Here is a 72,089-nt window from a genome sequence, read left to right as displayed (position 1 = left end):
AAATGACAAGTGACAGTAAGGTCTGGGTCATGCTTGCGGACTGAGCAAAGGTGTTCCACAAAGCGGTCAACCAGGCTGCCTTTAGTCTCCCCAGTATACAGGAGACTGCGTTGGGAGCAATGAATGCAGTAGACCAAGTTGAAGGAGGTGCAAATGAAGCAATGCTTCACCTGAAAGGAGCGTTTCAGCCCTTGGATAGTGAGGGGGTAAAGAAGCAAATGTTGCACCTTCTGCGATTGACGGGAAGGTGCAGTGGGAAGGAAATGAGGAGTTGGGGGTGATGGAGGAGTGGACCAGGGTGTCACTGGACGAACAGCACCTTATCTTCCGATTAGGCACTTTACAGCCTTCCGGACTTAACAATGAATTCAGCAACTTCAGGACATGAACTCTCTCTTCCATCTTACCCCCTTTTAAATCCAATTAATGTTTTAGCTTTCATTTATTTATTCATTTTTTTGGTTTTTCCCCAACATACCCCCCAGTCGCCAACTGGGCCATCTGCCACTTGTTTTTGTGTTTTGCTTTCACAGAGCACTGACCGTTGTTCTGCTATTAACACATTCTGCTATCTTACCTTAATGCCACTATCAGCACCTTCTTTAGTCTTTAACATTACCTTCAACACACCCTTTGTCCTGTGTCAATGACGTCTTTGTCCAATTTCTCCTTAGCTACCAACAAGCCTGACCTTCCATTTTGCTCCACCCCTTCTTAAACAGTATGAAATCCATCATTGTTCTTCAGAGCTTAAGAGAAGTAGAAATGTCATATGGACTTAAAACGTTAACTCTGTTTCTCCACAGATACTGCCAGATCTGCTGAATTTTTACAGCATTTTCTGTTTTTATTTCAGATTTCCAGCATGCACAGTATTCTTTGTTGCCACATGTTTTTCCTTGGTTAATTACTTGTGATTAACTATGGGTTAATTTAGTGTTCCTGACCTCCTCTGTCAACTCCATCCTTCCTTCTTTGTGGTGTAGGAGGTTTTTTCTTGCCAAAATGCCATCTCCACTGGATGTAAAAGAACTTATGGCAATATTTGAAAGAAGACCAGAGTAGTTCTCCCAGGCAGCCTAGCCAATCTTATCCCTCAATCAAAATTCTAAAACCAATTTTCTGATCATTTATTTCACAGCCATTTGTGGGACCTTGCTGTTCACAAATTGGCTGCTGAAATTTCTACATTACACAGTGTCTCTGACAACATTGGAATAAAGGGGGCTAAGACTCACTTGGAGCAGGAATTTTTATCCTGGTTTTAATTCACAGTCATTTGGGACATTCACTTCTCCAGGTTCAGAGGGATCTGTGGAACTGGTCTCTAAATTTAGGCGCAAGCCTGCAGATGTTAGTAGCGGGGACTTTACCACATCAACAGGGCTGGGTGTGCCATTGTGACTGCTGATGCCTAGGTCATTGGTGGGTGGTCTATCTGGTTTCATTCCTTTTAGACTTTGTAGTGGCTTGCTAGGCCATTTCAGAGGGCATTTAAGAGTCGATCACATTGCTGTGGGTCTGGAGTCGCAGACCAGACCTGATAAGGATTGCAAATTTCCTTCGCTGAAGGACATCAGTGGGTTTTTACGACAATCAACAATGGTTTCATGGTCACTATTACTGAGTCTAGCTTTTAACTTCACAATGTGTTAATTTAAATTCAACTAGCTGCTCTGCATGTTTGGATATGAATCCATGTCCCCAGAACATTAGTCTGGGCCTCTGGATTGCAAGTCCAGTGGGGAGGCAATGGCACAGTTGTGTTGTCACTGAGCTAGTAATCCAGAGGCCCAGGCTAATGCGCTGGGCACATGGGTTAAAATCCCACATCCTTTCAGCTGTTTGGAAATTATGATTGTGAGATGATGACAGATGATTGTGCTCACCATTTGACTAGGGTACTGTACATACCCACCTCACCTTGCAAGAATCGGGTGGGGAGACCATTAAAACAGAGTATTCACTGTATTTATAGGGATGTGGTGATCAAGTGGTAATATTTTTCTTTATTCATACATGGAATGTGGGCATTGCTGGCTAGGCCAGCTTTTATTGCCCATCCCTAATTGCCCTTGAAAGGTGGTGGTGAGCTGCCTTCTTGAGCCACGGCAGTTCATGGGCTGTAGGTACACCGACAGTGCTGTGGGGGCAGGAGTTTCAGGATTTTGACCCAGTGACAGTGAAGGACAGAACAAAGTTCGTCGTCATCATTTCCAGTGCTTGGGTTGATGCTGGCAAACTCCGTTTTAGCAGTTTAATACAGCTGCATGGCTTGCTAGGCCATTTCAGAATCAACCACATTGTTGGGGGTCTGGAGTCACATGCAGGTCAGACCAGGTAAGGGTAGCAAATTTCCTTCCCTAAAGGGAATGAGTGAATCAGATGGCTTTTCACAACAAATCAACGGTAGTTTCATTACTGATATCAGCTTTCTATTCCAAATGTTTACTAATTGATTGAATTTATTTCCATCAGCTGTAATTGTGGGATTTTAACCCATGTGCCCAGCGCATTAGCCTGGGCCTCTGGATTACTAGCTCAGTGACAACACAACTGTGCCATTGCCTCCCCACTGGACTTGCAATCCAGAGGCCCAGACTAATGTTCTGGGGACATGGATTCATATCCAAACATGCAGAGCAGCTAGTTGAATTTAAATTAACACATTGTGAAGTTAAAAGCTAGACTCAGTAATAGTGACCATGAAACCATTGTTGATTGTCATAAAAACCCACTGATGTCCTTCAGCGAAGGAAATTTGCAATCCTTATCAGGTCTGGTCTGCGACTCCAGACCCACAGCAATGTGATTGACTCTTAAATGCTCTCTGAAATGGCCTAGCAAGCCACTACAAAGTCTAAAAGGAATGAAACCAGATAGACCACCCACCAATGACCTAGGCACCGGCAGTCACAATGGCACACCCAGCCCTGTTGATGTGGTAAAGTCCCCGCTACTAACATCTGCAGGCTTGCGCCTAAATTTGGAGACCAGTTCCACAGATCCATCAAGCAGCAGCCTGAAAGTCATACTCTCCGAATCATACCTTACAGACAAGTGGGGGTGGTGCTGGATCTTGACAAGGAGATCAGAGGAGGTGGAATGCCTGTCAATAGAAAGCCTTCTTCAGTAATGGGGATTATATTTGCTATTCCTTTTGCGCGCAGCATAATTTGGAAATGGAACGCAAAGGAGAAGAAGTGCATAGAGGATAGAACAGGGGGCAGGGAGGTGATATCCAGGCCACTTTCACTCCAGAGCAACTGTCCATGACCAGATACCCAGACTCCGGTTCCTCTGAGATGTAATCTCTACATCACAGTTGCTTTGTAATTCCCCATATGGCAATCCATCTATTATGTACCACAGCCACTATCCTCAACCAAATCCTGAAATTTTAAGCTACTAAAAAAAACAACTTTATCCAACAACGCATCCAAGAATACGCACAAGTGAACTATTCATCCTAGTGCATTTGCTTAGTGCCTGCCCTGTCACTGCCTTTGCCTAACCTTGTATCCCTACAGTGCTGCCCCCAGTGGTTGCAGCATGACTGGTGGAAGGCTGCTGACTTTCAACTGGGGAGATTGCAGGTGGCCTTGCAGCATGAACTCGAGCAGTTCTGTGTCTTGGGTACCTGGTTTTGGATTGCACCACTTCAGCATGTATTGTCACAGTCTAGGTTAGCTGGCTTTACAGAAAGCAGAACAAGTGAGAGAAGCAAGGGGAAAAGTTGAGATTTCCTAAAGGTAAAAATGAAGATAAAGAAAAGAGACAGAATAGAGGTGGTGGGAGGATAAATGCTATCATCCTGAGGTTTTGTATTCCACAGAGCCATTGGTGCTGTGCCAGGGCAGCATCTGAACAATCCTAGTAATCTGTTGGAAGGCAAACTGCTGGACTGCTATGAGAACCTGTTTGACCCTTTGAATAATGAGTTCTGAAGCCTGCAGCAGTCTGACCCTACATGGCACCAAGCAGGGCTCTCAAGGTCTTTAGCTTCTGCTGCAGCACTAAGATACTGGATGGCTGCAATAGAAGCTGAGATATTGCTTCATTGGTGGATCTGCAAGTGCAGTCAGAGTTGGCCACCACTTCCACAGTGGAAAGACCCAAGTTGAAACTGGACTCCTGCAAGCTCTTGAACAAATCCCACCAGAGAAGGCTCTTTGCTGGGCCTGCCAAAGCAGGAAACATCTCCACATGCTGCCTATTAGCATGTATATCAGATTGAGTGACTGTGCTTCTTAATCAGAGGTTTGGAGTAGCTCTCACCCTTCATGTGAGACTGCAATGACTGGCCGGGCGGTAGTACTTGGATATCAGAAAGAAGAAATGCAGAAGGGCAGGTTGGGGTGAGGGAAAGCAGGAGATCCAGTGTGGAACACTCTGCTGACTGACTGCATGCTAAAATAATTTAGTTGAGAAGGTAACATGAAGTTTGCATGCTGCCTACCTCAACATGACTGGGCATGGAGTGATCATGTATCATGAACCCCATGACCAAAAACAGGCCTACCAAATTTTTCCCCTATGCAGTTCAAAAAGCAGGAAGCTATGCTAAACCAATATAAAATACTCGTTTGTCCTCAACTGGAATACAGTGTCAAATTCTGGGCACCAAACGAGTGATGTAAAGACTTTAGAGAGGGCACAGGTGAGATTTACTAGAATGATTCTAGAAATGATTGATCGCAGTAACATGGATGGACTGGAGAAGCTGAGGTTGTTCTGTTTAGAGCAGAGAAGGCCAAGAGGAGATTTGATAAAGTGTTCAAAATCATAAACAGTTTAGAGCCATTAAAGAAAAACTTCCTCCAATAACTGAAGGTCAAAAACCAGTGGGCTTAGATTTAAGATGATTGACAAAAGAACCAGAGTGCAGAAAAACTATTTTTTGCAACAAGTGGGATGAATGGCCTGATAGTGTGGCAGATACAGATTCAATAATAGCTGCATAAGAAAATTAAATAAACACTTGAAAGAGAAAAAAATGCAGAGATATGGGGAAAGAGCATTGGAGTGGAACTAATTGGATTGCTCTTGGAATGAGCCGGCACGGAATTGGTGAACCAAATGGCCTCCTTCTGTGCTGTATTATTTTACGATTCTAATTGTCCTTGAATTTGGACAGTGTTGATCAAGTTTCTTGGAGACACAATACTATGCACAAACACGGCCATGGCATAATATTAATTGCTCATAATACACCTAACATTTTGAAGGTTTAATGATAACTGGGTGTGTGAAGTAGTAATGTACCACTGATGCAGTGATAGATTTTTGATCTCAGAAATGAAGTGTATTGCTTAGAAAATATCATTGCAGGATTTCCATTATAACAAATATTTGACTGAAGCGTTCTAAAATTCCCACATTTTTCATATCATCAACAAGGATATTACTTTTGGACTTTTAAACTACTGAGTTAAGTGTAAAACCCTACAGACAGGAGGCTGGGCACATGAAGGCCTGGAACTGGACATGCCTGGGCTTGTTGAGTACAGTGTGGATTGTTTTGCCTGAAACCAGACAACGAGAGGAGACAGAATATGCATTCTTCCTGTTAATACAAACTTCACCTCACACAAAACTGAAGCCCATCAAAATCTTGCATAAATAACTGCTACTAACTACTAAGGCAGGAAGGGACAATCAATTCAATTATGCAAACCCATCAATACTCCACACATGCAATGGCTTTCAGTTCAAAAACTAGTTACTAGGCAGGAAGACAATGATAAACATCATGCAAACCCATTAAAAACAACGAGACATACAATCACCTAAGGAAGTCAAACAAAGAACTAATCTTGATTTGGATTCCAATAAGAAATTGGAAAGACAGTATAACTGGGCAGTCAGTTACGAGGGGAGTTAGAGAGAAAAAACAGCTAGCAGAAGGGTTGCAGTTTTGAAAGCTGACACAGGGCAGTGAGCAGCAGGGAGTGGTTGAAGCTGTGTTTAAGCAGAGAGGGAAACCAGTGAGCAGTTGGGAGTGGTTGAAACAGAGTTTAAGCCAGAAGATCTGGAGGTTTTCAGGCCCGCAGGCAACATCACGGCGAGGGGCACAGGGTGACAGGCTCAACTGAAGACAACAAGGCTGCAACCGCAGCCCTCCATGAAGATCGACTACCCACAACCGCGTTCTCCACTCAACTGAAGAACCTTCGCAGATTCCACAGACCAGGACCATGTGGGGATGGCAGGCCCCAGAGGACACAAAGAGTGTACCCCAAAACTGCAACCAGCTTACCTGGCTGGATTTCGAACTATCAAGGAACCCTGGTTGGTGAGCATGATCCCTGACCTCTCCTAGTTCAATTTAGTTAGGTTTTGGGGGTGGGACAAGAGTAAGGGGATTAGTAGCGTGTTTTTCCCTTGTTATGCCACGTGTTCCCCATTCTTAACTAAGTGTACTTTGTAGGTCTGTATAATCTCAGTGTAATCCTAATGTTATAAGTTCATTTGTGACTTCAATAACCCCAGTTTTTTTCTTGTACCAAAACCAGTTGTCTGCTGCACTTTGTCACAACCCCTAAATAAGTCCAAGGTCTAGAACCCAGGGAGTGGGAGTGATTTGAACCGCACAGAAGTCAGAGGTGAAACTGGCACACACCACCATCCCCTGCAGACCTGATCTAAGAGCAATTAATTGATGGCATTAGTGAGCACAGTGTGAAAATTTCTTTGTAACGATTGACTTCTGTCACCTTGAAGAATACAAATACACTTCAATTGCTCATGAAGAATCATTCTAAATTGCCACATAAGCAAATTTAAAGCTACAACCAGAACCTTGCTTTAATAATAGTGTTCTATTCAAGAAACATGTTCACAGCCCAAATGCTGAATTGCAGTATGACTTACATTGAAAAATTCATATCAAGTTAAAAGCGTGGAAACATGCTACAGTTGTAGTAACAAAAAGTAGTCAAACAGGCAAATGCGGACAAGGTATTAAAAGAAGGACCTTTGAATTAAAATTATACTACCATGACAAACCAGTGCACAATTCCTACATTACAAACACTGAGGAACAAAGATTTCACCATTTCAGTACTTCATTGAAGACCTGAACAACATAAAAAATAATGAATTACCTGGAAAAACTCAGCAGGTCTGGCAGCATCGGCGGAGAAGAAAAGAGTTGACGTTTCGAGTCCTCATGACCCTTCGGGAGGAACAGAACTTCTTTAAGGAGGTAGGCATTTCTTGAAGAGCAGTGGCAGTCAATTAAACACAGATAAAAACAAAAAAACTGCGGATGCTGGAAATCCAAAACAAAAACAGAATTACCTCGGTAATGAGGGTCATGAGGACTCGAAACGTCAACTCTTTTCTTCTCCGCCGATGCTGCCAGACCTGCTGAGTTTTTCCAGGTAATTCTGTTTTTGTTTTGGATTTCCAGCATCCGCAGTTTTTTTGTTTTTATATAAGAAATAATGCTTTGTTTACTAGAGGTCAAAAGCAGGATGCTGGAAATCTGAAATTAAGATAGAAATTGCTGGAAATACTAAGCAGGTTTGGCAACATTTGTGGAGAAAGATCAATAGTTAACGTTTCAGCTTGATGACCTTCCTTCAGAAAGTATAACCATAAAAATTTGGTTATACTATCCAAATACTTCTGTTGCATATGACACATTTAGATGAGCACTTGAAACACCATAGCATACAGGGCTATGGGCCAAGTGCTGGAAAATGGGATTAGAATAGATAGGTGCTTAATGGGCAGCATGGACACAATGGGCCAAAGGGCCTGTTTCTGTGCTGTATAACTCTATGACTCTAACACTGGCATCTACCTGACAATGTGGTAAATTGCCCTAGTACATTCTGTCTCCATAAAGCCAGAAACATCCAATCCAGTTGATTATTGCTCCATTAATCTACTCCCGATTATCAGCAAAGTGATGGAAGCTGTTATCAATAGTGCTATCAAGTGGCACTTACACAGCAACAACCTGTTCATCGACGCTCAGTCTGAATTCCATCAGGGCCACTTGACTTCTGACCTCATTAGAGCTTGGTCCAAATATTGACAAACAGGCTGAATTTAAGTGATGAGATGAGAGTGACCGCACTTGACATCAGCCATGATCTTATTGAATGCCGGAGTAGGCTCCAAGAGCCGGGTGGCCTACTCCTGCTCCTAATTCATATGTTCATATGTATGTTCGTATGTAAAAATTACTTTCATTGGATGCTACTAAATATGATGTAGCTTTTAGCATTCTACATTTTGTGATTAACATCACTGTTCAAACTAATAAACACTTGTGCGGAGAGTTGGTGAAGATTGTCAGGGCAGCTTGTTACAAACACTCAAGTCTGACTGCTGCCACAGGATAGCAAATGTGTGCCTCCTGAGTAAACTAGCATTTTAGTCAACCATTTTGCTCCAAATTCATGTACTCCCAAAGATGGGTGAAACTTTCTGACATTTCCAGGAGGTTAACAAGCTTACCAAGCTGCTTTTTGAAAAGTGCCTTCACCCATTTAACTTTGAATTATAACTCTGTTTATTGTATTATCATCAACAAATTTAAAGCAAGTAGTACTTTTATTCTCCTTAACCTTGCAGCAATTCTTACTGCTTTAGTGAACCAAGATAATATTTTTGCTAATTTGACCCCCACACTTTTGAAGTACAAGTACTATATGGCGCTGCACAGTTTAAGAAGTCTGCAACCAACATATTCATCACAGGACCAAACCTCCTTGTGACCAGTATAAATTATTTGATTCATCATTATCTTTATCATTTTCCTCAGAATTCTCTTTGTAATGTGCCATTTAAAGAACCTTGTCTCTTTGCTTTGTTCAGTTTACCACAAATGATTTTTCAAGTCACACCTGAAACACCTATTAACTGTTCATGATGAATTCCTAGGATTAATTTGTCTACTATTACCTTATGTTTTGCTGAAATAACCAGAACTACTAAAGGTGCTTGCATTCTTATTTGTCCTGTCTTTAATCTTTCCATTATATTGATGTCTGCATGCATAACTGGGCTATTTTTGACAATCATTGAATCATCTATTCTTTGTGTCATCAAAAAAAGTGTCACAGCAGCCATGAAGGCTGAAGGAAATGACTTTCCCCAGAATTTTTCTGACTGCAGTCGCCTGATTCAAGAGGCTCTCCTTCTGAAAACAGAGCACCAGTTAGAATTAGTAGCCGAACCACATGAGATACCTTATCACAATCAAGCAACTTACATATTATTATAAAATCAAGGAATCCTTAAGTAGAAACACAGAAATATAGAAGTAGTAGGTCATTCGGCCCTTCAAGCCTGCTCCGCCATTTAATATGATCATGGCTGATCCTCTATCTCAATGCCATACTTATGCTCTCCCCATAACCCTTGATGCCTTTAGAATCTAAACATCTATCTACTTCCTTCTTAAACATATTCAGTGACTTCGCCTCCACAGACCTCTGTGGTAGAGAATTCCACAGGTTCACCACCTTCTGAGTGAAGAAGTTTCCCCTCATCTCAGTCCTAAATGGCCTATCCCATATCCTGAGATTCTTCTAGACCACCCTCCCAGCCAGAGGAAAGATCATCCCTGCATCCAGTCTGTTCAGCCCTGTCAGAATCTTATATGTTTCAATGAGATCCTTCTCATTCTTCTAAACTCCAATGAATACAGACCTAGTCGGCCCAATGTTTCCTTATGCAACAATCCTGCCATCCCAGGAATCAGCCTGGTGAACCTTCGCTGCACTCCCTTTAAGGCAAGTATATCCTTTAAGGAGATCAAAACTGCACACAATACTCCAGGTGTGGTCTCACCAAAGCCCTGTGCAGCTACAGTAAGTCATCCTTGCTCCTGTATTCAAGATCTCTCACAATGAAGGCCAGCATACCATTTGCCTTCTTGACTGCTTGCTGCACCTTCATGCTTGCTTTCAGTGATCGGTGTACAAGGACACTCGGGTCCCTTTGTACATCAACATTTCCCAATCTATCACAATTCGAATAATACACTGCCATTCTGTTTTTCCTACTAAAGTGGATAACTTCACACTTATCCACATTATACTGCACCTGTCATGTATTTGCCCACTCACTCAACTTAACATCTTAACATCCTCCTCACCACTCACATTCACTCCAAGTTTTGTGTTGTCAGTAAACTTGGAGATATTACATTTGGTTCCCTCATCCAAATTGTTGATATATATTGTAAATAGCTGGGGCCCAAGCACTGATCCCTGCAGTACCCCACTAGTTACCGTTTATCATTCTGAAAAAGACCCACTTATTACTACTGTTTCCTGTTATTGACCAATTCTTAATCCATGCCAATATATTACCACCAATCTCCTGTGCTTTAATTTTCCACACTAACCTCTTATGTGGGACTTTATCAAAAGCTTTCTGAAAATCCAAATACACCACATCTACTGATTCTCCCTTATCTATTCTGCTCGTTACGTCCTGAAAAAAATGCCAGTACGTTTTTCAAACATGATTTTCCTTTCATAAATCCATGTTGACTTTGTCTAATCCCATTGATATTTTCTAAGTGTCCTGTTATCGCATCCTTTATAACAGACTCTAGCATTTTCCCTACCAATGATGTTAAGCTAACCAGCCTGTGATTTCCTGTTTTTTTTTTTTTTCCCTCCCTCCTTTTTTAAATAGTGGGGTTACATTTGCCACCCTCCAATTTGCCAGGACTGTTCTAGAATCTACAGAATTTTGGAAGATGACAACCAACGCATCCATTATTTCCATGGCTACCTCCTTTAGTACCCTGGAATTTAGATTATCAGGCCCTGGGGATTTAATGTCTTTCAGTCCCATTAATTTCTCCAGATCTATTGTTTTAGTAATACTAATTTCCTTCAATTCCTTCTTCGCACTAGCACTTTGGTGCCTTAGCATTTCTTGCAAGTTTGCTCTCTTACTCTACTTTCCCCTCTTAATCAATCTCTTGGTCCTCCTTTGCTGAATTCTAAACTGCTCCCAATCCTCAGGCTTGCTACTTTTTCTAGCAACTTTAAAGGGTTCTTCTTCGCATCTAATACTGTCCTTAATTTGTTTTGTTAGCCATGGTTGGGTCACTTTTCCTGTTGTGTTTTGGTGCCAGAAAAGAATATATAACTGTTCCTTAAATATTAGCTATTGCCTAGCCACTGTCGTGGTTTTAATGCAGTTCCCCAATCTACCTCAGTCAACTCACGCCTCATATCTTTGTAGTTTCCTTTGTTTAGATTTAGGACCCTAGTTTCAGATTGGGCTATTTCACTTTCCAACTCAAGGAAAAATTCCATCATATTATGGTCCCTATTCCCTAAAGGACCCGCACAACAAGATTATTAATTAACCCCTCCTCGTTGCCCAAAACCAAATCTAGGATAGCCTGTTCCCTAGTCGGTTCCTCGATGTACTGGCCTAAAAAACCATCTAGCACACACTCCAGGAATTCATCCGCCACAATATTGTTGCTAATTTGGTTTGCCCAGTCTATATGTAGATTAAAGTCACCCATGATTACTGAAACAGCCTTGTTACATGCATCTCTAATTTCCTGTTTAAAGTTGTCCCCTACCATACTACTACTGTTTGGAGGTCTATATACAACTCCCACTAATGCTTTCCACCCTTTCTTGCTTCTTAGCTTTGTCCAGGCTGATTTTACACCTAGATTTTGAGCTAATACTCTCTCTCACTATATCCTCTCTCACTATTGCACTGATTTCATCCTTAACTAACAACGCCACTTTCCAGGTAATTCTGTTTTTGTTTTGGATTTCCAGCCTCTGCAGTTTTTTGATTTTATATTTAACGCCACTCCACATCCTTTTCCTTTTTTGCTTGTCCTTCCTAAATACCGAATACCCTTGGATATTCAGTTCCCAGCCTTGGTCACCCTGCAGCCATGTCTCTGAAATAGCAATCATATCGTACCCATTAACATCAATTTGTACTGTTAATTCATCTACCTTATTGTGAATGCTCCATGCATTCAGATACAGTGCCCTTAGACTTGTCTTTTTACACATAGTTTTTTGTACTATGGCTCTATATGTTGCTGTCCCCCATTTCCTCTGCCTTCCACTTTTTTGCTTTTTACTTTTCTGTCTTTCATTTCTATCTTTGTTTCCCTCTATTGTGTCACGTCGCTCAGTTTCCAAATCCCCTGCCACTTTAGTTTAAACCATCCCCCACAGCACTAGCAAATACTCCTGTGAGGATATTGGTCCTCGTCCTGCTGGGGTGCAACCCGTCTAGCTTGAACAGCTCCCATCTTCCCCAGAATTGGTCCCAATGCCTTAGGAATCTAAATCCCTGCCTCTTACACCATCTCTCCAGCCATGCATTTATCTAGTCTATTCTACTTTTCCTGATCTCTCTAGCACGTGGCACTGGGAATAATCCTGAGATTACTACCTTTGAGGTCCTGCTTTTCAATTTATTTCCTAGCTTCCTATATTCTGCTTGCAGGACCTCAACCCTCCTTCTACCTAATGTCGTTGGTACCGATATGGACCACAACTTCTGGCTGTTCGCCCTCTCTTTTCAGAATGTACTGCAGCCACTTAGTGACATCCTTGACCCTGGCACCAGGGAGGCAACATACCATCCTGGTGTCAAGTTTGGCCACAGAAACATCTATATGTTTCCCTTACGATAGAATTCCCTATCAATATTGCTCTCCTACTCCTTTCTCTCTCCCCAACCTGTGCAGCTGAGTCACTTATGGTGCCATGGACTTGGCTCTTGCTGCATTCCCCTGAGAAACCATCTCCCCCAGCAGTAACCAAAACAGCAAATCTGTTAGAGAGGGAGTTGAACCCAGGGGACTCTTGCACAGCCTGCCTAGTGCTTTTACTCTGTCTGGCAGTCACCCATTCTTTCTGACTGCACTCTTTGCCTGCAGCGTGACCACCTCACTGTAGGTGCTATCCATAAAGATCTCAGCCCTGTGGATGCTCCACAGTGACTCCAGCTGCAGCTCCAGCTCTGAAATGTGGGTTTTGAGTAGCTACAGCTGCAGACACATCCTGCACAAATGGTTGCACTGGATACTGGAAGTGTTCCTGACTTGTCTCATTGCACAGATGGAGCATCCCACATGACTGAGCTGCCCTGCCATGACTTACCCTTAAATTACTCCCTTTATTTTTACTTCCTTTACTTACTTTGTTCTTCTGTTTAGAGAATATTAAGGACAGTAGAAGTGCTCACCAAGTCTTACTTGGCAAGACCACTGCTCTTCTTTCTGAGGAAAGGTAGAAAATGAAAGGATCACCTCCTTCCCTTTTCAGTGAACTCTCCCTCTCTCTCTTATGAATTAACCCTTAAATTAAATTAACTCCTAAAACTCCTCCACTCACCAAACCCCAACTGAAGCACTTAAATGCAGCCCAAAGCAGCACTCCAGCATAGACAAAAACAGCACTGGAGCGCGGCTTGGATTGTGTCAACCTTTTATGCAATTTGTTAAAGTCTATGTGAATCAACTTAACAATCTATAGCATGGGATTGCACATGCAACATCATTCATGTCAAATCCCCAATGGACAAAGAGCATACCCCTGAATAGATAGGCTCCCACAGGGGACGCCATCTTCCCTGGATGGCAGAATTAACACCATGGTTTGTCTGGGTGGCCAACAAGGGTGAGGAAGTAGCTGCAAGATTAGCTTGTACAGGAAGCCCCTCTGTGCAGAGTGGAATGGCATGGAGAGGGTTGAGAGATGCCTCAGGTGGCAGAGTGGAGGCTCCAGAGGGAGATTTCGGTGCCTGGCACTGATGGGATATCTGTCTGAAGAGGGATTAGCTCAGATGGGAGTGCTCCAGATGTCTGAGCCACCTAAAGACCTTGAATGACTTAGAGCTGAGCACCACTAAGATTCTCGTTTGTTTTGGCCACACATTGGAAACTACCCAAGGACGCACATCATGCCAGCTCTTCTGTTGACATCCAGCCCACCCCTCCACCATCAAGTATATCCCTAATTCTGATCACCTTGACAGCCTGCGCCCTCTACTCCACAGCTACACAAACCCGTACTGATGAAGATGCGGATTTCTGAGCAGCAGCCCCCTGATGATAGCCACCATGCTTCATGGGAGAGAGCTCCAGTTGCATCAGTTCCTGGTAAAAGATAGGGAACTCCCACAAGGACTTCCAGTGCCTTAGGTGAGTGATGACCTTGGCCTCCAGCTCTTGCCAATTCAATGAACAGGCATCCTCAGCAGGGCTGAGATAGACTCCCAGATAGGGAAGGTAGGTGGTGATCCAGGCAAAAGGCCTAATCTCCTCCAGCATGGAACCCAGCCTTGACTGACCGACAAGGATTCCTGATGATTTCTCCCACTTGATCCAGTTGGAGAATACAGTGGAGTAAACCTGATGACACTTACACAAACTTTGTAGGTCAATAATGATGAGGATCACATCATCAGTGTAAGCTGAGAGGACAATGTCCATTCTCAGCCCAGGCAGAGCCTGTCCCACAGCATCCTTCCACAAAGCCAGGTCTTCAATGGCCTGACTGAGATTGGACTCCAGGTCAAGCACCTCCTGCTCTGACCATTCAATCCTGACCTTCCAGCTCCTTGCCAAACCACTTGCATACCCCTGACAAAATGAATGAGAGTCTCGCCTACATTCCACCATATGGCCTTAAGAAGTGAAATTCCCGCTGTTTCCTGTAGTTCTTACCAGATGGCCACCAGGTCCCTCAATTTCCCCAAAATCAACTGAGGTGGCAGGATAATGGGGCGGGTCCCTCACTTCAACAGTACAATTAAAATCTGCCCCCCCCACCGAGGATGTTGCACTCACAAGTGTTAATGGAGTCAAGATGAATCAACACTTCTTCAAAGAAATGCACTTAATCCATGCTGGCTTGGGGACCGTACACATTAACTAGGTAAATAGCATGTCCCCCAGCCCAATGGCCTGATGAAACAAGCGGCCTGGCATAAGCTCCCTGATCACTAAGATCTCCGGATAAAATTGTGGGACCAGCAATTAGCCGTCCAGGATGAAATGTGGACAAGGTGGATCATGTAGACCTCTCCTTGCACTCCAAGAGCCAAAATAGCCTTGTCTCTGGGAACATTATGGGTTTCCTGCAGGAACCAGACCACTTACTTCCTCTCCTTAAAGAGCGGGAAGGTGAGAAAGTTACAGTATGCCTCTCTGGTGCTGTTGATGTCAAGGCTGCCTATAGTTATCTTCCTGGCAACGTTCCAGTGCAACCACCACCTACACCCCATTGTGTGGAGGCGGTGGAGTCACTCATCATCTTGCACTCCCTCAGCAGCCCAGCGAAGAGCAACCTTGAGCCGGCATGTCTCAAGTTAGCTTACATCCTTGTTCATGTTCACAGTCTTTAGACAAGAACATACAGATCAGATCTGGCGAGCAGCAGTAACTCATAAGAGCATAAGAAATAGGAGCAGGTGTAGGTCTTTCAGCCTCCTGAGCCTGCTTTACCATTCAATAAGATCATAGCTGACCTGACGTGGTCACAACTCTACTCTTCTGCCTGTTCCCATAATCCTTAACTGCTTTGTCAATCAATAATTTTGATTTATGTCACCATTTTCGATTTTATGTTGTCTGCACTCTGGACCCACCTCACACACTGCAGTCTGGGCACTGCCTTGTTCTGATCCTGGAGCCACTGCCACAGTGACTACAGGCCCAAGCTGAGCAGAGAGAGCAAGGCCTATAATACGTGAGCTCGGCCACCTGGGTTTTTTGGCAGCCTGGGAGATAGAGCAATTTTTTTGTACATCACCCACCTCTTTATAGGTGTGGCATTGCACACCATTTAACAGATAGAGTAGGAACCGCCTAGTGCAGGAATGAGAACACATCCTCCTACATCATTTCTACAAAGACTTGACACCAGAAGGGTGAGTAGGAGGTTGGTCTCTCCATGCGTGATTGACATTATATATCCCTGGCCTCACCATCCCCAGTTAGTGAAGATGCAGGAGGAAGACCTCAGCTGGGATGAAGGGTGGGATGTTTGTGGTGATGATCCACTGCACAGTGACTTCAAGAGAGTCTACTGGAATGAAGGTTGCACCCACCATGAGCCCCCTCTCAAGGTTCAGGTGCACCACCCACTTAGTTTTCAAGAAGAACACAACTTTCCCGTACATTTTTAAGGCAGTTACCATGCACGAAGGGCCCATAATCCCAGCCATGACTTTAACGTACACCTCAATCTTCATTTTGGAATGGGTTCTTCACCCCATTTTTTCTTCATGATTAGAGTGAATGATGATGGTGCTTCCTGCTATGCTATTCTATGATCTATGACAAGACTGTTATCAGACAAAATTCAACGCTGAACTATTGGACCATGTGACTAAAGACATGGTCAAAAAGCCAAGGCCCAGATCTTCTGGATTGTGAATAGTTGGAGACCAAATGTACCACCCCCCTATCCCCACCAAGATGCAATACAGGACCCCTTGGAGGTCCCAATGCAATGGCCCTGTGGGAATTGTTCAAGAAGTTTGAACTTCCGATGGGCAACTCTCCTTCTCCTTGGGACCCTCCACAAATTTCTCCAACTCTGAGATTTGGAGACTTCAGACAGCTCCGACTTACCTACCTGGATAGTTACCTAGGAAATGTTAGATAGAAGAAAACCTCGCCTAATTCGTAGGTAACTAGACAAGACCCCCCCTTGACATTCCAACTCCGTCCCCTGACCCCGACCCACCGCTCACAGACTACCTGATTCTCCCTCTGACCTGACCCAACCTCACCACCCTACCCAGCTGCCACCCTACTCTCTCATGCACCCTTCTCTTATTCACCCTACCCCCTTACCTACTTCTTTCTGTAGCTTTTCAAAGAAGCTTTGAGACATTTAAACTCTACTTATCAGAAAAAGGCAGCTGGTACCGTAAAATGTGGGTGTGGCTTGTCTTGCCCCAACGATCCAGTGCTACAAAGGAGCAGTTCTATTTCAGGTACGCTCCACATTTCTGGAGAAGCCAAGATTGTAAGTCCCGGCCAGAAATACTAAGCTCTGGTGTGGGACAGAGAAGTAGGAGGGGAGTGGCAATCCAATGTTGATTGCCACACCTCGGAAGATTTGGGCCTAAGTTTTAAGGAACAACTTGAAGAGAGGAGGGTTGATTGGCAGAGAGAGGAAATTCCAGAGCTTAGTGCCTTTACGACTGAAAGGCATGGCCACCATTGTGAAGCAATGAAATCAGAAAGTTGTAAGAGGCCAGCATTTGGAAGAGAACAGAGATCTTGGAAGGTTGTTGAGCTGGACATTACAGACAATTAGATAGGAGTGAGGCATGGCGGCATTTGAAAACAAGGACAAGAGTTTTAAAATAGAGGCTTTGCCAGACCAGGAACCAATATAGGTCTGTGAACATTGAGTGATGGGTGATCTTGGAACGTGGTATGAAGTTGGATAGGAGTACGAGTCTTAAAAGAACTTAAGGTTACAAAGAGTAATGGGTCGGGAGCATTGGAATAGTTGAGTGTGAAGGCAACGAAAGCATGGATGTAGTTTGCAACAGCAACTTATTTTTAATATGTTTATGAAATTTTTTACTATCAGCTTTTATATTACAGTAATTCCTTGATTAACGTTGTTTCACTTTCATGTTGGTAAGTAAATGGGGACTGTAATCTTGTTGAGCACTATGAGATTCATTTTAACAGCGCTTCCTGCACAACCCGACTCCCGCCGCTCCCCAAAGCCGAGTTGTAGCCTCTCCCGTCCGCGACCCACCCTCTCGCCACTTCCCTCTCCTGCACCGGTGCTCCTGTTGAAGATCCAGATCCGATTCGAAGCTGAAGTCCCGATGGTGCAGAAGTCCCGACCTGGGGCATGCTACAATCCATGTTTTTCCTTTAAATGGATCTGCGTGCCGCTTTTCTTCCGAGGCCCCTCTCACAGCAGGGAGCGGGTGAGTTGGGAGGGGGGTGGAGGAAGCCACAACTCGAGGGGTTGGGGAGGAAGAGATGGGGGGAGGGGGAGGACAGGGAGGGGCAGGGGGAGGAAGAGATGGGGGGAGGACAGGGAGGGGCAGGAGGAGGGGGATGTAGGAGAAGGGGTGGGGAGGAGGGGGAGCCACAACTCGGAGGGTTGTGGAGGCGGAGCCACAACATGGATGGTTGGAGAAGGGGAGGAAGCCACAACTTCCGGTGGGTGGGTGAAGATCTGCTGTGTCCAGGAGGATCAAGGAGCAGGAAGCTCGAGAAGCAGGAGGTACTGTAAATAGAAAGTTGCATTTTTCTTTTATATTTTAGAACTTAATTTATTTTAAAAGTTACTTCATTTACTAACGTAGGAATTTAGCAATGTAAAATATTTCAACTTAAAGGATTTAATGTGTTTAATATGATTTTTTTTTAAAGGAAGGGCCAACAAAACCCAAACACATTGATTCCTGTGGGGATCAATGTGTCACTTAAAGTCATTTTATTTAAAGTTGTGATTTTCAGGAACAACAACACTGCCCGTCACCACCATCCTGTCCCAGGTAGATGTAAAACCGTAAGGTTAGTGTTCTGCTTCATTGAGGAATTCTTTGAAGAGAAGAAAATGCTTTTCAGGGGTGATACTGAACTATCCATCATTGTACAATACAGAAAGTGACTATTCAGCATCTGTGCAAGCTAGGCAACCAACAAATTTTGCATTTGTTTCAGCTTTATATTGTTACAATATATTAGTAACAATCTGGATATGGATAAAGCTGACAAATTATGGGATATATTTTCTGGTCCTGTGCGGGATTGCTAAGATTGGAAAGGTGCAGCAAAAATATTAAAATTTTATTATATTATAGTCACTATATAAATGCAAGCTTTTTGTAATAAGTACATTCTAGGAGAATATATTAAGGCATGAATCATATGGATAGAGTTAAGGAATTACTGGGAAAATGGTACAATTTTTGATTATAGCCATTGAACAATAAAGATGAGTCAAAAATGTACAGTCAGTTCAACAGGATAGGTAAGAGAAACAAGGCAAAGATATTGGCTGTTTTTAATTATTGCAAGATGTATGTCAAAGTGGAGCATGATTTTCAGAAGACAGTCATGACTGCTAGATAGAGAACTATGTTTTTAGCCCAACAAGGAAAATGCAATGGTTAAAGGAAATGAAGCACAACATAAAGGCCAATGGCAGTGGAACTGGAAAACAACATTAATATAATTGGAAACAAAAACAGAATTACCTGGAAAAACACAGGTCTGGTAGCATCGGCGGAGAAGAAAAGAGTTGATGTTTCGAGTCCTCATGACCCTTCCACAGAACTGAGCGAATATAAGGAGAGGGGTGAAATATAAGCTGGTTTAAGATGGGGGTGGGGAGAGAAGTTGGTGGGGAGTGGTGTGGTTGTAGGGACAAGCAAGCAGTGATAGGAGCAGAAAATCAAAAGATGTCACAGGCAAAAGAACACAGGTGTTGAAGGTAGTGATATTATCTAAACAAATGTGCTAATTAAGAATGGATGGTAGGGCACTCAAGGTACAGCTCTAGTGGGGGTGGGTTGGAAAGGCTAGCAGGGCATACAAGATTTAAAAATAATGGAAATAGGTGGGAAAAGAAAAATCTATATAAATTATTAGAAAAAACAAAAGGAAGGGGGAAGAAACAGAAAGGGGGTGGGGATGGAAGAGGGAGTTCAAAATCTAAAGTTGTTGAATTCAATATTCAGTCCGGAAGGCTGTAAAGTGCCTAGTCAGAAGATGAGGTGCTGTTCCTCCAGTTTGTGTTGGGCTTCACTGGACCAATGCAGCAAGCCAAGGACAGACATGTGGACAAGAGAGCAAGGTGGAGTGTTAAAATGGCAAGCGACAGGAAGGTTTGGGTCATTCTTGCGGACAGACCGCAGGTGTTCTGCAAAGCGGTTGCCCAGTTTACGTTTGGCCTCTCCAATGTAGAGGAGACCACATTGGGAGCAACAAATGCAGTAGACTAAGTTGGGGGAAATGCAAGTGAAATGCTGCTTCACTTGAAAGGAGTGTTTGAGCCCTTGGATGGTGAGGAGGTGAAGGGGCAGGTGTTGCATCTTTTGTGTGGGCATGGGGAGGTGCCATAGGTGGGGGTTGAGGAGTAGGGGGTGATGGAGGAGTGGACTAGGGTGTCCCGGAGGGAATGATCTTTACGGAATGCCGCCGGGGGGGGTGGTGAAGGGAAGATGTGTTTGGTGGTGGCATCATGCAGGGGTTGGCGGAAATGGCGGAGGATGATCCTTTGAATGCGGAGGCTGGTGGGGTGATAAGTGAGGACAAGGGGGACCCTATCATGTTTCTGGGAGGGAGGAGAAGGCGTGAGGGTGGATGCGCAGGAGATGGACCGGACACGGTTGAGGGCCCTGTCAATGACCGTGGGTGGAAAACCTCGGTTAAGGAAGAAGGAGGACATGTCAGAGGAACTGTTTTTGAAGGTAGCATCATCAGAACAGATGCGACGGAGGTGAAGGAACTGAGAGAATGTGATGGAGTCCTTACAGGAAGCGGGGTGTGAGGAGCTATAGTCGAGGTAGCTGTGGGAGTCGGTAGGCTTGTAATGGATATTGGTGGACAGTCTATCACCAGAGATTGAGACAGAAAGGTCAAGGAAGGGAAGGGAAGGGAAGTGTTAGAGATGGACCATATGAAAATGATGGAGGGGTGGAGATTGGAAGCAAAATTAATACATTTTTCCAGGTCCAGACGAGAGCATGAAGCAGCACCGAAGTAATCATAGATGTACCGGAGAAAGAGTTGTGGGCGGGGGCCGGAGTAGTACTGGAACAAGGAATGTTCCACATATCCCATAAAGAGACAGGCGTAGCTGGGGCCCATGCGGGTACCCATAGCCACACCTTTTATTTGGAGGAAGTGAGAGGAGTTGAAGGAGAAATTGTTCAGTGTGAGAAGACAGAGGAGAGTAGTGGTGGATAGGGATTGTTTGGGCCTCTGTTCGAGGAAAGAGCTAAGGGCTCTCAGACCATCCTGGTGGGAGATGGAGGTGTAGAGAGATTGGACGTCCATAGTGAAGAGGAAGCGTTTGGGGCCAGGGAACTGGAAATTGTTGATGTGACGTAAGGTGTCAGAGGAATCAGGGATGTAGGTGAGAAGGGACTGGACAAGGGGATAGAGAAGGGAGTCAAGATAGCGAGAAATGAGTTCCATGGGGCAGGAGCAAGCTGACACGATCGGTCTACTGGGACAGTTCTCTTTGTGGATTTTGGGTAGGAGGTAGAAGCGGGCATTCCGAGGTTGGGCGACTGTCAGGTTGGATGCTGTGGGAGGAAGATCTCCAGAGGAGATGAGGTCAGTGACAGTCCTGGAAACATTGGCTTGATGTTCAGTGGTGGGGTCATGGTCCAGGGAGAGGTAGGAGGAAGTGTCTGCGAGTTGATGTTCAGCCTCCGCGACAGCTGTGACATCTTTTGATTATCTGCTTCTATCACTGCTTGCTTGTCCCTACAACCACACCACTCCCTCACAACTTCTCTCGCCCCCCCCCCCCCCACCCTCTCCACCTTCCCCCCCACCCCACCTTAAACCAGCTTATATTTCACCCCTCTCCTTATATTCGCTCAGTTCTGTGGAAGGGTCATGAGGACTCGAAACATCAACTCTTTTCTTCTCTGCAGATGCTTCCAGACCTGCTGAGTTTTTCCAGGTAATTCTGTTTTTGTTTTGGATTTCCAGCATCCGCTGTTCTTTTTTATCTCTGTATTAATATAATTGGATTCAATGTGAAACTAGAAAAGAGTGATGAAGAATTAATGATAAGGATATTCTGATTCCACCCTGCCCCCTCACCAACCCACCCAAGAATGGACTTATCATTTTTTGGGTCTGGAGACAGGACAGGTTAAGTCAGCTAGGCTTCAGCAGCCTAGGCCGAACAGACCCTAGGGTGCTCAGCTTCTACCTGCATCCCGCCTGCAGAATGTTAATGATGCCCAACCCTTGAAATGAGCCAGTCTTCCCACTTGCCTTATTTAGTGTTCAATCAGTAACTATGCCAGTTGGCCACCTGGAAACCATGCCAGGGGAAAGTCCACCTCTGAATTTCATATTCTCACCTTGCCTGCCAGATTACATCCATTAACATTTCAGAAGCATGAAGTAATTTGAGATGCACTGAACATATGGCTGTTTTGGATCAATTTGTGTAATTGGGCCAGATTTTGCTGAGAGCATCTAATGGTATTTGCCATTATTTAGATTTGCTTTTTTTGCCATGTTCAGCTTTTTTAAATATTGTGCATATAAATTGGGTATCTGAGACCTGAACAACAGGGCAAACAACTGTGTATCTCCTTAGACAATCAGGTTGAAGGATTGTAGAATTAGCAGCGGGACGACTGAGGAGGCAGGTCAATTAAATGGGAAGAATTCAATGTCAAATAAGGTAGAGAAAGAGAAATCTAAGTAAGCCTTCTGTCTTGTAAGAGGATGGTTTGCATCTTGGTGGTCAACTGTGTTAAGCATTGCCTGGTGTGGTTCAGGAGCCCCACTCTGGCATGGCAGCCTCTGCTGCAGTTGTTGCAGAGGAACACAGTGGACTGAGAAGGTGCAGAATTCACTGGCCTCTATTTTCCCTGGGCCCTCTTCTAGGCCACCTGAGCTTTTCATTGCTGCTGCCTCTTCCAAAGCCCTTCCAAACAGTTAGTCCCATGAGGCCACAGCCGTCAGCAACTGTCTGAGTCACCAGTGACAGTGTTTCTTCATAACTCGCTTGCAGGTTTCCTTGTACTGCAGATATGGAGGCCTAGAAGGTTGTGACGATATGGCAAGTTCATCGTACAGGTCTTTGGGTATATGGCCATCATCCACTCAATAAACATGGCTGAGCCAGCGCAGATGATGTTGGCTTAGCGATGAGAGTATGCTGGTGGAATTAACATGATCCAGGACCTCTGGGTTGGTGACCTTGTGAAAACAAAATAAAGAAAGAGGAAAGAATATTGAATTAGGAGAGAGAGAAGAAAGGAGACAGAAAGCAGAAGTAAAAATGGTACCATTAGTCTCACCATTATCTTTACAGGGCATTCCAGGCCATTAATTTCCTACAAAAGCTGAAACTGCTGTTTCAAAATAACCTTTTTCTGTTCATCCAAAGTACTTTCAAAATTGATAATCTATAGAACCATTCTTATTTTGAGATATAAATATGCTGCTCCTTCATTAGATGGCCGTATCAGGTCAGCCCAATTCTGTCCTGAAATAATATTTCCATTGCATTTCCACTATTACTTGGAAAGTAATCAGAAGTGGTTTCTTTCAATCAAAGCGAACTGAGCATAATTTCTCCCCTAATATACTGACTGTTAAATTAAAAGAAAATGCTGGAAATGCTCAACAGGTCTAGCAGCATCTGCGGAGGCAGAAACAAAATTAACATTTAGGTCTGTGACTTTTCATCAGAACTGTTAATGTGATGTGTGATGTACAATGATTGCAGCTGTAATTGACATATTTTTACAACAACAACTTGCATTTATATTACACCTTTAACACAGTACAGGATCCCACATTTTTGTATTGCAATTATTTAATTACAATCTGTCTTAATGAAAACAGTAAGTAATCCTAAATGTTGCAAACCTAGAGGGCCAGCTTGAAACCTGCCCATCCATCTCATGGAAACCAGACAGGCGGGCAGTTAAATTGGTCGCATTACCTCAGTATTCACCCTCATCAAACCCACTGGTTGCAATTATAACTAGCTTTTTTGAATATGGGAGAGGGACACCTAGTTGAAGGCAGCGTTGTGCCTTCTTTAGGTATGCAGATCACACTCCAATGATATTGAGTCTTTGCTATTAGTTGCCAGTCTCATTCTACTGAAGAGCATTTAGGCATGAGGTAAAGCTCAGTTCTTCACCGTGTGAAGGGCCAGTTGAATAAAACTTGTCTTTATATTTATTTTATTGAACTGAACCAACTTGAAAATCAGATAAATAACTATCTCTCATAGGAACTAATTAGATGAATGTCCTTTGGTCTGAATCTAAGTTGTGTCCTTATATCTCATTAGCTGAATGTTTTGGCAAAATTAAACCATGTAATGTGTATTGGCAGTAGTTGCTTCTCCAATCATGGGCTAACTACAGCTCGTTATAAACTGTTTGTATATATTTATACTTTAAAATTATCCTACCTGCTTTGATATAATAATTTGGTTGCTACAAATTATATATTTCTGTATACCTTTTTGTATATTTTGTAGATCACCTAGGATGTATATTTGCTTACATTTTTTCACTTTGTGATTTTGCTTTTTACAAAAAAAACCCATAATGCTCCTAATTTCTTGTGGGTTGTTAGGAATAGACAATCATATATAAAAGCCAGTGTACAACTGTGGGATCTGGATTATATAATATATCGCATGCCCAAGAAATTTGTAAGGGATAAGTCCCCTCATCCCTCCCAGTGGTTGTTATAGTGTGATATCTGGGACAATGGATCACTTTAAAGCTTGACAATAGTGCATATGGTAAGAATTATCAGAATAGAGTAGACACATGTAGAAAATACCAAGTCTCAAATTGAATCCGGCACTATGGAAGGTTTGTTTTACTTTTCAGTAGAATTGAATACTGATTAGTGCCAGGAGACCCGCCATTAGAAAGAGGTGTTTAATCAAAGTTGAGAAGTCATGGACTAGGGATAGACACAAATGTCCATATAGGGCATTATAATGTAATGCTAAAGCCAGATGAGTTTAAGATGCCTCTTCCTCTGGGTTCAGTCAGGAAGAAAGTATATGAAGTGTTTGACTTTGTGGGGCTCAAGGGAATTCGATAAGCAGCTAAAGAGTAAAAATTTACTGTGTTATGAGGAGAGGGTAGGGTTGTGGGACTAGCAGAGTTGCTCTTTCGGACAGCTGGCACAGGCACAATAGGCTGAATGGGTACAGCACAGAAAGAGACCACTCAAAGATTCTACTTGATGAGTCTAACTAGCTCATCCTAATAGAAAGAAAGATTAACAAGCTTCCGTTGATCTCATTCTGAGAGAGAGACTGCTTAATTCTGTTCAGATGTCAAAAAGTCTGTTTCTGATTACACATTGAATTGACTTGTAGGAGAATAGGACCTTTGAGACTGTGTAAATCTAGCTAGTTCGATAATCTATAAGTAAGCCCAAAAATAAATTATGTGCAAAGTACAGTAAATGTAGGTTTTATAGACAGTTCAAAGAGATAAAATTGCTTGTGGCATTGCCAAAGGAAGTTTCTAGTTAAAACACCCGCTGGGCTGTCACTGAAGTGAAAGTTGTTTAAATGCAGAGACATGGACAGCAGCTGGGGCCTGAAAAACTGGCTGGTTTGGCAGAAGGTAGCAGGAACTGTAAGTGAGGAAACATAGGCAAAGTACGGCAACTGTTCCAGCATCTTCAACACACAGTTTCACAAGGAGTTTCTTTCCACATGCCTCCTTAATATTATTGTTTATCTACAGGATATGTGTTGCATATCATTTCAAAGTTAGCAAATTATCAATATCAGTCTTTGACACTGAGAGCAGGATTTTCCCATCCCGCCCCCGGTGGGTGGGAGCGGAGAGTTTACCGGGAGGCCAAAAATCAAAAAACCACGGGCGTAAAAATAACTTGCGATTCTCCCGATGGCGGGTTGGGCAATGGCTTGAACACCATTTGCATTCATTGCAATCTCATGAATGCTCATTAAATTAGCTTTTCGTTGGAATCACATGCTGCCTTCTAACCTTGTGTCACACCAGTGGGAAAGCACGTTAGTCTGAATCTCTTTTGAAAAAGGGTGGCATGCACACATCACTTTTCTCAGGACTTTGAGGTGAGTGCAGCATAATAGCCTACCTTCAATAGTACTGCGCTGGTCTCATTGTGATGCCAGTGGAACGCCACACTGCTGAGGCTGAAGGGTTGATCTGCTGATGGTTGCCTCTGTAGCCGCAAAGATACCACTGCAGCAATACTTGGGCAGGGCTCAACTTTCAAACATTGACAAGTATTTTGATCGGCGATTGTGGGGTGTAAGGGTGGTCTGATTCCTTTGGGTGCCACCATTGTTCAGAAGGGCAGGCAGTATGCAGCAGTACTTATACAGGGTTGAGCATTCAGAAACCAGCATTTCGACCAGGGAAGGGGTTGTGTGGGCGGGGAATGGGAACATACAGGGAGCAATGGGGAAGAAAGTCTTTGCAAGGGTTGGGGGTGTGGGGAAGGTGGAACACATGAGGAGCAATGGGCAGGGAATGCTTTGCCAGGGGTCAGGGTGTGGGGAAGGGGGAACACACAGGCAATGGGGAAAGAAGGCTTTGCAAAGGGTTGGGTGGAAGGGGACTCAGTGGAAGGCAAAGGGACAGGAAGGCTTTGCAAGGAGGTGAAGGAGGAGGGAGAACGAAGGGAGGTAGAGGATAGTCTGAGGGGTGGGAATTTGGAGCCCAACAAGGGTAACAAATGCTGACAAAGGGCTGAAAGGGATACCACATGTATCAATGGGAAGGGTTGCATGCAGACTCTTGAATAGGAAAGAGGGGAGGTTTATAGTGTACCACAAGAGGGGTGGGTCACATGTGGACTCATGGAGGGGTGGGCGGTTGGGAAGGGAGACAGTGTAGTCTTCAGTCTATACTGCCTAGGATTTAGCACTGGCCTTCTAGTTCCCAAGGTGTTGCTGGCTAGTGATTATTTACTGTAGACCAGGGGTTATTTTATCTTTACTTCTAATTCTACAACTTGTTGGATCTGCATCTTTTGGAGTCTCTCATTGCCTATTTCCTCTTCTCCGCCTTCCCTGTCAGTTGATCATGCTGTGATGTTGACTGCAATTGCAGCAAGTTTTCCAAAAATAGGAGTCTGAAAACAATGAGTGGCGAGGCAGTCAGGAGATTGAAAGCAATGCAAATGGAGATTTAGAGTCAATGAACTGAGTCAATGGACAGTCGGGAGATTGAAAATGGCGCGAGAGGAGAGACTGTCAGGTGATTGAAAACAGCGCAACTGGAGAGACAGTCGGGAGATTGAAAACAGCGCGAGAGGAGAGGCAATCTGGAGAATAAAAACAGCGCGAGAGGAGACGCAGTTGGGAGACTGAAAATGTCATGAGTGGAGAGGCAGTCTTATTTTCTGGGGGAGAGAGGAGTCTGACCTGCATGAGAGCACCCTACATGAGCTGCTCGGTGGAGTGAATAAAAGTGAGAGTGGCATTATAGGAAAATCTTGAGTTGATTGGTTGAGCAGCTCCTGTTAGGGACAGTAATTTTCAAAAATATAAATTTCTAAACAAGCACGGGCAAAGTGAGAATTTATAGGCACAGGAGAGGGAGCTGATTTGTGAGTGAAGGCAGAGAATTTCTACTTTCTACAACCTCAGTTTATAGCCAATAGTACAACCTTACAATAGTAAGGTTAAAATAAGTAAAAGTAACTAAAGTTAAAGTAAATAAAGTGATTTAAAAGTTTACGGTTAAGGTATGGCAGGACAGCTCAGCTAAGTGGAATGCCCATCCTGAGGCATGTGGGAGTAGTCGTGGACACTTCACGTGCCCCAGACTAGCCCATGCGCAGGATGCGTCACCAGCTGCACAAGCTTGAGCTCCGCATTTCAGAGCTTGAGCAGAGGCTGGAGTCACAGAGATGCATCTGTGAGACAGAGAACTAGGTGGATAGCATGTTCAGAGAGGTGTTCACACCACAAGTTGGGGGCAAGCAGGCAAGTAGGGAATGGGTGACCACCAGGCAGTCTAAGAGAAACAGGCAGGTAGTGTAGGGGTCCCCAGTGGTCCCGCTCACTAACCAGTTTTCCATTCTGGATACCAGTGATGTTGTTGGATCCTTGGAGGAATGCAGCAAAAGCCAAGGCCATGTATCATGGGTGGCCCAGTTGTACAGGAGGGGAGGAAGAAGAGTGGAAGGGCAGTACTGATAGGGGATTCTTTAGTTAGGGGAACAGACAGGCGTTTCTGCCGCCATCAATGTGACTCTAGGATGTTTTGTTGCCTCCTTGGTGCTAGTGTAAAGGATATCACAGAACGGCTGCAGGACATTCTTGTGGGGGGAGGGCAAACAGCCAGAGGTCATGACCCACATTGATCATAATGAGATAGATAAGAAGGGGGATGCCGTCCTGCAATGGGAAATTAGGGAGCTAGGTAGAAAATTAGTAAGGGAGCAAGTAATGAGGTCTAAATCAGGGTTACATTGCATGTATGTGAACATATGGAGTATAATTAATAAAATTGAGAAGTTACAGGCACAGATTGCCTTGTGGGATTATGATGTGGTGGTAACCGAATCCTGGCTTGAGGAAGGGCAGGTCTGGGTGTTAAATATTTCAGGTTAAAAGATGTTCAGAAAAGATAGGAAAGGGAAAAAAGGAGGAGGGGTGGCGTTTTTGGTTCAGGAGAGTTTTGCAGTACTGGAGAAAGAGGATGTGTCAGAGGATTCAAAGATAGAATCGATTTGGCTAGAGCTAAGGAATAACAAAGGTGCAATTACATTGCTCGATGTAATATCTGGACCCCCAGCTAGTGGGAAGGATATAGAGGAACAAATCTGCAAGGAAATTACAGAGAGGTGCAAATTTCATAGAGTAGTTATAATGGGGGACTTTAATTACCTGTATATAGAGTGGGATAATGGTAGTGTAAGGGACAAGCATTCCTAGATTGTGTTCAGGAGAATTTCCTACAGCAATATGTGTCCAGTCCAACAAGAAAGGAGGCACTGCTAGACCTAGTTTTTGGGAATGATGTGGGCCAAGTAGATCAAGTGACAGTGGGGGAACATTTAGGGGACAGTGATCATTGTATCATAAGGTTTAGGATGATGGTGGAAAATGACATTGGTCAATCCAGTGTAAGAATAATCAACTGGCGGAGAATATAATTCAACGGGGCAAGATCGGAGCTAGGTCAGATAGACTGAAACCAAAGGTTAGCGAGAAAAACAGTAGCTGCACAATGGGCTACCTTCAAAGAGGAGATGGTTTGGGCACAGTCAAGGTATGTTCCCTCAAAAGAGAAGGGTAGGACAAACAAACCCAGAGCTCCCTGGATGACAAAGGAGAAATAAATTAAGTTCAAGAAGAAAAAGTGTGCTTATGGCAGATGTCAAGTAGCAAATACAATCGAGAACCAAGCTGAATACAGAAGGGATGTGAAAAAGCAAACACAATAAACAAAGACGGATTATAAAAAAAGACTGGCAGCTAACATACAAGAAAATCCTAGTATTCTGTAAGCCCATAAATAGTTAAAGGGTGGTAAGAGGAGGAGTAAGGGTGATTAAGGACCAAAAATGGGATTTACACATAGAGGCAAGATGCATGGCTAAGGTGTTAAATGAATACTTTGCATCTGTCTTTACTTGCAAGGTAGATGCTGCCCAGGCCATGGTGATAGAGGAAAAAACTCAATCACTAGAAGGCACTAAAATTTATAAGGAGAAGGTATTGGATAAGTTGTCGGTATTTAAAGTTAATAAGGCACTGGGACTAGATGAGATGGATCCAAGAATATTGAAGGAAGTGAGAGTGAAAGTTTCAGAGGTACTGGCAATAATTTTTCAATGTTCCCTGGATTCGGGGGGTGTGGGGGTGGGGGGGTGGTGCCAGAAGACTGGAGAATTGCAAACATTACGTCCTTGTTCAAAAAAGGTTGTAAAGATTGGCCCTGCAATTACCCACAAGCCAGTTTAACTTCGGTGGTGGGGAGTCTTCTAGGCCAGGATCTTTGGGTTGATGAGTGGGGGGGGGGCGGGCGGGACCCGCTCACTGACACGTAAAATAACGTGGGATGATGTGCGGCGGAACTCCCGACATCACCCTGCATCATTTCAATTTTCAGGTTGGTGGGGGCACAGCCGAATCAGATGTGTGCCTGTCGACCTGTCAATGGACTATTGAGGCCAGTTAAAAAGTAATTGGGATAATTAATGGACCTGCCCATCCAACCTTAAGGTTGGTGGGCAGGCCTGGGGCCCTGGCAGGCTTCAGAAAAAGCATGAAACCTCATCCACTGGAGGGAAATTTTATTTTTGCACCTTCACCATTTTTAAATTTGGTGCTGATCTACCTGAGGCAGCACTTAGCCTCAGGGAGATGTGTGTGCTCTATCGCGCGCATTCGTGAAAGAGCGCACTCTTAGTTGAGGGATTTCCCCTGCGCCCGCACAGGGACCGCATAGCACTCCCTGGCTGATGTCACACTGGGTAGGCCTTAACTAGTCTGCCCATGTAAAATGGCGGCACGCCCCTGAGCGCCAATTGGATGTGTGCCCGCCCACGCCCGCTCCTGCTCTTCCCCTCCTGATGGAGGGAAAATTCTTCCCCTAGAATTAATAGTCACATGGAAAAATGTGGATTGATTTGGAAGTCAACATGGATTTGTTAAAGGAAAATCTTGTCTAACTAACTTGCTGGAATTTTTTGAAGAGGTAACAGAGGTGGTTGATGAGGGTAAGGCCGTTGATGTGGTGTATATGGACTTCCAAAAGGTGTTCGATACAGTGCCAGAAACAGACTTGTGAGGAAAGGTATAAGTCATGGAATAAAAGGGACAGTAGCAACGTGGATGCAAAATTGGCTGAGGGATAGGAAACAGAGAGTAATGGTTAATGGTTAATTTTCGGGCTGGAAGAATGTTTGTAGTGGAATCCCCCAGGGTCAGTATTGGGACACTTGCTTTTCCTGATATATATAAATAATCTAGATCTTGGTGTGCAGGGGACAATTTTAAAGTTTGCGGATGACATAAAACTTGGGAGAATTGTAAACTGTGAGGAGGACGGTAACTTCAAAAGGGCATTGACACACTGATGGAGCGGGCACATAGGTGGCAGATGAAGTTCAATGCGGAGAAGTATGAGGTGATACACATTGGTACAAAGAACATGGAAAGAAAGTATGAAATAAAGGACACTATTCAACTGTCAGAGTTTGGAGATAATAATGCGGTGCAGGAGCAGAGAGCCCTGGGTGTATATGTACATACGTCAGTAAAGTGGCAGGACAGGTAGGGAGAGCTGTTTCTAAAGCATACAGTATTCTTGGCCTCATTAATAGGGGCATAGAGTGCAAGGTTCAGGGAGGTTATGATGAACTTATATAGGACACTGGTTAGACCTGGAGTATTGTGAACAGTTCTGGACGCCATACCAAAGGAAGAACGCGAATGCATTGGAGAGAGTGCAGAAGACATTTATGAGAATGGTTCCAGGGACAAGACACTTCAGTTATGAAGAAAGATTGGAGAGGTTGGGACTGTTTTCTCTGGAGAGGAGAAGGCTAAGAGGTGACTTGATAGAAGTTTTCAAAATCATGAGGGATCTGGACAGAGTAGATAAGGAGAAACTATTCCCACTTATAAATGGATTAAGAACCAGAGGGCACAGTTTTTAAGTGTTTTGCAAATGAGAGATGAAAAAAACTTTTTCACACAGTGAGTAGTTTGGGTTTGGAATGCACTGACTGAACGTGTGGTAGAGGCAGAGTTGAAGCATTCAAGAGGGCATTGGTTGATTGTTTCTACTTAAATAATGTGCAAGGTTACAGGGAAAAGGCAAGGAAATTAGCAGGTTAAAATGCTCAGAGAGCTGATGCAGACACAATGGGCCAAATAGCCTTCTTCTACACCAGAGCAAAAACAAAAGAGTCAGGAAGAGAGACCCAGACAACTGAGGTGAATTGCCAGACCAAGGGTATTCTGAAGAAGACTCTCCTATTTACAAATGAGTGACAGACAATGCCGGGCACATCTGCACTTGTGGTAGATCACGTGCCATATTCTTCATTCTGACTTGATGCCCCATGGTATTGGGGGCAATCCCCTGCCAGTAGCTTTAAAGGTGACCGCCACACTCAATTATTTTGCCTGCTGGTCATTCCAGGGATCCACAGGCGACCTGTGTGGCATATCACAGTCCGCAACACACAGTTGCATATAGGAGGTCACAGATGACTTTACAGCAAGGTACATCACTATGTGAGGTTTGTCCTGAATGAAGATTAATTTTAATTGAAATTAAAATCCTGAAGATAGCCAGGCTGCGAGATTTACCAGCTTTGCAGCTATCTCAGGCTTCTCAAGAGTGCAAAGTCAATTGACTGTATCCATGTGGCTTTAAGGGCTCCTTGGCAGCAGTCCCTAATGTTTATCAATGGCGAAGGCTACCATTCCATGAATGTACAACTACTGTGTGATCATCAGAAGTACATAATGCATGTTTGTGCCACGTTCCCTGGGAGTTGCCATGGCTCAGAGGGCCCTAACCTCCGAGCTCCCCAGTGTTGGATTTGGGGGATACCCCAAAGACACGCTGGGGAATCTCTTGGAAGTTCTCAGTTAAGGGTTTGCAAGGCAATTGCCCAAAAGCACACACTTCCTCTGGACAATTGACCTGCATGGGAACCCCATCCGGAAATGTGGTTTAAATCGTAAACTTTGGTTGGTTCCGTCAGAGTTACACCAATAGTTACTCAAACAGTTAGAAGAATTAAAACTGCTTCAACCTTCTCGGTAACTATTGTAAAGACACAGACCAATCCCACGGAGCTAGCCCCACACTCCCGACCACCCCTTCATCGGATCCCCTCTCCACCCCTCACCATGGGGCTCTCCCCATGTCCCCAATCCCACACCCCCTGACCTCCCCAACATCCGAAACCACCCACTCCCTGATCACTAATTCCAATCCCCTTCACTACCTCACCCCCTGACCACCAACACCCCCAACCCTGACCTCTGACCCCCATGTCCCCGACAACCCCACCCCCCACACCTCCCATGCCCCTGCCCCCAGTCTCTGATCCAGCCCCCCCAACACCCCCGGTGGATGCCTGACATCCCCACCCACTCCCTCTGGACTTCTGACCACTTTCCGATGATCGTTGGAAGTTATAGCCCATACATTCTGAGTCACTTCCATTTACATGAGATTTTCTCAGGACCTGAACATGTGCAGGATTGGCTACTTGGGGATAAGGGGTACCCACTGAAACGCTGGCTGATGACACCTGTGCGTCACCCTCTGGGTTGTTCCGAGGAGAGGCGCAGCTCCACACGCTCCCTTATGAAACAGACCATTGGGATTCTGAAGATATGCTTCAGGTGTTTGGACCACTCAGGTGGCGCACTACAATATACTCCCGATAGGGTTTTACACATCATCGTTGATTGTTGCATTCTTCACAACCTGGCTCTTTGGAGGATAAAATGCAGGAGTTATAGGAACCTCAAGAGGGTGATGTGGGTTAGTTTGAAGGTGATGATGCCATAGAGGAAGCAAGACATGGTCGATGTGCCCGTGACACTTTTATCGCTGCCAGATATCAGAAGTAAAGTGAAGGCAAGGGGAGATGGCCACAGTCCTCCTGGCCCTCAATGTCATTCCCTTTCATCTTGAGGGATTTCTAACCATTTGAATCAAGAACAAGTCCAGCATTGACACTTGCACCTTCTGGCCTCATGATTCACCAGGCCATGATCTCCACAAAAGTGCATGCTGCCCTCTGTATGCGCTCGCTCTTGGAAATGAGAGTCTACTCAAGAACGAGAATGATGCGAGATGTGACTTGAAGCAGCTGTCGCCACGTGGTTAAGAAAGTACAGTGGACAGTGAGATAAGAACATGGTTAGGGATCATCTTCTCTCCTCCATGACATGCTCTTTGCCATTACTACTTCGGAGGCACAACTGCCAGCAATCAATCAAGGCTGATGTTCTGCCCTCACACAATGATCTTACAGGAGGAAGATGGGTTAGAAGCACATAAATTATACACTTCTCACAAAGATTTTAACACATCTCCCTCATCACACAGGGGTATGGAAACTATCTTCAGTGAGGTTGATATCACATGAGTGTGAATCTCTCAGAGAGAGAATATAACTGAGTGGGAGGATGGCTAAACCTCAAAATAAGAGAATTAAAATGTATATAATCACAGCACCTTCAGCTGACCATGCCATTCACATAAACATCAAATGTAGTGAAATATTTTTATAAGTAACGTGAACTGGGAAACTAGGCCAGAGGACAGATCAATAGAGAAACAGTGGCAGACACTTAAGAGGATATTTCAGAGTATTCAGAATAAGTACATTCTTATTATAAAGAAAAATTCTAAGGGGAGGACCCACCATCTGTGGTTAACTAGAGATGTTAAGGAAAAGATCAAACTTAAGGAAAAAGCACACAGCTCTGCAAAAATGAATGGTAGGACAGATGATTGGACAGAATGTAAAGAACAGCAGAGAATGATTAAAAGGATAATCAGGAGAAAGAAATTACAGTCTTTGAGGAAGCTAGCTAGAAATGTAAAAATGGATAGCAAGAGCTTCTACAGGTACTTAAAAAGGAAAAGAATAAGTAAAGTGAGTGTTGGTCCTCTAGAGTGACATTGGGGAGTTAATAGTAGATAATACGGAAATGGTGGAATAAATGAACAAATATTTTGCTTCTGTATTCACTGTAGAGGATACAAAAATCATTCCAGTAAAGCTGCAAATCAGGAGGTGAGTGGGAGAAAGGAACTTGGTGAAATTGAAATCACTAGGGAAACGGTACTAAGCAAATTGATGGAGCTGGCAAGTCTCCGGGTCCCGATGAACTATATCCGAGGGTCTTAAAAGAGGTGGCTAATGAGGTGGTCGATGCACTGGTGTTAATTTTCCAAAATTCGCTAGGTTCTGGAAAGGTTCCATCAAACTGGAAAGTGGAAAATATAACCCCGAAATTCAAGAAGGAAGGGGGGCAGAAAACAGGAAACTATAGGCCAGTTAGTTTGATGTCTGTCGTGCGGAAGTTATTAGAATCGATCATTAAGAAGGTTGTAGCTGGGCACTTAGAAGAGCTCTTGGCAATTGGGAAGAGTCAGCATGGTTTTGAGAAAGGAAAATCATGTTTAACCAATTTATTAGAGTTTTTTGAAGGAGTAACATGCGCAATGGATAAAGGGGAGCCTGTAGATGTACTATACTTGGATTTCCAGAAGGCATTTGATTAGGTGCCACCTCAAAGATTATTATGGAAAATAAAAACACATGGTGTAGGGGGTAACATATTAGCATGGATAGAAGATTGGCTGGCTGGCAAAAAGCAGAGAGTATGCAAAAGTGGTTCTTTTTCTGATTGGCAGGATGTGATGAGTGGAGTCCCACAGCGGTCTGTACTGGGGCCTCAACGTTTTATAATTTACATAAATAACTTAGATGAAGGGAGTGAAGAGATAATAGCTAAATTTCCAAATGACACAAAGATAGGTAGGAAAGTATGTTGTGAAGAGGACATGAGGAGGTTGCAGAAGGATATAGATAGGTTGAGTGAGTGGGCAAAGATCTGGCAAATGGAGTTTAATGTGGGAAAATGTGAAGTTGTTCACTTTGGCAGGAAGAACAAAAAAGCAGAGTACTATTTAAATGGAGAATGGCTGCAATATTTTGAGGTGCAGAGGGATCTAGATGTTCTAGTACATAAGTATAAAAATTAGTTTGCAGGTACAGCAAGTAATTAAGAAGGCTAATAGAATGCTACCTTTTATTAGGAAAGGGATTGAACATAAAGGTAAGGATGTTATGCTTTGGTTATACGGTGCATTGATGAGACCTCACCACGAATACTGTGTGCAGTTTTGGTGTCCTTATTTAAGGAAGGATGTAAATTCACTGGAGGCGATTCAAAGGAGGTTTACTAGATTGATAACTGGAATGACTTGGGTTGTCTTATGAGGAAAGGAAAGAAAGACTGGGCTTGTTTCCACTGGAGTTTAGAAGAGTGAGGGGTGATTTGATTGAAGTATATAAGATCCTGAACAGCCTTGACAAGATGGATGTGGAAAGGATGTTTCCTCTTGTGGGTGAGTCCAGAACTAGGGGGCTAGGATGTTTTAAAATTAGGGGTCAATCTTTTAGGACAGAGATGAAGAGAAATTTTTTTTTCCCTCAAGGGTTGTGTGACTTTGGAATTTTCTGCCTCAGAAGGTGGTGGAGATGGGGGTCATTGAATACTTTTAAGGCAGAGGTAGATAGATTCTTGTTTGCCAAGGGAATCAAAGGTTATGGGGGTTAGATGGGAACGTGGAAATTGAAACACAAGAAGATCAGCCATGATCTTATTGAATGGTGGAGCAGGCTCGAGGGGCCAAATAGTCTAATCCTGTTCCTGTTTCTTATGTTCTTATGTTCTTACAGTGGTAGCATACCCATGACCCAAAAGTGATTTCAAAATTTCTTAATTTTCTTAACCCCACCACTGCGCCTGGGTGCAGGCCTGACATCCACAGCAGAGATGGAGGCAGCCTGCTGATTATTACATTCTGTTGTCTGTGATGACCTTGGTGGGCATCCACTGGAAGCCTGGAGGGCCCCAGCCTGATAAAGGTCTCGTGCCCAGAGGCAAATTCACCCACCTTGGCCTGAGCAACTGGAGTGGATGGGGTCTCAGGCACAGAGTACTCTGAGTGGCTGGACACCCTCAGAGTGTCCTGAGGGGAGGCCACTGGGGTGTCTGGGTGATGCTTATCCTCTCTGCCTGATGTTCCCCTGCATGTTGTTGCATCTCCAGCATTGAGGTGCTGGCCGCTTCCAGAAGCTCATCATCTGACTGGGACTGAGTGGGTGGCTGGCCTCCAGCAGCTCTCTGAGTGCTGGAGACCTGGTCTGTTCCTGCCTCTGGCTGTTTCGGAGATGTGTCAATGAGGTGTTCTCCAGTAGGTGATCCCCAGTCTAATCTAGAGCTATGTCCCACTGAGGTGTGTGTCTCTCCGTTGGTGGAGGGTGTAGGTGAGCGCAGTGATGGTTATTCCTTAGCTTTCTCTTCAGACGTGGTCTGAGGATTTATGGTGGGCACCCTTGTAGGCCTCAACCTTCTGGTGCCTGTAAGATAGAGAATAGAGTTTAGTTGATGAGTATGAGGAATATAAGTATGCATGTTACTCATTGTGGTTGTCAGGATGTTATGAACTGATGGAGGTATAATCCAAACCAGGATGCTGAGACAATCTGACCTCCCATTCCTCACAAGAGTGATCCCTGTCTTCTCCAGTGATCTCTGTGGCAGCCTCCTCGAACTCAGAGGGCAATGAAGTCAGCCGTGCCCCACCCTGGTCTGCGCTTTTTTCCACCTGTTGTGGGCAATCATGTTGTGGATGAAGACAAAAGAGAGGCATATGATGAGAAGGGATGGAGTATAGGTTGGGAAGGATGCATGCCCCCTGTGTGTGGTGTGCCCTCCCCAGCAGGTCTGAGGAAGGAGAGTGAGCAGCATGGTAGATGAGTTGGTGGTAATGTGAAAGTTTCCATCAGGTATATGTCCCCTGCTAATGACTGTGAGATCCCTGAGGAGAGTAGCCCTTTGAGTACATGATGCCATGATGAGAGTTTGAAATTGGATGGAGTTAAATGTTAACTCTGTTTTTCTCTCCCCACAGATGCTGCCAGACCTGCTGAGTTTTTCCATCGTTTTCTGTTTTTATTTAATGAGGATGACTTACGCTGGTGGAGCGGATAAGATCATTCATCCTCTTCCTGCACTGGATTTCATTTTGGGCACAGTTGCCAGCCGCACTGACCTCCTTTGTAATGGCCTTCGAGACCGGGGGGGGGTGAGGTTGCTGTGCTTTCTGGAACCATCCATGGGATATAGGACATTCCTATGTGCCTGCACTCTCTGATCAAGGCCTCGAGAACCTGGTAGATGAAGCAAGGTGCTGCCTTCTTCTTGAGGCTTGCAACCGCCTTCTTTTGACTCTGTGACATCTCAAATGGTGTCTTGGAGACAGATGGGCTGGGGAGAGTGAGATGTGTACACTCTGGTGGTGTTTAAACATGGCACCCGGACCTTCAACCCCACCAGGTAATGGCGGGGCGGACATGTAAGATCCTGACCCTCAGGTGATTCAGAGAAATATCTGCCTGTGCATAATTAATGATCTTCCAAGTGAAGAATCAGGAGTGATTTTTCCACCATTCCGACTAGCGGGATATGCTCTATGGAACCCGTCTGCCACTGCACTTAGTTGCAAAAATGGAAAATGCTGCCTCCTGAGTTACAACTGCATTTGCTGGAATGGATGTCTCCTGTTCATTCTGTATTTGCTTGCTTTGTTTTGTGTTTGAATGTGGATTTGGAGATTCTGAAAGAGAATGAATATATAATATGCAACAAATTAGACTGTACTCCTAAATACTGTAATGTCTTCACATACTTATTGCTATTTCCTTATCATGCGACATGTCCTCGTTTTAAACTTTAGAGGTCAATGACTGTCTTAAAGCAGTCATTTTAGAAAGAAAAACACTTGCATTTATATATACTCAGGATGGCACTAAGTATGCTGTAGGCAAGAAATTGCTTTTAAAAGTGTGGTCACTGTTATTTTGCAGGAAAAAGGCCCAATTTGTCTAATTTGTATGCAGCAAATTCCTGCATATAGCAGTGAGATAAATAAACTAATCTGTGTTTGCCAATGTTGGTTTAGAGTTGAATATTGGCTAGGTCATGAGGAAAATTCTCCCACTAGATAAAGTGCCATTATATTTTTTTGGCCAAAAAGCTATGGCCTTAATTTAACAATTCATTCAAAAGATTGTGCATCAGATAGTACAGCTGGGAAGATATGACTCTAATTTTAGTGTACAGTGGGGTTTGCACCAGTTTTCTAATAGACAAGTATTGATATCCAAACATAGAAAATTGACAGGATGGGAATGGCCAACTGGTCTATCAAGCCTTTGTATCCCTTTTACAGTCGAGCAACATTTTATGTTGGAATGCCTGATGATCTGATTGAACCATGTATTTGAATATCTTCGCATTTTAAAGGAAATAAAGTGCATCATACCTGCTCAATAATCACCCATTTGTGATGTCTCTGATGATGCTGAGGTTGACATGTTTATGCTAATTTTGCCTCATTCCTTTAACTGTTGAATATTTCCTCAGGAGAAAGTGCAGATCCTAATTTCTGAAATGCACCAAAACACCTTCATTAGCCTGGATAAAATGCAAATGGCCTTTTGAAAATTATTGTGAAAATAAACGTTTCTGACGCTCCAAAATGACACCATCTTGTCTTGCTGAATGGAAAACTAGAAAGTATTCTATTGTTCATTGCTTTTATGTTTCTCCTCACTATAGAAATGTTACTAAAAATAGTTTATTTATGTTATTTCTTTCTTTAAGATATTAAAAGCAGCAGTTGATGGCTTATGTGGCAGTTTGCAATACCTGTGTGCGTCACAGCTTAATCTCTTTTAGATTATACAGAGCAACGACTCAGAGGTGCTTTTTACCCTTCATTATTAGTTCTAATGCTGAAATCTCTGAACCAACCTGTAATCACAACAAATTGGAGGGACTGCAATTCAAATACATTGTGATTATCCAGTCCATACAATAACCTTACTTTCCTAGTTTAGTAAAAATCTCTTTTCTTCTGAACTAGGCTTTAGAATGGGGAAAAATGCTTTGTATTTAGCATTGTGCCAGTGGTGAGACAGATCATGTTTAGCTTAAGATATCAATTAAGGTTGACTTTTTAGAAGATATATATTAAAGAGATGATTTTCAATGGAAAAATGTTATTTTCAACATCATGAAGTCTCTTGATAACCTACTTGTTTGCACTTTGAGATAGGTAGGTAGCATAAGTATAACAGTTGCATTTGTAGAAATTATGTAAGCAGTATGATTCCACTAGGAGTCCCAGCCCATCTATTTTAGAGCTGGTGTTTAGTTTTTACAAAGATCAGACATCACACAGTCAAAATTTGATAGCCGCTGAAAACAGGCACGGGGATTGCAATGTGGGATTTACCTCCACCCATCCCTACCGATGCAGGCAGTATGCAAACTTCATGGTGCCTGCTAATTTAAATTATAGTAGCATGCAGCCCAGTGCTAAATGCACTTTTAAGTGGCTGCATGCTTCAGCATGGGTGCCAATTTTGTACACCTTAGTACCATTTAAATCCAGCCTACATAACTTAAAGCCAACCTGTACAAATTAAAGAAAAGTGCATTCTGGTTGCAGCAGGCCCTAGAAGTGTCTGGAGAATAGTGTCTGACTTGCAAGAAGAATGAATACAGGCAGAGAGCTAGTGTGCTCTAAGTCTCTCTGATACAATACTGGAGGCCTTGGTGCAGAAAATGGACAGGAGAAAAGAGGTGCTCTAACCACAGGGGGACAGGAGGACCTACAGATAAAATTTGCGAAGGCAGTGGGACCAGATAGCCATCCCTGCCAATGCAAAAAGTGTATCCTGAGGATTTGGATGCAGTGCAGGAAGACAAGTGATCTCACGTGAGTGGCCGTAGTTAGAGAACTCATTCAGAAAAGTCATACCTTACAACTGAACCACTAGCCTCGCACTCTACTCACTTACCTACCAACAAACACATTCATATTTTCACCTCACTCTACACACTTGACACTGCTGCAAGCCCTTACACACACATCTCAGCTTGCACACATTGCCAACTGTTCAATCATGTCAGAAACATCACCCAAACATATTGTACCATACCCACTGAAACAGTTCTGTGCCTCTTGCAAGACAAGGAACAAAACTAACTGGCAGGAACCGGGGATGGGGGTGGGGGTGATGGGGGGAGGGCAGTCATGGCTGCATGCCCTCTTCTCAATGGAGGAGCAGTGTTCACCTTTATTGGGGTGGCCATGGCTGAAGCTGTGACCGGCAGTGGCACCAAAACCTTTGAAGATGATAGCATGATCATTTCCACCTCATCCTCAATCCCTTCTGATTTATAACAGGAGTGGGTTTAATGTTTTGCCCACATCCCTACCCTTGCACTTTTCTCCTTTCAATTACCTATGAATTCTGATTTGGCCCAGGCATTGGAGCAGGGGCAAGAAGTGGAAGAGGAAGAAGAGACTGATGATGAAGAACTATCATCACTGACTCTCACACTTCAAGCTAGCTGCTCAGAAACAGGCACTGTATGTATAAGGGCAGAGTTGGTACATGGTGAGACATCAAGCTCAAGTAGCCTGTAGTTGGGGCAAGCGGAAAAGGTAGTGCAGGTGCCAGCTTGCTGGAGACTGAGGTCACACATAAGATCTGTTGCAGAGGTCTCCAATGAGGACTTTAGTTCAGTCTGAAATAAAAGCCTGATGAGCATGCACAAAAATCCTTGATGCATTGGCAGGCCTGTCAGAATGCATGCTGGCACTGCTGTGAAGTTCAACTTGACACAGGGCTGCACAGAGCTTGAAACCCATACTTTCCAGCTGGAATTAGAGGCCAACTCCATGAGATTGCCTATAGATTCAAACATGATTTCTCAGCTTCCATTGCAATATGAGCAGAAGCCACAGCATATCTGAGTGTTGCATTAGAAGCTCAGATTGAAGTGATGCAAAATCAGCTTGCTACTGTACACAGACTGGTGTCATCATTGCTGCAGATACCAGTGCTTAAAGGGACTTGCAGGGTCTCACAGCAGTGCAACAATCTGTGCTCTAGCAAATTAAATGATTGCTGAGGGTCCACAATGGGGGACTGAATGAATCGGTGGAGCTCAAGCATGCTGTTCTCTCTCAGGGTGACAACTTTCATCCTCCAATTTTGCCAGTGTCCTTGCTGTTGCCTGTCTGCCAGCCAGCCCAGACTGTGAGACACTGCAGTCCAAAAACAGTAGTCCAGGGCTAGAGCTGCATGAGGTCATCTTGCAAGGCCATCTGTAGCCTGTCCCAGAGCAAGTAAGTAACTTTCCAACAACCATGCTGCAGCCATTGGTGTTGCACTGTGTAGGAGCACTCAGACAGGCAAAGGCACATTGAAGACAGGCAGTCAGAGAATGCACAAGGTGATTAGTAAAATTTTGTATGGAATATTTGATGGTTTGGTAAAGTTGGTTTGGAATACTTGTTTTGTGTTTTTTCAGTATTATAGCCAAGAGAATGCTGCAGTGACAAAAGGAACATACTTCTGAATGGAGAATTGGGTTTGAGTTCACTGGTTCCTCATTCAGATCAGCAAATCAGCCTGACCAGAAGAGTGTTGTTTGCCTTGTTTCCTTCCTCCTCTTTCGTCCCCTCCTCTTCCTCAGCTGCTCACTGTATATCTGATGGCAAGGCATGTCTCCTCATGATTACTAGGTTGTGCAGAATGCAACAAACCTTGGCAAATCAATAGCCACACGCTGGAGAGCATTACAGGCTCTTCCAGAGCAGTCCAAGCACCCCAATGACCTGCTCATTGGGAGCATGACTCCTGTTATGTGCATGCTAGCCATTAGTGCGTGGGTTGTGCACCAGAGTCATAAGCCAGGGAGTCAGTGGATAACCCTTGTCACCCAGTAGTCATCATCTCTCTTTGTGGCTCAAAAACTGCTGGTACAGTGGATATAAAGATAATAAAGGCATCATGACCGCTGCCTGGACAGCAGATGTTGACCTGCATGATGCACTTAGTGTGGTTACACTCCAGTTTCACATTATGGGAAAGTAACCCTTTGCAGTTGTGGTACAGACCTGAATTTAAATGCAGTGCCTGAAACACAATGTGTGTGCTATCAATGGGGAAGACAACTATCCTGATGAGTGTACACTCCACCTGCTTCCCTCTGGAAAAATAGAAGACAAGGCTTTCGTTCTCTCTGCATCTGGTGCAACAGTCATTTCCCTGACACAACAGAGGAAGTGAACTGTGAGATGCTGCCGATGTCACCTGCTCCAGCCTAGATAGAGCCCAACATAAATTAGTTTATGGCTGTGGTCACTTTCACAGCCACTGGCCGTGCCATCCTTGCTGTGCTCTGAGGCAAGTCTGTCTGCAGTAGGTGGTGAATTTCAGTGAACATCTCCTTAGTGAAATAGAGACATCTAACCTGTTGTTCCTGCTGAGGTTGAGATAGGGGCATTCCTCCCTGGCGGCTATGACCTCCTGAAGAGAGCCCCCCTCCTCCTCCTCCCCAGTCAAGCAGCTTGTTCTCCTCTGTGTGACCTCTGCTCGCTCTACTTGTCATGCTGCAGGCCAAGGGTAATAGGAACAACAGCACCCATAACTGGGAGAAAGTGATCTGAGCAGAACCCTTCAAGTGAAATCCAAGGCTTTTACAACACGTCACACACTCTTTGTGGAATTCACAACTTAACCTAACAATATAAACCTCCAAACACTTCAGCTCAACAGCTGTCCATAGAAATTAATCAGCAATGAGCCGGAGAGTGTTTGATTGTCCAGTTAAATAGGAATGGTGGTGGGGCAAGGGGGTCCTTCTGACTGAACGCATGTTCAGCTGTGTGAAGTTAAGCGAAGCTATTGACTGGAGCATTTAGATTGAGTGTCAAATCAGCATTACACACTGACTGACATCATAATCTACCTCCCCTGCATACTTCCATTGCACGGTCCCAGTGTCCCTGCTGTGGACTTATCAAAAACCGCATCCAGCGTAGCTATGAACAGGATTGTCTATTCAGCACGGATGCTATTTGGTCATGAAATGGCATCTGTGCACCAAAAATACAGGTGCTTCAGAAGAAAGTTTTACCACCAAAAAATCTGAAGAAAATGTATGACAACATGAAGCGGTCAAATGAAAGGAGACGGAGTACTCAGCTGGTATATTCTGTCCTTTTCTAGGCAGCAAACTTTAAGAAGGATGTCAAGAACTTGGAGCGGGTGCAGCAGAGATTCACTAGGTTAGTACCAGCGATGAGGGACTTCAGTTATGTAATGAGGTTAGAGAAGTTGGGATTGTTCTCCTTAGGGCAGAAAAAGTCAAGTGGAGATGATGCATTTGAATGAATAAGTAAGGAAAAACTTGGTAACCAAATGTCACAGATTTAAGATAATTGGCAAAAGAATTGGAGAGGTGTGAGGAGAATTTTTTTGAAGCAGTGAGTTGTTCTGATTTGGAATGTATTATCTGAAAGGGTGGTGGAAGTAGATTCAATCATAACTTTCAAAAAGGAATTGGATATGTGCTTGGAAGGGAAAATTTAGAGAATTATGGGGAAAGAGCAGTGTGGTGAGACTATTTGGATGGCTTTCAACAAATTGGCATAAGAATTATGGGCTGACTGGCTGCATGATTCTGTAAACTTTTGAAGTTATGATAATATATTAGGTATAAGATTAATCTTCATTTGTGTGCTCCTTATTTGGTTATTTTTATTAAGCTGGGATGAAATAGGAACTGGGTGGCTTACTGCTGAAGCTGGATTTGAATAAAACTCAGAGTGTTATTTCTCTCACTGTCCCTGTAGCATTTCATAGGAAATGAGCTAAGGAAATCTCAACTAGCTCCTCAATAGTCCATAGCATAAAGTTGATGTGAGGCTCTTGAACACTTTCACAGGCATCTGCATACAATTTGCCATAGAGTGTTCAGTTTTCTAATTGCTAATCATTGGGCTGTATGTCTTTATTGATTGCTTAATGAAATAATCTTTCTAGAGTTACCTCTAAGGGAAGACAAGTGACCTATCCATCACACTAATAGCTTGACAGAGTTGTAAATACTCAAGAGATCTTCATTTAAAAGATTAAATTCTCTACTCCATTTGATAATAGATTTGAAATCGCCCTTAGATAAATTCACCACTGAATCTGCACATTTATCATAGATTAGCTATTAATTGTAATAAATAGTCTGGACCAAAGAATTTACTGCCACAGAGTCATATAAAATTGTTAATTTTGTTTGAGTTGTTATTAGTTATTAATAAATGTTTCACAAAATTTGTTAGTTGGGTTGTGGTTAAGCAGCACTGCTATTGCCTTAACTAAATGCAATTAGAATGAATGAAGAAGTCAGGCAGAGGGCATCTTTGTTTGTTTTTGTTCATTCACAGAATGTAGGCATTGATGGCAAGGCCAGCATTTATTGCTCAACCCTAGTTACCTTTGCAAACTGATGGTGAGGTGCCTTCTTGAACCACTGCAGTGTGTGTGGTGAAGGAATACTGTCAGGGAGTTTCAAGATTTTGACCAAGTGATGATAAAGGAACAAGCAATTTATTTTGAAGTCAGGGGGATGTGTAACTTCGAGGGAATTTGGAAGTAGCCATGCTCCCATCTGCCTGCTGCCCTTGTTCTTCTAGGTAGCAAAGGTTATGGATTTGTGAGGTGTTGTTAAAGAAACCCTGGGCAGTGCATCTGGTAGATGGTACATATTGGTGCCACTGTTCACCAATGGTGGAGGAATGAATGTTTGAGGAACTAGATGTAGTATCAATAAAATGGGCTGCTATGTGCTGGATGGTGTTGAGTTTCTTGAGTGTTGTTGGAGCTGCACTCATCTAGGTAAATGTAGAGTATTCCATCATACTCCTGACTTGTTCATAGTGGACAGGTTTTGGGGAGTCAGAAGATGAGGCACTTGCCACAGAATCATGGAATACAGGATGGTTATAACACATAAGGAGACCATGCAGTTCATTGTGTCCATGCCAGACTATGCAAGAGCAACTCAGCTACTTCCATTTCCCTACCCTTTCCCCATAGCCCTGCAATTGTTTTCTCTTCAGATGCTTATCCAATTCCCTTTTGAAAGCCATGATTGAATCTGCCTTCATCACACTTTTTTGCAGTGCATTCCAGAACCTAATGACTTGCTGTGTAAAAATGGTTTTCTTTATGTTATTGCTTCTTTTTCCAAACATCTTACATTGTCCTCTGGTCCTCGACCCTTTCGCCAAAGAGAACAGTTTCTGTCCAACTGCACTTTCTGGATCCCTCATGATTTTGAACACGTCTATTAAATCTACTGTAAATCTCCTTGTCTCTAAGGAGAACAACTCCAGGTTCTTCAATGTCCGAGTAACTGAAATCTCTTATCCTGGAACCATTCTCTAATTCTATTTTGGACTATCTCTATAGCCTTCACATCCTTCCTAAAGTTTGGTGCCAAGAATTGGACACAATACTCCAGTTGAGGCTAAACTAGTGTTTGATAAAAGTTCATCATAACTTCCCCGCTCTTGTGCTCTGTGCTTCTATTTATAAAACCAATGTTCCCTATGCCTTTCTAACTGCTTTCTGAACCTTCCCTGCCACCTTCAATGTAGATCCAGCCTCTGACCTGTACTTGTAGCCATAGTATTTAAGTAGCTCATCAGTCAAGTTTCTGGTCAATGGTGATTACCAGAATTGATGATGATGAATTCAATGTTGGTAATTCCATTGAATATCAAGGGGAGGTGGTTAGATTCTCTGGTTGGAGATGGTCATTTTGTGGCACTTGTATGACATGGAAGTTATTTTGACACTAATCAGCTCAGGTCTGGACATTGTCTGATCTTGTTGCGCATGCGAATGAATGACTATTATTTGTGGAGCTGTGAATGCTCGGCGTTCAGGTCCAGTCATTAGCGAACACCCTCACATCTGACCTTAAGATAGAGGAAAGGTCATCGATGAAGCAGCTGAAGATGGTTGGATCACTGACTTTGCACTGTGTCTGTCCTCCTGTAGCAATCACCTGGGGCTGAAGTGATTACCCTCCAACAACCACAACAGTCTTCCTTAATGCTATGTATGACTCCAGCCAATGGAAAATTTTTCCCCTGATTCCCATCGACTTCAATTTTACCAGGGCTCCATGTGTCTCACTTGGTCAAATACTGCCTTGAAATCAAGGGTAGCTAACCACTGCAAATCAACTTTTTTATGTTTGTGTCAAGATTTTAATGAAAACTGGAGCCTTGTGGCCCTGGCAAAGCCCAAACAGAACATTGAAAAATGAAGTTAGGTCTTTGGTCAGTTATGATCTCACTGAATGGCGGAATAGCCTCAAGAGCTAAATGGCCAACCCCTGTTCCTGTGAGCAGATTAGTGGTGAATAAATGTCACTTGTTAGCATTTTTGTAATATATTCCATTACTTGGCTGATGATTGAGTGTAGGCTGATTGCATGGTCATTTAAAATTTGTCCTGTTTTGGTGGGCAGGGCATAATATGGGCAATGTTTCAATTTGTCAGGTAGATACCACAGTTGTAGTTGTATTGGGATAGATTGGCTAGGGACACAAGTCTCTCAAGCACAAGTCTTCAGCATTACAACAAGCATTTTGTCAGGATGAAGGCCTTCCCTTTATCTGGTGTGCTCGGCCATTTCTTGATATCAAATGGAGTGAATCAAATTGACTGAAGACTGGCTCCTGTGATAGTATGGACCACAGGAGGAGGTCATCCACTAGGCACATCTGGCTGACGATGGTTGCCAATATTTCAACATGTGTTTTACGTTAATGTGCTGGGATCTGCCATCATTGAGATTGGGGATGTTCATGGACCCTCTTGTTTAATTTTCCACCACCATTCATGACTGGATCTAATGCATTAATTATGGGATTGCTGAGCTTTGTTTATCGCATGCTGATTCCGGTGTTTAACACACATATAGTTCTTTATTGCAGCTTCACAAGGTTAGCTCTTCCTGTTGCTGCACCTGGCTTACTTTTCTATATTTCTCATTCAGCCAAGATTAATTGCTGGCATCAGGTAGATGGTTGTAACTATACTGAAAGTGCTTGTTTAGGGGCATAGATGGCTGTGGGTCACAACTCTTCAGTACTACAGGAAGGATATCAGGCCCCTAGCCTTATAAGTGCCTTCAGCCATTTCTTAATATCACTTGAAGAGTATTGAATTGGCTAAAACTGTGATGCTGGGGACCTCAGGTAGAGGCTGAGATGAAGCATTCACTTGGCACCTTCGGCTGAAGATGTTTCCAAATGCTTTGGCTTTGTCTTTCACACGAATATGCTTATCACCATCATCATTGCGGATACAGATGTTTGTGGAGTCTTGTTGTTTCATTGTCCACCACCATTCATGGCTGGATGTGGCAGAAATGCAGAGTTTTGATCTGATTTTTTGGTTGTGGAATTGCTTAGTGATGGAACCTACCACATGTACCATGGTGCATTCTGTTGTCACTATGCTTGAAGGATACTGCTTGAACATCATCAAGGAGTCTTATATAAATTACAAGGAAGTCTTTTTTAACAACACTGAATTTTGTACACATTTACAGTAGATATGGCGAGGACTCCATACTAGATTCTTACACATTGCCTACTCATCTGTAGACTGGCCCGAGCTCATATCCCTTCTTACATCACCATGTGGGCAGTACTATACTCAGTCTCATGTTAACCCTTTGGGTACCAGATCCTTCTACAACACCTCCCTCTACGTTTTTATCCCTTGGATAGAGACTGACATTAGTTTACTTCCATAAAAGCAAAATACTGCAGATGCTGGAAATCTAGAACAAAAACAAAAATACCTGGAAAAACTCAGCAGGTCCGACAGCATCTGCGGAGAGTGATACAGTTGGCGTTTCGAGTCTGTATGACCCTTCATCAGTTTACTTCCAGTTTGATTCAAGTCTTATATTACTATAAATCTTGTGTATTAACTTTAATGTTACAACTATAAACTATTCTAACCCTACGCTATTTCATTATAAACATTGGCAATGATCACATTAATGGCATGCATTAACAACGTTCTTACTACCCTATCTCTCCCCCTCAAGCCCTTGACATGAGATTCAGGCAGTCTGGAGGTGCCTGCCATGTCTCACCTGCCATCTGGTTGGGAGAGTGGTAGGCTCTACTCTGCTCTTGGATGTGGTTTGGAAGTTGTACTGGCATTTTGGCATGGCTCCATTCGCGTCTTCCATTGGTGGATGCCGATGTTTGGTCAGTCTGGATGACTTGGTGGTGATTAGTTGTAGTTAGTCATGGTCATTTCTTTCTGGGTGGATGAAATTGGTATTCTTCAGGTTGTCAGTGTTTTTATTCTTCTTTCACCTTTTCAGGTATCTGGAAGCCTTTGCTATGGGGGGGGAGCCTGTGGATAGATGAGGACTGGGTAGATAGCTCACCTTTAATTTAGTTGCGTAGCTTATGTGAGGCTGCTACCTGGCTGCAGCAGATGCTATGGTTTCGGCACACTGGCTGGAGGTTATCAGGTTTGTGGGGTGTTTGGCATGTCTACTGTCACTGGTTGAGGTAGACGCTTCTCGAAGGTTGTTCTGGCTCTGGCGTCACTTACACCAGGGGTGCTGTGGTAGCCTCGTGCACAGTAGGTTGATCAAGTCCCTGGGAAGTTTCGGGACCTGGAATGGAGAAGAACAGCTGTTCCGCTAAAAGAGAAGAGAGGTTACAAATGAAGTCAACATTTAAATGCTGTTTTATTGTTGAACCTTTGGGAGGATGCCATTCCAGCTGGGTGAGGATCATGGTTGTCTTCTGCTTCAGAACATCACTGCAGGAGTTCCTCAGGGTAGTGTCCTAGGCCCAACCATCTTCAGCTGCTTCATCAATGACCTTCCTTCCATCATTAGGTCAGAAGTGGGGATGTTTGCTGATGATTGCACAATGCTCAGTACCATTCACGACTCCTCAGATACTGAAGCAGTTCATGTCCAAATGCAGCAAGACCTGGACAATATCCAGGTTTGGGCTGACAAGTAGCAAGTAACATTCATGCCACACAAGTGTCAGGCAATGACCATCTCCAACAACAGAGAATATAACCATTGCCCCTTGACATTCAATTACATTACCATTGCTGAATCTCCCACTATCAACACTCCAGGGCTTACCATTGACTAGAAACTAAACTGGACTAGCCAAATAAGCACTGTGGCTACAAGAGCAGGTCAGAGGCTAGGAATCCTGTAGCAAATAACTCACCTCCTGACTCCCTGAAGCCTGTCCACCGTTTACAAGGTCAGGATTGTGATGGAATACTCTTCACTTGCCTGGATGAGTGCAGCTCCCACAATACTCAAGAATTTTGACACCATCCAGGACAAAGCAATCCACTTGATGGCACCCCATCCACAAACATTCACTCCTTCCACCACCAACGCACAGTGGCAGCAGTGTGTACTACCTACAAGATGAAGTGCAGAAAATCACCAAGGCTCCTTAGACAACACCTTCCAAACCCATGACCACTACCATCTAGAAGAACAAGGGCAGCAGACACATAGAAGTTTCCCTCCAAGCCACTCACCATCCTGACTTGGAAATATATCACCGTTCCTTCATGGTTGCTGGGTCAAAATCCTGAGCTCCCTTCCCAACAGCACTGTGGGTGTGCCTACACCACGTGGACTGCAGCGGTTCATGGACAAATGGTGGCAGCAGTTATGACACCCAGATATAAAATGGCAGGAAAAGCCTCAAGAGAAACACAGCAGTACAGAGTAGTGGGTGAAAGACTTTGAGGCCAACGCAGCAATGACGCTGGAAATGGGCAAATAAGGAGGGTAGCCCAACAACCACAGCTCACCAACTGGCAAGACAAGCAGAGTGGGAAAAGACAGTCTTGAACCAGGGTAAGAAATGGCCACTACTTTGCCTGAACCATTTCAAACTTTCTGCTGTTGGGAGTCTAGCAGACTACATGCTTGCCAGAGAGCAGGTGAATAATGAGACAGCCTTCTACAAGGATGTCATCGGAACCTTTGACTCATGCTTCAGTCTTTGTAAAAATATTATAATAGTGAGAGTGAAATTTAACCAGCATAGTCAAAACCAGAGTTAAGTGATTAGCTCATTCATCAATGAATTGTACCGCCCAGCCGAAAATTGAGAGTATGGAACACTAAAAAACAACCTGATCAGAGATAGAATAGTCGTTAATATATTAGATTAGAATCTCTCTGACTTCTTACAATTTTGGGGTGATTTCAATTTAAGCAATGCTGTACAACTCGCTAGACAGGCCGAAGAGCGGAGGCAGAATAAGGCTTTTGTTTTAGGTGTGAGGAAAATTTCCCAAGGACAGCCCAATGAAGTTGTTCAATTTGTGGGTTGTAAAACAAAAATTATAGCAAGCAAACAACCAGCGAAACACCCTCAAAAAGCCGCCATTTTCCAATTTCCCCTCTGTGTCGAGTAGAAGGTCCACAGGCAGGAGGAATAACCTGCTCCTATTGCACAGTTCCACGGGAGTGACAAGTTAGGCCGTTTTAAAGTGACCTGCTGTTCCAGAAAATCTATATTTAGCACACAGAAGGAGAAATTTGTTAAGGGAACATACATTCAAGAAATTCAAGGCCTCTACAGCCAGGAAGACACCTTCCTAGGAGAAATAAAGGAAAGTAAAACCAGTATTGGAGTGCTGGCATTGATGTAAATTGGCATCTGACCAAATTCAAGCTAAACACAGGAGCATGGTTGAATAAAATGACACTACAACTCGAGGGTCTGGGGGATCAAGTTATATTTTCAAGGCTAGCTGATAGCGACACTAAAATACAAATTTAGAGAAATTTCTGAAAAATTGTATGTTATCAAAAATTAAGAATGCTCTTTGTTGAGCAGAAAAGCCTGCATAGCTCGGAACCTGGTTATAAAAGTTGGTGAAGTCAATGCAAAAACACAAGACAAATTTGGGACGGCATTCCCCATACTTTTTAAAGACTTAGGTAAGCTGAAGACACTGCATCACACTCCATTCCAGACAGATGTTGAACCCATTTGTCTATTCACGCCAAGGAAGGTCCCGCCTCATTTCTGCAAAGAGTCAGGAGTGAGGTAGAGGCAAGGCGTTATTTCACCAGTCACTAACCAACCAGTTGGGGCTCTGATATGATACCACTCCCAAACCCTAACAGCTCCATTCGAATCTGCTTTGACCTAACACACCTCAACAGGGCAGTGGAAAGAGAAATACATCCAATGGCATCAATAGATAAAAACTTGGCCAAACTTGCTAAAAACACAATCTTCACCAACCTTGATGCCAGTGGTGGATTCTGGCAGTTCCCATTAGTTCCAAGAGTTTTGACTCCTGTTCCACTTTCATTATTAATTTCAGCCATCAAAGCAGACAGTACTGCTTTAACTGTCTGCCGTTTGGCATCACATCAATCTCTGAAATATTCCAAAGGACAGTGTCCAATACACTGCAGGGCATGGGAGGAGTCAAATGTCACATGGATGACATCTTGGCCCAAGAGTTGATGAAACAGGAACATAATAAACAGGTCAGGGAAGTCTTACTATCACTGCAAGAAAAACTGGCTTGATGCTCAATGACGATGTGAGTTTACTAGGCCTATGATAAAGTTCCAAGGGCACGTTACACAAGCAACTGGGATTCCTGCAGGCTAACAAAAACAAAGACAATAAGGGAATTCCTGCCACCTAGAATTAAACAGAGCTACAAAGGTTTATTGGCATGGTCAACTAACTAGGTAACTTTCTAGCTTAGCCCAGATAAATGAACGCCTCAGATATCTTTTACAACAGGACCAGGCATTGTACTTGGACTGTGCATCAGCAGCAGTCATTCAAACAAATCAAAATGATGCTAACACCCTCAAAGGTCCTAGCTCACTAGAAACCTGAACTTCCCACAACTGTGACAGCAGATGCATCTGGAATGCGACTGGGAGCAGCGCTATTCCAGGTCCAAAGTGATGGCAAAAGAAGAATGGTTTACAATGCATTGAAGTCATTAACCGAGACTAAACAGTGCTATGCTGTGATCATAAAGGAAGCCCTTGCAGCAACTTGGGCATTTGAAAAATTATCTGATTATGTACAGGGCCTGCAGTTTAACATTGAAACCTATCATAAGCCATTAGTAACCTTGTTGAACACAAAAGAAATCATAAAGAGGCCACCCAAGATTTAGCGATTCGAACTTATTCATCAGTTATGATGGTACTATGGACACCTGCCACTTACCAAAGATAAAACCTCCATAGCAGAAGTTGAAATCTTCACAGTCTTGACCAGCAAATACTTGCCAGCAACAGACCAGAGGCTACATGAACTTTGTGCAGGTCAAAGGCATGATGAAGAGTGCATCCAGATTTGCACGCTCTGCCTGAATGGATAGCCACACATTCCAAGCAACCCCATCTTGAGGCAATATTTTGAACAGCATCATCACTTCAGCATTGTAGTCGACCTCCTGGTATATGATGCAAGAGTGACGGTACCACATGTCCTCCGTCTGGACATCGTCCAGAAGATCCACCAAGGATTTCTTGGTGTAACCATGTGTGTGAGCTAGGGCTCAGTAGTCAGTATGGTGGCCAGGGATTTCACACTAATGCTAAAATGGTCTCCAATTGCATCACTTGCACCATTCACAGACAGGAGCAGAAAGAGCCACTCTGCCCTCCTCCTGCCCATCAAGACCTTCGGAATACGTTGCATGGATTTGTTCGATGATAAAGGGAAAATATTTCTTACAATAGTAGCCTATTAGTCTTGCTGGACAGAGTTGCAAAAGTTACATGGTGCTACCTCTGAAGCTGTTATTACCTCCGTGAAGAAAATGTTCTCCATACTTGGCATTCTGGACATTGTCATCTCTGATGACCAGAGTTTGTCAATGAGTGCTTCCAGTCCTTAACAGCTTCATATGGATGTGTGCATGCCAAAAGCTTCCCAAAACACCCTCAGTCTAACGGAGAAGCTGAGTGAGGAATATATGAATAAAAGCCCTACTGAAGGAGAATGATGACTTTGAGCTCCTTTTGCTTTGTTATTGCTCCACATCATTACATAATGGTTTTTCCCCATGCGAGCTTCTGTTGGCTCACAGGCTAAAGGTCCAACTTCCTTTCCTGCCCCACACCTTGCTACCAAATTCCACGATGGAAGACCATAATCGAGCTAGGAAGAAGCTGACTGAGTGAATCAAGCTCATAGGTTTAACCAGAGGCATAGAGCTCAGGACCTTCTACTTCTTGAAAGGGGAGAAAGAGTGTGGATCAGAGACCAGGGCCATGCTGGTACGGTAATTGAGAAGCTATAGCAACTGACAAGACATTGTCAGGCATCATTCGAAGAAACAGATCTGCCCTAATTTCAATGGACATAAAACCATTAACAACATGGGCAGAGTACCCTGAAGCTCAAGAGGATGTCACACCTACGGAACCATTAATAAGGGAAACCAGGAGTGACAACCCCCATGAACTGACCTCAGAGCAACAGGATTCTCATCAACCTCAGAGGGAACTCTGCATTTGTTTAGGAAGACTGGTGAAATCGCCAAAGAGACTTTCCCTTTAAGAGAAAATACTTTGTAAGGAGGTGTAGGAGGATGTGTATTTCATAATAATGGGGATAAATTCTCAGAGGGAGATGTAGGGTAAATGGTTAACTCTAATAGCTACTGAGCAAGTGTGTGAGGAGCTATTTCATAGTAATTTCATTCACTGAGAGGAGATGAGCATGAGCATCTCAGAGAGTAACTCTGGCTATGTCTTGGCCTTATTTAATCTTTGTGAATAATTAGCATATGAATACATTGTTTTGAACAAAAGACCATTGCCTCCAGCAAGATCTTTTCTAGGTTAAAAAGCCAACAAATCCTGAGATAAACCCATAATAAGAGCTTTGAGCTGTTGCATCTGTTCTGAAGCTATTCCACTTAGCAGGGAAGTTGTGCCACACAACAGGATGCAGGGTATCTTCAGTGTGAAGACGGGACTTTGTCTTCACAAGGGAATTTTAGTGCTCACTCCCACCGATACTGACATAGACAGATGGATCTGCAACAGGCAGCTTGAGTTCAAGAATGAATGCAAGTAAGTTTTTCCCTCATGTTTGTTCTTTCAACATCTGCCACAATCCCAGTTTGGTATTTATGTCCTTCAGGATTTGTGTGGTGCATGAGGAAAATGCTGTTGTACAAACAGGGTGCTGAAGCTGTGAATATTTTCTGTCCTTAGAAAGCCTCAGTGCAAGGAAACTAATTCAATAGCTCTTGACATTTGCAAGCAAATAGATAGAGGTATTTGCATGATCAAAGGGAAACATGGGACCAGTCAACATTTCTAGGCTTTGTAAATAATTAATTAGGGAACTTTTTTTTTTAAAGGTCCTGCACTCTTTTCTACTATTCTGGGAATAAAGGAGGTCAAACCATCAAATTATTTCTGCCTTTATTTTAATGGGCATCCTTATATATATGAGAAAGAGATGGCCCTAAAATTTCACCTAAAAGGGAAATTAATGGTAAAAGCAAAATGCTGTGGATGCACGAAATCTGAAACAAAAACAGAAAATGCTGGAAAAACTCAGCAGGTCTAGCAGCATCTGTGGTGAGAAAGACAGAGTTAATGTTTCGAGTCCATATGACTCCAGAGAGTCATACGGACTCAAAACTCTGAATTTCTCTCCATAAATGCTGTTAGACCTGCTGAGCTTTTCAAGTGTTTTGTTTTTGTTAGGGATATTAATGGCACTATTAACTAGCAATTAATTATGTTTTTGATTTTGCTCTTTGAGAGTGACTCCACTATAAATGAGTACTTGAGGTGTTGAGGACTTTTTTTCTGAGTAACTATAAAGCAAGCAGAAAATGCGAGAAATACTCAGCAGGACTGGCAGTGTCTATGAAGAGAGAATCACAGTTAATGTTAACTTCTTATTAATTAATAGTTTCATAATATCTATAATGTGTGGCTCTGGGTTCATAATGTTCTACTATCCCTGGCAATCCTCTTATCAATTCTGACTTCAAGTATTTTAAGCATTAATGTTGTAGGTAGGGAGAATGGTGGATTAGACTTGATTGCACCAAACCCAATTCACCAACCTCTTGAGCTCCTGAACCTGTTTGACCAACACTTTGATTTTAAAATTCTCATCCTTGTTTGCCACCCCCTTAATCTTGTTTTATTTCTGTAACGTCCTCCAGCCATACAACCCTCAGGTCTCTGCGTTCTTCTAATTCTGGTCCTCGTACATCCCTGATTTTTGTTGCTATGCCATTGGTAGTCATGCCTTCAGCAGATTAGGCCCAAAGTTCTGAAAATCTCTCCCACGCCTGTCTGTCTCTACCTCTCTAGCTCCTTTCGGTTCCTCCTTAAAAACAACCACTTTGACCAAGCTTTTAGTCAACTGTCCACTTTATGTGGCTTATTGTCAAATTTTGTTTGAAAACTGGCCTGTGAAGTGACATGGGAAGCTTTTACAATGTTAAATGTGTCATATAAATGCAAATTGTTCCTGCTGTTATTGTGAGCTTAATTGGAAATCAGAGCTGTTGATAAATAATGTAATGGACAGAAATCCAATTAAGAAAGCAGAGTCCCAAACTTTGAAAAGTATATAATGCACACTTTACCATCAAAAGCCTTTTTTGCATCAAGAGACAAATGTTCAAATAATGAGCCTGCTAGAATTATCTCAGTCATAAACTTGTCTCCTTTGAGTGAACTAGAAAACTTTGCAAACCAGTTCAAGAAAAGATTTGACATGTTCTAACGCATTGACCTAAAAATTTGATTGCACTTGATAGGTACTTCAGGTGCTTGTTCAACATTGACTCATACAACATTTAATATTTGTGCTTCTTGCACAAATTACTCTACCACATAACCAGCACTATTCAAGGTTGCATTCCTATTGGAGGGCCAGATATCGAGTCTCTGACACCGCTTAAAAGCTGTCAGCACATCAGCTTCTTCATCAATGATCTTCCTTCCATCATAAGGTCAGAAATGGGGATGTTCGCTGATGATTGCACAATGCTCAGCACCATTCATGACTCCTCAGATACTGGAGCAGTCCATGACAAAATGCAGCAAGACCTGCACATTATCCAGGCTTGGGCTGACAAGTGGCAAGTAATAGTCGCACAACATGAGTGTTAGGCAATGATTATCTCCAACAAGAGAGAATCCAACCATCACCCCCTGATATTCAATGGCATTACCATCACTGAATCTTCCACTATCAACATCCTGGGGGTTACCATTGACCAGAAACTGAACTGGACTAGCCATATAAATACTGTGGCTTCAAGAGCAGGTCAAAGGCTAGGAATTGTGCGACAAGTAACTCACCTCCTGACTCTCCAAAGCCTGTCCACCATCTACAAGGCACAAGTCAGGAGTGTGATGGAATACTCCCCACTTGCCTGGATGAGTGCAGCTCCCACAACACAAGAAGCTTGAGACTGTGCAGGACAAAGCAGCCCACTTGATTGCTTTTGGATGTGGTGCCATTCACTTTCTCCACCACCATCTACAAGATGCACTGCAGGAATTCACCAAGGCTCCTGCAATAGCACCTTCCAAACCCACGACCACTACCTCCTAGAAGGACATGGGCAGCAGATAGATGGGAACACCACCACCGAGAAATTCTCCTCAGTGACTTACTGACCACCCTGACTTGGAAATATATCCCTGTTCCTTCGTTGTCGCTGGGTCAAATTCGTGGAATCTCCTTTCGAACAGCACTTTGGATGTATCTACACAACATTGACTGTAGCAGTTCAAGAAGGCAGCTCGCCACCACCTTCTCAAGGGCAACTAAGGATAGGCAATAAATGCTGGCCCAGCCAGCAAAGCCCACATCCCGTAAATGAATTAAAAAATAACTTCTTACAGGCTGCAGAACAAGGGAAAGGAGTGTGGATTGTAGAAGTTGCTGCTGATTGTACCTCCCAGGTTTTGAAATGCTATAACTGGTCATTCTTGGTCTAGGCAGGTCTGGATAGGAGAGAGATAATTTTTCACTCCAGGGTCCCCTGCAGGCATCAACTCCTTCACCAGTGAGAAGAGGTGGCAGAGTTAGCAGATGTCAGGAATTTAGCACCAAGGATATTGTTGGAAAAAAGTTTAATCAGCTCACCAGAGTGTTCAAAGTAAGACTGCTGCTCTCTTACTCTCTGTTTACATTGCTACCACCTCCAGCTGTACTGTACACAATACTCCCCTCCCCGTTCTCCTCCGGTCACTAAATCCCATTTACCACATACCCTTCTCAGCATCACACAGCTAGCACAATTGTAACTTTCACTTCCCTGCACCTCAGATCTGGCACACAGCATAGCAATAATTTTACCATAAGCACATTCGCTAAATATCTCACAGACTCTTCTTAACATTTCTTACTGTAAAAGGTCACCTACAGCTCCTGGCAGCAAGCTGCCACCGGAGGAGGAAGAGTCTGTCTGGAACACTCTTTCCCACTAACCCCCTCCCTGAAGAAAGCTGCACAAGCAAGGGGAGAATGCAGTTGTGGTGACTGGTAATTCAGGAAGTTACATTATGCAAGGTTGCATCCCACCTTATCCTCTGTTGCCTTTATACTTGTATCTCCCTTGCATGTTCTATATTGACAAAATGTACCCACTTTCATTGCTCTTTGCTCTCCCTGCAGAACTCAAACTAACTTTCATTTCTCTCTTTAATTCCAGGAGTTGATGATGTGGATGCCCCTCTGCCAATGCTGGAAGAGGAGTCCAGCCTTCCTGATGATGCAGCAACACTGATCTCACCCTCGCAAGTAGCAGCTGGTAATACGCATACTTTAGAGGAAAGAATAAAGGACTTATCTTACGTACTGAGTTACTGGGCACAAGTGTGTAGGAGTTAGGGTGAGGGCATGATTCACAACAAGGTGAGATCATAGAAATATGGGCCTGAATTTTTCAGTTGGCATGCGGGGGCAGGCCCAGCACGCCAGTGCGTAAAATGATGCACGGTGACATCGGGATTGTGTCCCGATGTCATCGCGCTGTCTCAAGATGTTTCGCTCGGCGGGTGCATGCTGGAGTCAGCTGTGAGCCCACTGATAACTGACAGGCCTATTAAGGCCATTAATAAATTAATTAGCGTCATTGTTTACACTGCCCATCCAACCTTAAGGTTGGCGGGCAGGCTAAAAACCAAGCCACCTTTACGTTTTTTAGGAAACCTCATCCATGAGCGGGATGAGGTTTCCTAAAGCTTTTATGAATCAAATAAAAAAGTTTCCTGAAATATAAAAACATGCCCCATCTCATGTGACACAGTCACATGAGGGGACGTTTAATTAATTTTTTTTCCATTTATTCATTTATTTCAATAGCGATTTAATCTCCAAGCCTGAAAGAGACTGAAGTGCTCTTTCTCGCACTTGTGTGAAAGGGCGCTAGCCCCTCCTCTCCCCGCCTGCACAGGTAGCACTGAGCGCTACTGCTTGCATCTTACGCTGAGCAGGGCCTTAATCGGCTCCATGACCGTTCCTGCCAAGCCTGCCCGCTGACTGTAAAATTCAGGCCATAGAAAGATTTATGGCACAGAGTAGGTCATTTGACACATAATGACCATGCCAGCTGAGAAAGAACTAGCCAACCTAATCCCACCTTCCACTCTTGGTCCAGATCTTGCTTTTTAGCCCTCTGGGTTACAACAGCTTAAATGCTTATCCAAGTATTTTTTCTAAACGTGATGAGGCTATCTGTCTACCACCTTATCAGGTAGTGAGTTCCAGACCCCCAGCATTCTCTGCATGGAAAAAAACTACTCCTCAGTGCACCCCCAATTCTTCTCCCAGTTCATTTAAATCTATGCCCCCTAGTTATTGGCCTCTGTTCAAGGAAACAAGTCCTCCATATCCATTTATCTAGGTCCCTCAATTTTACACACCTCAATTAAATCTCACATCAGCCTTCTGTTCTTCAAAGAAAACAACCCCAGCCTCTTCAACCTTTCATCATTGCTGAAATTCTCCATTCCTGGCAACATCTGATAAATCTAAACCTTTGTAGCCCCTCTGGTGCGTTCACGTACTTCCTGTAATGTGGTGATCAGTATTGTACCCAGTACTCTAATTATACTCTAGCTAATGTTTTATACAGTTCTAGACCTCAGGCAAGAAAGGAAAGCATCTCATCTGTCTTCTTGATCGGCCTTTCTACCTGTCCCACTACCTTCAGAGATCTGTGGACATGCACTCTTAAGGTCCCTCTGTTCTTTCACACTTCACAGAATCCTCTCATTTATTGTGTCTCCTCTGGCTTTCTTTGCCCTTGCTAAATACATTACCTCAGAACACTCTGGATTGAATTCTATTTGCTACTTTTCTGCCCATATGACCAGTTCATTGATATCTTCCTGCATTCCATAGCTTTCTTCCTCACTATCAGCTGCACAGCTTACTTTTAGCTCTGCTTCAGAGGGCTTGGATGCTGAGTTCAAAGGCACAGCCTATGGAAGAGTATACAACAGGAAATGCATGAGGCATTTGTAGTTTGTTTTTGTTTTGCTAGTATTTATATTTGTAGTGAGGTCAGGCAAGGCCCATCAAGTTGGACTGAAGGAAGACAGTCGGATGGTGGAAGTCAGAATGGTAGTGTTAATAATAGTGGGATGGTTGACTTTTAGGGTTAGAAGAGATCATCTTGGTGAAGTGCTCTTTGAAGAGCTGTTCTCAGTGCTCTGTCAGCTAAGGACACTGGTGGTCAATACATCCCTCTGTCTTCCTCCTTTTCATACTCGTCTTCCTCCTGTTGCAGTTCTCATTATCCAGGTATTGGGTGGGTCTGAAGGCTGAGGGCTAGAGGCCCTCCTAGTTTCTAAATCAACTGGGATGAAATCTCAAAGAAATAAGGCCTTATAACTGGTCCTCAGTGCTTGTCTGCCCCCCATGGCCACCTAGCACCTTCTTCTGAAGTCAGCAGGTCCGAACCTATCCCGCCTCCACCTGCCCCGAGCAAACATTGGGTATAATAGGCCCTTCAAACTGAGGCAGGTGTGCTGAATCAAAAAAGTTCCCAACTGGAGCTATGCACCTCCACGGAGGAAATCAGATTCCTCATCTCCAATATTGGCACCTCAGATAGTACAGTGCTTATTCAGTATTGCACTGTATCAGCTTAGATTTGTTTTTTCAAGTCTTACATTAGGACTTGAACCATAATCTTCTGACTCAGAGGCGAGTGTAAGAATTTGTGGTCTTGAATAAACAGATATTTTCTGCATAACACCCCCTAAAAAGCTTTCTAAAAGGCAACATTTTTTAAACAGTCTGTGGAAACAGGCAAGGTCACTTAATTCATGTTGTCATTCGTAAGTTAAGATGGTGTCTTCTGTACCCCCTTACTTATGCAATTGTTTAAAAAGGACCAGGATATGACTTTCAGCAAGATGTAAACTAAAAAGCTGACCTTGAGCAGGATCACACCCAAGTGGTGTGGTTTGACGTTTTGAGTACGTATCCTATATCCATTGATCTGACATCAGTCAGTCATGTGTTAGACTCTGTCTCAAGAGAGGTTGGAACACCATGCCCAGGAGCAACATGCCTACTCAGTAAACTGGTTTAGATGTAGTACTAATAAAAAAAATGTTAAGCAGATTCCAGAGTATATCCATCACTAATAAGGGTATCACCCAATGAGCTCTTAGAGGTTAAGGTCTTAGAAGATGATTCTTCTTTCCTGGATGCACCATATGAAGTCTCTGTTGTCTTTTTTAGAAGAACCAGCTATGTTTCAGTGGCTGAGCAGCATTCACATCTTAGGTCCACTGAACCTATCAATTTATTGCCTGCTTCATCTCCTGCTGTCCATGAAGAGTGTTTCAAAGAGGGTGTCTTGTCTGAATCCAGATCAGAGTTCATAGAGGATCACATTGCTAAAGAGTTAGTACCTTCCAGGGGTGAAAGTCAATTGACAACCATACTTCAGCCCCAGCTGAAAGTTGTCTTCCCTCCAGAGCTGGAGGCCATCACAGAAGCTGTGGCAAAATCTTTAGCACTTGTAAAGCTGCAGAACCTTGGCCTGGAGTTGGTTGTCCACAGGAACTTTGTCTCATTTCACAAGATGAGGGTGTCATGTCTCCATATCCTCAGCAATTCTTTCCATAGACTATAGTGGAGAACCTTACACAGAGAGAAGTGTAGCTTTCTTACCACTGCCTCCAGAAAGTAAACGTCCTTCCGAAATATCATTGGGAACTCATATCTTCTCCTTTTCCTGACAGTCTGTCATGAATTTGGTAATTTCTTCCTTCGTCATTTAAATTAATTGAAATCTCAGATCCTCAATGTCTTTTCAGTCTTCAATGCAGCAGTGGATGATAGAGTTGTGACAGCCTTCCTTAGAGCTAAAGATTATTCCTCTTCTGAATCTCTTTCCTTATGTTGTTTGAAGGAGCAACAAGTTCCTCATAATCTCCTGAGTTCTTCTCTTTTCGACCCAGAGAGTCCAAAGGTCGATTCTCTTCAGTTTTCTCTCTTGGGTCAGTCTTTCATTCAAAAGTCTTCCTTAAGCTTGCAGTTCTGTCATCCTGAACCCTACACTCTGCTTCCCAGCATTGCTGCTAAATTGTTGTCCTATTCTGCAGATGATGATGTCCTACTTGATGTAGAAGAAAGCTCTCATGTCCCCAAGACATCTTCCCTCAGAGCTGAGAATACTATGGGAGATTGAATTCCCCCAGGACTTGGGAAGGGGAAGATTAGAAAATGGAGCTGGATAGAATCTGTAAAAGGGGAGTTACAGAATTGCTATGAAAATATTAAAGATATGGCTTCATGGTGTTGAAAACAGAATAGAATACTGGAGGGAGGTGTTGTATAAAAGGGTTAACAGATGGAATATGCGAATGATGTAGATTATGATGTACCACTGACATCAGTCAGTCATATGTTAGACTCCCAAGAGAGAGGTTGGAACATCATGCCCAGGAGCAACATGACTACTGAATCTGTTTAGATGTAGTACTAATAAACAAATATTGAGCAGATACCAGAGTGCATCTACAATCTGTCTACTAACCAAGCCTGAGTCCAAGATAGCAGGATCATTTCTGAACAGTGGAAATCCAGCCAGAGAGATGAATCTGAACGCCCACTCATTTTAACTATTGTCATAAGCAAGGTTTCCATAACTCTCAGCCCTGGAAAACAATCCATCCATACATTTCTTATGCATTTATGCGCAGTGCACTGTGAGACACTTGAGATGTCTCTGGTAGTGCACAAGAAGAATCCAGAGGCAAAAATATTGATTGTGTGGTGTCCTGAACAAGTGCAGCAGGTAGCAGGCCTTCTTCCAGGAGACTGTAGATGTCAGCAACCATCTGATGTGACAACCTCAGTCTGTCGAAGTGAGACTCTGTTTGCAAACCCAGTGGCATGGGCAGTGCCTCCTTTGACCTCAGCCCCTGTTCCATGTGTCACCTCCTGTGTGCCCCCTCCTGTGCTACTCTTGATCCTAATTTTAAATAACCACCTGAACTGTTGCTCAACTTTGCCTCTGTTTCACCAATTAGTTGCCTGATCTTTGAGAAACCCATACTGTGTGCATCAAATTTAAAAGAAAGTAAAATTTAAAACACTTCATTAACATCTCCTTATGTCTGCAATAAATGCTCGTTCATCTGCACTAATTGAAACACTGCCTTTGGCAAGTAGTTTATTGATACCAAACATACCTCCATTAAACCAGAAAATTGATGCCTTCTACCTGGATTGCAGCCTCAATCCAAAAATCAATTATTTGAATTATCCACCTCGTCTCTCCTGCCCACCTATTCTTGGAGGTTAAAATTCCCCAATCTGAAAACATGTCATGCCTTCTTGTGCTACTGCTGGTTAGGACTTATGAGACTTCAGAAGTTGCTTGTTCTGGCATCAATAACCACTTTATGCATTTACAGCAGCTTGGTTAATGTTTATGTGCCTGTGGCTACTCCGAAAAAACCAGAAACATGGAAATTAGGAGCTGATGTGACTCATTTAGCCATTCATAATACTATGCCAATGGAGGAGCTTGACTGCATGATACCTTGCAGTCTGAAACACAATCCTGTCACAAATGCAGGTAGCTGTATCTTTGCATATAAATGCAGGTGGGAGAGTAACAACAGGTAGGTGCAGTCCAACTCGCTTGATATTCCTCCCTCGTTCCTCTTCCTGTTTCTCCCAGGAGCTTAAGTAAAGTGGAATTATTGTTAGAAACCTATCACCCCAAAGTTGAGACTGCCAGAACAGAGCCTTCTGACTAAATGATGGAAAGAAGAATGTTTCCAAACTTACCTTCAACAGCAGACATATTGTTTTCTTCAAATAAGGAACTGACAATTATAGGATCATTGCAAACTTGTTTGAATGAAACATTCAAGGTACAAGGAAAGTTAATGAGAAAGTTAAGTTAAAATTGTGAGTGGGACTCCATATTCTAACTCATTGTACTATCACACATGGGTTAATGTTTGATAGGTTAAAAATATTTCAAATAAAATCTGGCATTAGGACGAGTTTTCACACTGAAATCTAATCTATCTTTCTCTTCTAGATGGTGACTGACCTGGAGTTGCAATGTTTTCTGTTTGTATTTGAGGAAATGGAAATACAGAGCTTGTAGATTAGGTTTTTGTTCTGTAGAAGGAGACTAAGAAAATATGCCAATAAAGTGATACAGTTACAAGTTTATCTATTTAACTAACTGGTTCATAAACATTTTATTAGACCAATGGACCATAAATATTTTTATTGGGCCAACTGAACTGAAGCATCTTAATGAGGCAATTTGGACCAGAAAATATAAGCGGTGTGTGTGTGTGTGAAACAATTTTGTTAGTAATACAACAATAATAATTTACGATCTTTAAACAAGGAAAATAAAATATTCAGTTAGAATGGAATATAAGGCCCTAATCTTTTTTATGGGAAATGAAAAGCTGAAAATTGAATTAATCATCTTGGTGATGACATTACAGAGCTCAAAGAGGGTTGCATGGATGATTTTTACCAAGAATTCAATTTTTTTGGCCTCAGAAGTCATCAGTGGGACTCATTTCAGCATTTGACTGGTGTGAGCCATGCTTAAACCTTTGTAAAGACTTCAAACCTTTATTAGACTAGAATAAACAATTCTGAGAGGATTGATTGATTGATTGATGCAGGGTCGATGCTCATCTGTGAGTTAAAGAGTGGAAAAAATAATGTCTTCAGGCCAGATGGACCTTGTGGCACTTCAGGTGAAATAGGCGTAAGCCTTCTGAATTCAAGGGGAGGGGGAAAAATCTAAGGAATGAGGCCCAGGATCACTAAAGTGAATGAGACAAGGAGAGATGGTGATGTCATAGTAATGTCACTGGATTAGTAATCTAGACTCCCAGGCTAATGTCCTGGGAACATGGGTTCAAATCCCACCACAGTACCTGGTGGATCTTAAATTCAATCAGTTAATAAAACAAAACCCAGATTTGAAAGCTAGTCTCAATAATGCTCCTGAAATTATCATTGATTGTTGTAAAAACCCATTTCATTCACAAATGTCCTTTTGGGAAGGAAATCTGTCATCCTTGCCTGGTCTGGCCTAAATGTGGCTCCAGATCCACAGTAATGACTCTTAACTGCCCCTTTAAATGTCCTAGTAAGCCACTCAGTTTAAGGGCAATTAGGGATGGGCCACAAATGCTGGTCATGCCAGTGACTCTCACATTCCATGAAAGAATAACAATCATGATGTGTCATCAAATAAGCTGTAAGCAGGATGAAGATGCACTTCAGGAGCCTGACTAGATCTGGAGGGTCTCTTCAATATGTACCAATGAGTTCAGAATGGTCATGGTTTGTAGTGTTCATCAATCAATTTTTCAACAACAAGATTTGGACCTGCAAGATGAACAAGGCACAGAACATCTTTGAAAGATTGCGATGAGGTGGAGGACAGAAGAGGGGAGGGGAGGGTTCTGGAAGGAGAAAGAATAAATAGTGACAATTGATGAGGACAGTAGATCACCATTAGTGGCATACATTGCTGCCTGATTATTGTGAGTTTCACTTTGGTTCTTCCAACAACTGCATGCAAAAGCCACATCCTACCAAGCCCTCCCTCCCAACTCCCACATCCCAAGCCATGCCACTAACATAAAGCCATCCTGTAAATAGTTGAGCACCCCTTTTAAAGCCCCCCACTGCTTGCCATCGGTTCATGTTTTCCCACCATCAGAATTGAAAAGGCCACTTGCCAGAGAGCAACCAAGAATAGGCAAGCAAGAAAGTGGTATAAAGGACACATTCTCTGCTGCTGATTCAGAGGTATCCTTTTCATTGATGCCAAAGCCCTCCACACCCCCCCACCACCCCCCCCCCCCCAAGCATCTATGTCCAGTTGAACTGAGCTGGGGGAGTTCTACAGCCTCCATAGGCAGACAAGGATGGGTTAACCAGCAATGTAAATGGGTGTGAGGAGTATTGTGCTAGAGTAGGCTTAACAAGACAGAGTGAGGGCGTTGGGGTTGATATACATAAGGGTGCAATTGTATGTGACACTACATTCACCTTTCCTTCCCTGTTTAGGTCATTAAACCTCTTTTGCCATTGAATATAAGAGTGTGGCACCACAATCCTTTTGCTGGCCTCTTTGGCAACCTCCAACCATGTCTTCTTTCTTTCAGCTGCCAGCTTCTTCCTCCCACTGGGCCCTTACAGCCCCCAATAGCACAGACACAAAGGTGCCATTGAAGTGAGGTACAGCCTTTGCACATCCAGTTCTGGGCGCCATACTTGAGGAAGGATGTGAAAGGAGAGAATACAGAGAAAATTCACAAGAATGATTCCCAGGATGAAGAACTATAACTATAAGGATAGGTTGCAGAGGTAGGGACTGTTTTCCTTGGAGAAAAGAAGGCTGGGAGGAGACTTGATAAAAATATTCAAGATCCTGAGGGGCGTGGGCAGGAAAAATAGTGAGAAACTGTTCCCACTCAGGGGGAAGCAATAAGAACTAAAGGGCACAGATTCAAAATAATTGGCAAAGGAGTAAATACGATGTGAGGAAAAATATTTTCACCCAGAGGGTGGCTGGAGTCTGGCACAAACTTCATGGAGGCAGGTTTGATCAAGGTACTCAGAAAGGAATTAGATTGCTACCTGAAAAAGAGGGAATGTGCAAGGTTAGGGGGATAAGGCAGCAGGGGAGTAGGGAGAGGTGGAATGCTCCTCAGAGAACCAGTGCAGACTCGATGGGCCAAATGGTCTCCTTCTGCACTGTAAAAATACTGTGATACTGTGACTGCATCTTAGCAGGTCTCCATCCCAATTTCAAAGCCCTTCAACTTGGATGTTTGGAGTGCCCCTTTCAATACTGGAGTGGAAATCATGTTATACATGTCATTATCATGCTAACTTACTTTAATTGTACAGGAAACTTAGAAGTAAAAAAATAATGAGGTGGCTCAAGCTAGAAAACCACTGACATGTGCTGCATTGCATCACTGCATCCCTTATTTCCTGATTTCCTACATGCTATCATCAAATCCCCCAAACCCCCGACCTCAACTCTTTGCTTGTGGCATGTTAGTAAAATCCAGCGCTAAGTCTTTATTATTTTAAAAAATGAATGAATTACTGTCACTTCATTAGACAAATGTGGGTATTTCTGTTTTATGTCCCGCCAGAATACACCAATCGGAGTAATAATTTATCTAATGACAATAAGTTAAATTCTGGCTGCTAGAGAATCATCGAATTATTCAGTGGATAAATTTACTACATGGTGTGACGCTGATCCATTAAAACAGCAATATTTATTGTTTGCCAATATATTTACTGTTGTGCCTCATCGGCGCAAGACCTAAATCTCAGAATTCCCTAGACAGCACATGTAGAGCACATATTATTTATATGGCTGGGGAAGCAGTTAAAGTTCGATGTCAAGGTTAATGATCTTCAATCGCTTGAGCTGACACAGTGTGAATGGTTGTGATGCACTCAGGAATGGATCTCTCAGGGGAGAAGTTCAATAAATGGGCAATTGTCTCACTCGGGTGATCACAGTCACAATTTGAGCTATTCCTCATGTTCTGCTATTGGAGCAAGTGGCCATATCTTTCCTGGCCCGTCCCTAAGCAGTTGAGGGTTGTCCAGATTTTCCATGGAAGGTTGAAACCTGGGAGGTACCACTCGAGTCAGTTATCAGGTTGCAGTTGATGATGTTTGCAGTCAGCTAGGAAGTACATCATTGAGACGTTGGGCTGTTGTCAGTTTGTAGGGTGTAGAGTGTGTTCTAGTAGGGATTAGGGGATTTCAGATCGGTGCATGAGTTTTTTGAGGTCCTGTGTCAACGCAAGTGCTTTGTTAGATGTCAGGTGGTGGTGTGCTTTGAGGAGGATGTTTTCCCTGTGTATATCAGGAGTTTCAGTATGTGCTAGCTCCGGAAGCCACGAAAGCTATGTTGGTCTCAACATTCCAGAAATAATCCTCATGACTTCCCGGAGGTGGATATCTACCACGTTTGTGTGGCAGCTCCAGAGCCAGGTTGAGCAGCAGTACTCTGGGTAGACCAGGGTGAGTGATGCAGTGCATTGTGTGTTGGCTCTGCTGGCCCATGTGGTACCTATCAGTTTCTGTGTGAGATTCACTCTCGTCTTGACCTTAGCTCCGATGTTCTGGAGGTGTTGTCAGTAGGTCAAGAGTGATGCTAAGTATTTTGCCATTGGGTTGTGGGTGTGTGGTCGACAACAGAACTGGGGATAAATTTCTTCACTGGCTTTTGAGTTGTTCAGGTGGAATGCTGAAATGACAGCTTTGGCAGTGTTTGATTTTTTTTTTTGTTCATGGTATATGTGCATCACTGGCTAGGCCAGTACTTATTGCCCATCCCTAATTGCCCTTGAGAAGGTGAAGGTGAGCTGCTTTCTTAAACCGCTGCAGTCCCTGTGATGTAGGTACATCCACAGTGCTGTAAGGGAGGGAGTTCCAGGATTTTGACCCAGCAACAGTGAAGGAATGACAATATAGTTCCAAATCAGGATGGTGAGTGACTTGGAGGGGAACTTCCAGGTGGTGGTGTTCCCATGTGTCTGCTTCCCTTATCCTTCTAGATGGTAGTGGTTATGGGTTTGGAAGGTGCTGAATAAGGAGCGTTGGTGAGTTCCTGCAGCGCATCTTGTAGATGGTACACACTGTTGCCACTGTGCATCGGTGGTGGAGGGCATGAATGTTTGTAGATGGATTGCCAAGCAAGCAGATTGCTTTGTCCTGGATGGTTTCATGGTTCTTGACTGTTATTGGAGCTGCACTGGTCCAGGCAAGTGGAAAGTATTCCATCACACTCCTGACTTGTGCCTTGTAGGTGGTAGACAGGCTTTGGGGAGTCATGAGGTGAGTTACTTGTCACAGGATTCCTAGTCTCTGACCTGCTCTTTTAACCACAGTATTTATATGGCCAGTCCAGTTCAGTTTCTGGTCAATGGTAACCCCCAATGTCGACAGTGGGGTCTCACTGATAGTAATGCCATTGAATGTCAAGTCTCCATTTTCTGAAGTGGGTTGCCAGAGAACATAGATCTTCAAATGATTCATCGTTAGAGTGCATCTCAGGCTCGAAAAGATATTCTAGTTCTAAATACTAGTAGTAATGATGATTCATCTTGGGAATGCAGCTAGAATTAAGTCCATGACACCACTAGGATCCTATAGTCACAAAAGCAGTTCTGTGACTAGACATGAACCCAAGATGCTATGTTGCCTCCCTGGTAACAGGGTCAAGGATGTCACAGAGGAGCTGTAGAATATTCTGAGTGGGGTTGGGATGGGAGGGCATTTGGCGGCAGTGGTGGTGGTGGGGGTGTGTATGGGAGGCCAGGGCGCACAGCAGTCGTGGTCCATACAGGTACCAACGACAGAGGTAGAAAAAGGGATGAGATCTTGAAGTCAGATTTTAGGGAGCTACGAATGAGACCAGCAGGCAGGGCCTCATACGAACATATGAAATAGGAGCAGAAGTAGGCCATTCAGCCCCTCGAGCCTGCTCTGCCATTCAATCAGATCCTGGCTGATTTGTTTGTTTACAGTTCTAGTACAACTACAACACTGGCATCTACCCAGCTATATGGAAAATTGACCAGGTATATCCTGTACACAAAAAGCAGGACAAGCCCAACCCAGCCAATTACACACAACCACTATCATCTAGAAGGACAAGGGCAGCAGATGGATGGGAACAACACCACCTGGAGGTTCCCCTCCAAGTCACTCAGCTTCCTGATTTGGAAATATATCACTGTTCCTTCATGATCACTGGGTCAAAATCCTGGAACTCTCTTTCTAATAGCACTGTGGGTGTACCTACACCACAGGGACTGCAGCAGCTCAAGAGGACAGGTCACCACCAACACCTTTTCAAGAGCAGCTAGGGATGGGAAATAAATGCTGGCCCAGCCAGTGAAGCCCATATCCCATAAATGAATTTTAAAAATGTCTTTGCAGGGTGTTTGCTAAATACTGTTGAGGACCAACTTGATAGGTGATTGGGAACCATGGTGTTGCATTAGAAAGAAGAAACTGTGTATAATAAGAATTGCAAGAGACAGCACAAGAGCAACAAATAATAATGTATTGGGAGGGGCCAGATGAAAAGGGAATGCAATAAGGTTTAAAATAGGTTTACAGTGCATGAATGTTAATGAGTGGTAAATAATGTTGGAGAGCTGCAGGCACAGATAACCAAATGGAATGTGACAATGTGGTGATAATTGGAACATGGCTAAAAAAGGGCAGGACTAAGAACTAATTATCTCTGGATACAAAGACCTGGAGTTTCATTGAGTCAACTAGAGACCTTCAAAAATGGTGGGCGGGACCCAATTTTGGAATTCAAAATGTAATTCCTGTTTCCAGCTATTTTCATCGGTATAGGCTGAGGGTGTAGGTAGTCAGCCCACACGCTCAATTCTCACCCTTGCAGCTCCACTGCAGAGCTAGATACTCCAACTGCACTCCATCCATAGCTTTTGTGGAGTTGAGCCGCTTCTGTAAGTAAACATGTTTCATGGCCTCTCAGAGGAATTGAAAACCACGGGGGGGGATTCCGAGTCCCTGGTGAGGAATTCTTCCCCTCCCTGCCAAAAAAATAGCCACTTGATCCTGGAATTCCTTGATTGACAGGCTTTGAAATGCAAAATAAACCTGTTCTTTAAGTTTCAATACTCAGATAATATATTGCAAGGTGTTTTCACTACAATGATTGATTATAAGGCATTGTTTAGCATTAACCAGCATTGTTTAATTTTTGACATGCATTAAAGTCTTTTTAAAATTGGGAAAAATGCACCTATGCATTCACAACTGCAGAAAATTCTTGGGAACTCTAATATAATAATCTGATGTGATTTAAATACTAAAGCCCTTTAAAAGTGAAAGAAAACTTCAGCAGCTGCTAGTTAGATGACAAAAAACATCCACTGCTGAAGTCTTTGATTTACATGCCATCTGGTGTAGCTTTGAGCTGCAATGGTTTATTGTGACAGCTGAGCTAATTATGAATGTTTGATTGAGTTTTGAAATGTCCAGAACCAGTTATCTCCTCAGGGGGCTACATGGACATTTTGATTGACAGTTTTTAAGAGGTTATTAAAGGATTAAGCTGTCATTGAAGTGGTCAGTGAAATAGATGTTTGTTTTTATAGCAGATTGACCACTGAGGTGATTTATATTTTTTTGAATGGCTCTCTTTGAAGCAGAGTTACTTTTTCAACATGGTGCATTTGAATGAGATTAGGTTGTTAGAAGGTTATAGTTTAGCGTTCATTTCAAGACATTCTGAGGCTTGCTCATATTGGACACTGGGTAAGTAGCTATGGAGGATATATGGGGACATGGAGGTGCATGAGAGTCTGAGGTGTTTAGAGGTGGAAGAGGGATATAGGAAGTATGAGGGGTCATGGAGGAGGGAGTGTTTAAGGGCCTGGCATTCATTATTAAAACTGAACCAATGTCCCAGTAAACTGGGCCTTCCCACCTCTTCCACAGAAATCCAACCCAAGATGTTTAGGCAAGTTAAAGAAGGAAAAATGGAGAAGGGTTGGTGACAGTAGAGTTTAAGGAAAATAATACACTGCTAGAGAAAAACAATGTCCCAGAGGGCTCAAGGACAGAATCTACTTTGTTTATCAGTGGATGCTGGGTGACTGTGTTGGGGAATTGAGGGGTGTAAGTGGGGGTGAGGGGAGGAGTAAGGGATCAGTGGGATGAGAGTATAAAGGGACAGGTTAGGGGAGGAGTAGGGGTGTAAGGGGGTGATAGTTAATGGGGTGAGGGGAGGGTATGTGGTGAGGGCAGTAAGAAGGTGTGATGAGGGTTGAGGGAGTGAGGGTTAGAAAGGTCTCACATGAAATTTGCAGTACTAGACTGATGCCTCAGCAAACAGAGGTGGACCTTTTAACCTGGCAGCAGCAGGCCCGACTCCAGGCTGTCCCGTCTCCACCGGATCAAAATTATGCTGGCCAGTACGCGCAGGTAGGAAGCGGGATTGGGAAACTTCCTGACTCTCAACTCGTGCCTCAAACGTGACAATCCCTCCCATAGAGTACAAAAGCAAGAAAATTATGATGACCTTCATAAAATACTTGTTT

At 43.5% G+C, this 72,089-nt stretch overlaps 1 long non-coding RNA gene across 2 annotated transcripts; it reads left to right on the top strand.

Annotated features, from left to right (window-relative positions):
* The first annotated feature begins 18,115 nt into the window (after positions 1-18,115).
* LOC121277475 lies at positions 18,116-64,156 on the top strand. 2 transcript variants are annotated; one of them, XR_005942887.1, is made up of 4 exons: positions 18,144-18,239; positions 43,586-43,644; positions 58,154-58,252; positions 64,022-64,156. It is a non-coding gene; the product is annotated as an uncharacterized LOC121277475 (long non-coding RNA). The 2 variants fall into 2 exon arrangements; XR_005942886.1 differs by lacking the exon at positions 43,586-43,644 and having other exon boundaries at positions 18,116-18,239.
* Positions 64,157-72,089: the final 7,933 nt, after the last annotated feature.

The sequence above is a fragment of the Carcharodon carcharias genome, chromosome 4 (assembly GCF_017639515.1).
Source record: "Carcharodon carcharias isolate sCarCar2 chromosome 4, sCarCar2.pri, whole genome shotgun sequence".
Lineage (NCBI taxonomy): Eukaryota > Metazoa > Chordata > Chondrichthyes > Lamniformes > Lamnidae > Carcharodon > Carcharodon carcharias.
This window is presented reverse-complemented; position numbering and strand designations above follow the sequence as displayed.